The 57,524-nt window shown below is 43.5% G+C and overlaps 1 protein-coding gene across 2 annotated transcripts; it reads left to right on the forward strand.

Moving 5' to 3' along the window:
- The first annotated feature begins 15,158 nt into the window (after nt 1-15,158).
- On the forward strand, nt 15,159-39,124 carry slc2a15a (solute carrier family 2 member 15a). 2 transcript variants are annotated; one of them, XM_036983557.2, is made up of 13 exons: nt 15,230-15,619; nt 21,372-21,434; nt 21,639-21,737; nt 26,942-27,102; nt 28,140-28,264; nt 28,538-28,683; nt 29,023-29,155; nt 29,388-29,575; nt 33,961-34,071; nt 34,693-34,794; nt 35,237-35,312; nt 36,730-36,857; nt 37,350-39,124. In XM_036983557.2, exons 1-13 carry the CDS (start codon nt 15,575-15,577, stop codon nt 37,602-37,604), a joined length of 1,632 nt encoding a protein of 543 aa, XP_036839452.2. In that variant the 5' UTR covers nt 15,230-15,574; the 3' UTR covers nt 37,605-39,124. The 2 variants fall into 2 exon arrangements, with proteins under 2 accessions (XP_036839455.2, XP_036839452.2); XM_036983560.2 differs by lacking the exon at nt 21,372-21,434 and having other exon boundaries at nt 15,159-15,619.
- The last annotated feature ends 18,400 nt before the right edge of the window (nt 39,125-57,524 follow it).

The following is a 57,524-nucleotide window of genomic DNA, read 5'->3' on the forward strand; positions in this document are numbered from 1 at the left end:
GACATGTTCTCAGAAATCAGTCCTGACCGCAGCCAGCAGCTGACTCCATACTGTCTGCAGTTCACTGACTTTTTCATGCACATTTTTTAAACTTGAGAAATACTGTACAAAACACGTTAGCTAGATGTACGATTGCGCAACTAAAACCTTCTTGGCAAAACAATTTTTGTTGGTTAATTCTGACTATTTTGAGGAAGTGGCAGTGGCAATGTTGTTGCTACCGTGACTCAAGAGGGAAAAACAACAGTAACTGCCAGCTTACAATATGCAAACATAACACACCCACATCGAACCACAGCTCAAATCAAATTTTTCTTAATGAGCAGCAAAAAAACACGTGCGGAATCGATGCATTCAGCCCCCCTTTAACTCTCATATATCCATAATCTCGGACAGACAGAACTAAAATCTTGCATAATTGTATCAGATGCTGGATTAAGTTCTGGGGGAGATGTCTTAGAAAATATACTAATGAAGTTTCCACGACTAATCGGAAACTCTCATCCAGTTTCGGGCAAGTCTTCGGGTCAAATGTCCCATAGGCATTTGCGAACACCTGTAAAATTGTGATTTGTCCAAATAATCACTGACAAAAAAAATCTATGTACTGGAAAATAAAGTTCCTCGTTAGTCGTCATATCCCCAACAAGATATCACAGGTTGACAAGGTTTGACTTCAGTATTCAACGTTTTTCTAGGGGGGTGGGGTGGGGGGGTAAATGTCAAATTTGACGGTTAAGTTTAGGCATTCTTTCCGAATGGTTAAGGTAAGGGTTAAGGTTTGGGACAGGGTTACAACAGAAACAACAACCCTAGCAAGCTGCAAGCCTACTTGATGGTAATAGCGCTAACCATTGCCTCTAGTGGACGGTTTTGAAGGCATTTCCCGACGTCCTGGCGATCTGGATGTAAGTCGAATATCGCGAGTGACTCAGTGTGTCAACCAATGGCGTTCATGTTAAATGCATCTGTCCACAATATATTATTTTATTCATAATGTGTGGGAAATAGCAACACGGCTGTGGTTCACTCCAAAAATGTGTTCCTCTACCTTCTATGCTTGCCCATTCATCTTCAGCAAGAATAGGATTGTATAGGTAAAACCAATATGGTGCAAACTAGGTGAAGTTATTGCTTACACCTATTCAGGTATCTCGGATGGAGTGAAGAGTGTGCCCTGTGCATGGAATGAAATGCAGCTCAGATCTTATTGGTTTTAAATTAATAGGAATGTAATAAACCTTTATTCGGTGAGCACATGAGCACAGTCCTCTAATGAGCTTAAGAGTCACACTGCCCACAATCTAATTGTAGCATGCTGCAACTCACAGCCAGAAGAGAACTCATAGGAGGGATGGGAGAGTGTTGATGAGAGGGCCTCCGTTAACTGAGGGACTGAAATGGCAAGCAGGGACATTGACCTCCCTCCATCTCCATGGTAACTTGGCACCATCACACACACATACTGTATAAAGACACACACACACACACACATACATAAAGACACACATGCACAGATTGGGGAACAGGTCGAAACGAGGAGACAGTGAGTGACGGATTGATTCGAGACTAGAGGGGATGACTGAAGGCCCTGATCAATTTGTCTTTTTCCCCCCATTATTTTATCAGATACCAGGGCATCCTCAAATACCTCATATCTGATGCAACCGAATATGTCCTTCTCCTCAGCAGAACTAACTAAACAAAGCTGTAACGGCTGTTGGAAGGAGAGGACCAAGGTGCAGGGTGGTACGTGTTCATGATCTTTATTCAACTGAACACTGAAATAACCAAAATAACAAAGCCGAACAAACGAAACAGTTCTGTCTGGTGCAGACACACACAAAACAGAAAACAACTACCCACAAGACACAGGTGGGAAAAGGTTCCCCATCAGAGACAACGATAGACAGCTGCCTCTGATTGAGAACCACACCCGGCCAAACACACAGAAATAGAAAACATAGAACACAAAAACATAGAATGCTCACCCCAACTCATGCCCTGACCAAACCAAAATAGAGACATAAAAAGGATCTCTAAGGTCAGGGCGTGACAAAATCTCCTCTAACTCAACATCTCATTCTTCCATCACTATTCGGCTTGCGTTCAACATGTCTTAACTTTGAACATAGAGTTCCGGTTCAAGCACATCACAGTCAAGAATAAAAAATGAACTGTCCAGTCGTGATCCAAGGTAGCAAGATAACAGGACACAAACAGATACAACTCCCACAACACAAAAGAGCAGTCAACAGAACGGCAGGGAAAGTCCTGAATGACCCATTCCAACGTGCCCAACTCATTTAAGCTCCTGCACTGAGTTTACAGGTTCAAGTGCTACTTTAAAAGTTTGTTTGTGCCCAGTGCTATTGCACAGCTGAACGGCAAACAGAAGGAGACTACTGAAATGTGGTACTGAAAAGGACAATCATTTTAGCCAAAACCTTTTTTCACAGACACTTACTTGATGATGTTAACGTTGATTATGATAGTATTGATGTTTATTTATTTATTATGCTATAATTTAGGCCTACTGATTTGTATGCAATGAACGTTGTCACTGTCAACTGTCATATTTCATTTTCCCCACACATAGCTGAGACGATAAACCGCAAATTATCGACAACTACCATAACGATCACTTATAGCAGGCATTTTGCTGATATCGTTCATGATAAGTAGCTTATACTAGAGACATACGTTTGAAATGAAATACGTTCGCTAATGTGGGTGATTGATAATGGGACAATTGAGATATCTACTGCAGCCCTCATCCTCCACATACAACACCTGTTCTGCCAGTCACATTCTGTTAAAGGTCCCCAAAGCACACACATCCCTGGGTCGCTTGTCTTTTCAGTTCACTGCAGCAAGCGACTGGAACGAGCTGCAACAAACTCAAACTGGACAGTTGTATCTCAATCTCTTCATTCAAAGACTCAATCATGGACACACTTACTGACAGTTGTGGCAGCTTTGCGTAATGTATTGTTGTCTCTACCTTCTTGCCCTTTGTGCTGTTGTCTGTCCCCAACAATGTTTGTACCCTGTCTGTTTTCTGCTGCTTACAATTATGTTGTGCTGTTGCCATGTTGTGTTGCTACAATGTTGTTGTCATGTTGTGTTGCCACCATGCTGTGTTGTCATGTGTTGCTGCAATGCTATGTTTTCGTCTTAGGTCTCTCTTTATGTAGTGTTGTGTTGTCTCTCTTGTCATGTTGTGTGTTTTGTCCTATATTTTTATTTAATCAAAAAAAAATTATAATAATCTCAGCCCCCATCCCCGCAGGAGGCCTTTTGCCTTTTGGTAGGCCGTCAGTGTCAGTTGTAACAATGAGACAAGATAGTAGCTTCTAACAATTGGATACCATGAAATTGGGGAGAAAAAGGGGTAAAATATTTCAACAAAAATTTAAAAAAATAAAGGATAAATAAAATGAAAATAAAATATAAAAAATGTATGGCTTCAGAAACTATGTGGACAGATCATAACTTCAACATCCATCCTGCTCTCACTCATGGTCCACCATATAATACACTAACATGGACACTGGAATGTGGCCAGTGCGTTCTGGGTAAATGTAATCAGACTGAGAGTTGATAGAACCTGATCTAATATTTAATGTTTATTTTGAGTGATAAGGAGTTGATATTTTTTTTACCACAGACAGACTGGCACTCAGTCAGTATAAAATATGTCTTGTTTTCAGAAGCCTACTCATCGTTGCACATTTAGAAAGATTTGATCTGAAATATATGTCTCTTTTTGCACAGATTTGCCTCCAAACTCACACAATATCTCCTGTCTAATATTGCTCCAGGACATTGGTGAAACAATGGTAAGATGTCATCTCATACTTTTCAAAAAGTCTACTTCTCAAATGATACATTTAAAAAAAAATTGTATCACTTTGGCACAAATTTCAGATATAAGTTGTACATTTTTAAAACTCTTAGTACAAAACTAAAAACTGAGAACACTTGTAATGCTCCATGTCTTATGTTTAGAACCTTTAATTGTGTACTAATTGATGATGTATTAACCTTTGATTGTGTATTAATGCAAATAATGTGCAAAGCTGTCATCAAGGCAAAGGGTGGCTACTTTGAAGAATCTCAAATCTAAAATATATTTTGATTTGTTTAACACTTTTTTTGGTTACTACGTGATTCCATATGTGTTATTTTATAGTTTTGATGTCTTCACTGTTATTCTACAATGTAGAAAATAGTAAAAAAATAAAGAAAAACCCTTGAATGAGTAGGTTTGTCCAAACTTTTGACTGGTACTGTCTGTAAAACACAGGAAAATCACATTTTTGACTGCACTGGACATTAAGAGGTGTGAAAATATAGCCCAAAACATAACCTTACTTGTGAAAATATAGCCCAAAACATAACCTTACTTGTGAAAATATAGCCCAAAACATAACCTTACTTGTGAAAATATAGCCCAAAACATAACCTTACTTGTGAAAATATAGCCCAAAACATAACCTTACTTGTGAAAATTGCACCAAAGGGATTGAAAAAAACTGTCATAGACACCGACCATACCGATCAGCATTTTGCTGATATTGTTCATGATAAGTGACCTATACTAGAGAAATGTCAAGTTTGAAATGACCAACCATCAAACTAGTAGTAGTTGAGGAAAACCGGGATGAAAGTAACACTTTTTGTTTTTCTTCCATAATTACGATAGAGCTCAAGAGACCATATTTTATGACAAATAATTTACACAGAGCCTTCAGAAAGTATTCACGCTCATTAAACTTCCACATTTTGTTGTGTTACAGCCTGAATTTAAAATGGATTAAACTTTGATTTTTTTTTTTTTGTCACTGTCCTACACACAATACCTCATAATGTCAAAGTCAAATTGTTTGTTTTTTTCGAATTGTTTACAATTTAATTACAATTGTTTTGAGTCAATAAGTATTCAACCCCTTTGTTATGGGAAGCTTAAATGAGTAAAAATGTGCTTAACAAGTCACATAATAAGTTGCATTGCAATATTAGTTTTTAACATGATTTTTGTATGACTACCTCATTTCTGTACCCCACAGATACAGTTGAGCAGTGAATTTCGAACACAGACTGAACCACAAATACCAGGGAGGTTGTCCGATGCCTCGCAAAGAAGGGCACCTATTTTTAGATGGATAAAAATACAAAAAACAGACATTGAATATCCCTTTGAGCATGGTGGCATTATTAAGCACACTTTGCATGGTGTATAAATACACTCAGTCACTACAAAGATACAGGCTTCCTTCTAACTCAGTTGTCGGAGAGGAAGGAAACCGCTCAGGGATTTCACCATAAGGCCAATGGTGACTTTAAAACAATTACATAGTTGAATGGCTGTGATAAGAGAAAACTGAGGATGTGTCAACAACATTGTAGTTACTGCACAATACTAATCTAATTGACACAGTGAAGAGAATGAAGCCTGTACAGAATACAAATATTCCAAAACATCCTCTTTGCAACAAGGCACTAAAGTAATATTGCAAAAAAAGTGGCTTTAACTTAAACTTTTTGTCCTGAATACAAAGTGTTATGTTTGGGGCAAATCCAATACCACACACTACTGTGTACCACTGTCCAAATTTTCAAGCATAGTGGTGGCTGTATCATGTTATGGGTATGCTTGTAATCGTTAATGACTGGGGTTTTTCAGTTTTTCAGGATAAAAAAGAAACTGAATGGAGCTAAGCACAGAAAAAATCCTAGAGGAAAACCTGGTTCAGTCTGCTTTCCTCCAGACACTGTGTCACGATTGTCGTCTTCATGGAAATGACCGAACCAAGGTGCAGCGTGGTAAGCGTACACTTTATTTTTATTTGATAAATGTCGCCAACACAACAAGAAACAACAAAAACGAACGTGAAGCTTACTAGGGCTATACAGGCCACTAACAAAGACAACTACCCCCCCCCCCCCCCAAAGGTGTCCGCACCCCCCAAAGGTGCGGGCTCCGGCCGCAAACCTGACACTACAGGGGAGGGTCCGGGTGGGCATCTACCTCGTGGCGGCTCCGGTGCGGGATGCCCACCCCACTCCACCTCTGGCTCCCCACACTTTGGTAGCGCATTTGGTGCGGGGACCCTCGTCCCCGACCCCGGACTGGGGACCCTCGCCGCTGGCCCCGGACTGGGGACCCTCGCCGCAGGCCCCGGACTGGGGACCCTCGTTGCACACCCCGGACTGGGGACCCTCGTTGCAGGCCCCGGACCGTCGCTGGAGGCTCCGGACTGGGGACCGTCGCTGGAGGCTCCGGACTGGAGACCTTCGCTGGAGGCTCCGGACTGCGGATCGACACTGGAGGCTTTGTGCCATGGCTGCCACAGGGCTTACCAGGCTGGGGAGACATACCGGAGGCCTGGTACGTGGAACAGGTCTCACCGGACTGGGGAGACATACTGGAGGCCTGGTGCGTGGAACAGGTCTCACCGGACTGGGGAGATGCACTGGAAGCCTGGTGCGTGGAACAGGTCTCACCGGACTGGGGAGATGCACTGGAAGCCTGGTGCGTGGAACAGGTCTCACCGGACTGGGGAGATGCACTGGAAGCCTGGTGCGTGGAACAGGTCTCACCGGACTGGGGAGATGCACTGGAAGCCTGGTGCGTGGAACAGGTCTCACCGGACTGGGGAGACATACTGGAAGCCTGGTGCGTGGAACAGGTCTCACCGGACTGGGGAGACATACTGGAAGCCTGGTGCGTGGAACAGGTCTCACCGGACTGGGGAGACATACTGGAAGCCTGGTGCGTGGAACAGGTCTCACCGGACTGGGGAGACATACTGGAAGCCTGGTGCGTGGAACAGGTCTCACCGGACTGGGGAGACATACTGGAAGCCTGGTGCGTGGAACAGGTCTCACCGGACTGGGGAGACATACTGGAAGCCTGGTGCGTGGAACAGGTCTCACCGGACTGGGGAGACATACTGGAAGCCTGGTGCGTGGAACAGGTCTCACCGGACTGGGGAGACATACTGGAAGCCTGGTGCGTGGAACAGGTCTCACCGGACTGGGGAGACATACTGGAAGCCTGGTGCGTGGAGCAGACACCGGATACACTGGGCCATGGAGGCGCACTGGAAGTCTCAAGCTTAGAGCCGGCACAACCCGTCCTGGCTGGATGGTTACTTTCGCCCGGCAAATGCGGGGCGCTGGCACAGGACGCACTGGGCTGTGCAGACGCACCGGAGACACAGTGCGCAGAGCCGGCGCAGGATATCCTGGGCCGAAGAGACTCACTGGAGTCCAGGCGCACTTAGCCCGGCACCATCCGTCCTGGTTGGATGCCCACTCTAGCCCGTCCAATGCGGGGAGCTGAAGTCAGAAGTTTACATACACCTTAGCCAAATAGATTTAAACTCAGTTTTTCACAATTCCTGACATTTAATCCTAGTAAAAATCCCCTGTTTTAGGTAAATTATTATGAGCACTTTATTTTAAGAATGTGAAATGTCAGAATAATAGTAGAGAGAATGATTTCTTTCAGCTTTTATTTCCTTCATCACATTCCCAGTGGGTCAGAAGTTTACATACACTCAATTAGTATTTGGTAGCATTGCCTTTAAATTGTTTAACTTGTGTCAAACAATTTGGGTAGCATTCCACAAGCTTCCCACAATAAGTTGGGTGAATTTTGGTCCATTCCTCCTGACAGAGCTGGTGTAACTGAGTCAGGTTTGTAGGCATCCTTGCTCGCACACGCGAGTTCTGCCTAGAAATGTCTATGGGATTGAGGTCAGGGCTTTGTGATGGCCACTCCAATACCTTGACTTTGTTGTCCTTAAGCCATTTTTCCACAACTTTGGAAGTCTGCTTGGGGTCATTGTCCATTTGGAAGACCCATTTGAGACCAAGCTTTAACTTCCTGACTGATGTCTTGAGATGTTGCTTCAATATATCCACATAATTTTCCATCCTCATGATGCCATCTATTTTGTGAAGTGCACCAGTCCCTCCTGCAGCAAAGCACCCCCACAACATGATGCTGCCACCCCGTGCTTCACTGTTGTGATGGTGTTATTCGGCTTGCAAGCCTCCCCCTTTTTCCTCCAAACATAACGATGGTCATAATGGCCAAACAGTTCTATTTTTGTTTCACCAGACCAGAGGACATTTCTCCAGAAGGTATGATCTTTGTCCCCATGTGCAGTTGCAAACCATAGTCTGGCTTTTCTATGGCAGTTTTGGAGCAGTGGCTTCTTCCTTGCTAAGCGGCCTTTCAGGTTGTGTCGATATATGACTTGTTTTACTGTGGATATAGATACTTGTGTACCTGTTTCCTCCAGCATCTTCACAAGGTCCTTTGCTGTTGTTCTGGGAATGATTTGCACTTTTCGCACCAAAGTACGTTCATCTCAAGGAGACAAAACGCACCTCCTTCCTGAGCGGAATGACGGCTGAGTGGTCCCATGGTGTTTATACTTGCATTCGATTGTTTGTACAGATGAACGTGGTACTTTCAGGCGTTTGGAAATTGCTCCCAAGGATGAACCAGACTTGTGGAGGTCTACAATTTTTTTCTGCGGTCTTGGCTGATTTCTTTTGATTTTCCCATGATGTCAAGCAAAGAAACTCTGAGTTTGAAGGTAGGCCTTGAAATACATCCACAGGTACACCTCCAATTGACTAAAATGATGTCAATTAGCCTAACAGAAGCTTCTAAAGTCATGACATCATTTTCTGGAATTTTCCAAGCTGTTTAAATGCACAGTCAACTTAGTATATGCAAACTTCTGACCCACTGGAATTGTGATACAGTGAATTTTAAGTGAAATAATCTGTCTGTAAACAATTGTTGGAAAAATGACTTCTGTCATGAACAAAGTAGATGTCCTAACCGACTTGCCAAAACTATAGTTTGTTAACAAGACATTTGTGGAGTGGTTGAAAAACTAGTTTCAATGACTCCAACCTAAGTGTATGTAAACTTCCGACTTCAACTGTATGTAAATGAGATATTCCTGTATTTTATTTTCAATAAATTGTCAAACATTTCTAAAAACATGTTTTCACTTTGTCATTATGGGCTTGTGTGTAGATGGGTGAGAAAATACATTGATTTAATCCATTTAGAATCAGGCAGTAACACATTTGTTTAATAAGTCACGGCGTAGGAATAGTTTCTGAACTTCCACAACATTTATTTTGTACCTGCCAGTGAGGCGCCAGAAACACAGCCTGGTATTTATCCCTGTGTTTCCTGTCTCTCTGTGCCAGTTCGTCTTGTATGTTTTCAAGTCAACCAGTGTGTTTTCCCTTGCTCCTGCTTTCTATTGCTCTTTGCTAGTCCTCCCGGTTTTGTTTTCTGGACTCCATTCTGCCTGCCCTGACCTCGAGCCTGACTGCCACTCTGTACCTCCTGGACTCTGAACTAGTTTCAACCTTTTGCCTGTCCACGACCATTCTCTTGCCTATCCCTTTTGGATTGTTAAGAAATATCAAAGATTCTAACCATCTGCCTCCTTTGTCTGCATCTGGGTCTTGCCTTGTGCCTTGATACTGTCAGCCATAAATTCATGTTCATGTCGATTTGAATAATTAATGCATTACTGTAGATTCTAAATGTATGTAAATGAACCAACATCGCAATGTTATGCAACCACAGTATTTTGCCTTACAATATTAATCAGACTAAAATGGATCACATAATAGCATATATTAACCATGATTTTCTCATCTCACTTCAATGGGAATGTAGTAGGAGATTTTTCACAATTTTCAATGACTATTCATGCGTAGCCCTACCAATCAGGTACGCTCCAGCTTTCCTTATCATGTGCGCTCCTCGTGTCTTGATAGAATAAAGGTTGTTATTCTCTTCATAAAACTCATCAAACTCATCATGCTTATCACATTTCCATGGCTTGACACAAGGTAATTGACCCTCAGAATCATAAAGTGTGAGAAGCTGATCCATTAAGTCAATTTATTAAGGCATAATTCGAATGGTGTCATGTACAGTACCTGTTACGGTGAGTGAATGAGGACCCAAAAGCGAACTAACTTAAACAGAGCTTCTTTAATAACCAAACATAGGTAGGCTCAGATAGACCGGCAGATTCCGACAGGACAGGACAAGGTTACAGCAAACATGACGATAGTCTGGCTCAGGCATGAAACACAACAAACAAGAATCCGACAAGGACAGGAACAAAAACAGAGAGAGATATAGGGGACTAATCAGAGGGAAAAAGGGAACAGGTGGGAAACGGGGTGACGAGGTAGTCAGGAGGAGATAAGGAACAGCTGGGGGAAAGCGGGGGAGAAAAGGTAACCTAATACGACCAGCAGAGGGAGACAGGGTGAAAGGAAAGGACAGAAAGACACAACATGACAATACATGACAGTACCAGTCAAAAGTTTGGACACACTTACTCATTCAAGGGTTTTTCTTTATTTGTACTATTTTCTACATTGTAGAATAATAGTGAAGACATCAAAACTATGAAATAACACATATGGAATCATGTAGTAACCAACAAAGTGTTAAACAAACCAAAACATATTTTATAGTTGAGATTCTTCAAAGTAGCCACCCATTTGCCTTGATGACAGCTTTGCACACTCTTGGCATTCTCTCAACCAACTTCATGAGGAATGCTTATCCAACAGTCTTGAAGGAGTTCCCACATATGCTGAGCACTTGTTGAATGCTTTTCCTTCAATCTGCAGTCCAACTCACCCCAAACCATCTCAATTGGGTTCAGGTCGGGTGATTGTGGAGGCCAGGTCATATGATGCAGCACAAATAGCCCTTACATAGCCTGGAGGTGTGTTTTAGGTCATTGTCCTGTTGAACAACAAATGATAGTCCCACTCTGGGACCCCACTAAGCGCAAACCAGATGTGATGGCGTATCGCTGTGGTTGCCATGCTGGTTAAGTGTGCCTTGAATTCTAAATAAATCAGACAGTGTTACCAGAAAAGCACCCCCACACCATCACACTTCCTCCTCCATGCTTCGCGGTGGGAACCACACATGCGGAAATCACACATGCGGAAATCCGTTCACCTACTCTGCGTCTCACAAAAACACGGCGGTTGGAACCAAAAATCGGAAATTTGAACTCATCAGACCAAAGGACAGATTTTCACCGGTCTAATGTCCATTGCTCGTGTTTCTTGGCCCAAGTAAGTCTCTTCTTCTTATTGGTCTCGTTTAAAAGTTCAACCATGAACACCTGATTCACGCAGTCTCCTCTGAACAGTTGATGTTGAGATGTGTCTGTTACTTGAACTCTGTGAAGCATTTATTTGGGCTGCAATCTGAGGTGCAGTTAACTCTAATTAACTTATCCTCTGCATCAGAGGTACCTCTGGGTCTTCCTTTCCTGTGGCGGTCCTCATGAGAGCCAGTTTCATCGTAGCGCTTGATGGTTTTTGTGACTGCACTTGAAGAAACGTTCAAAGTTCTTGAAATGTTTGTTTCTCTTTGCTTATTTGAGCTGTTCTTGCCACACTATGGGCTCTTGTCTTTTACCAAATAGGGTTATCTTGTTTATAGCACCCATACCTTGTCACAACACAACTGATTGACTCAAACGCATTAAGAAGGAAAGAAATTCCACAAATGTACTTTTAACAAGGCACGCCTGTTAATTGAAATACATTCCAGGTGACTACCAAATGAAGCTGGTTGAGAAAATGCCAAGAGTGTGCAAAGCTTTTATCAAAGGAAAGGATGGCTACATTGAAGAATCTGAAATATAAAATACATTTTGATTTGATAAAAAAAATTGTGGTCCCTACATGATTCCATATGTGTTATTTCATGGTTGTAATGTCTTCGCTGTTATTCTACAATGTAGAAAATAGTAAAAATAAAGATAAAGAAACTTTTGACTACTACTGTATAATTTTCAAACATTCAACAATATCAGTCACTTGTAGAGACAACTTCTCCCAGGCTAACACCTAAGACTATCTAGCATAATACATAAAACCTATGCTGTCATTTAGTCACTAGATGGGTTAAGAAAATTACATGTGTTTGGAACCTTAAAAAAATAAACACAGCTCTTCAACTTAAACACGTCTGGGCCCATTTTTTATTCATTTACATCGCTCAAAACCACTTTTTGTGGATAACTCTGCGAAACATGGTGGAACTGGACATTTTTTTTTTTGCAGGGAGCTTGTCCTCTCCCCTAGTTTAAAGGATAATAATAAAGAAAACTGTGGTGCACACTAATATCATAAACCTATCGTTCTATTTAGCATTATTGCATCAATTCAGCAAATGTATCACATTATGGATTTTTGTCCTTATTGCCCAGCTCTTGTATAAGGCCACTCCGGTGGGAAGTATTGGGAAATACAGTATGGGGGCTGTCTCTGGCTCTATGAATGGAGTATTATGTGAATTCATAATTGATTTTTTCCAAAACTGCATGACGTGGTCGATTGGAGTCATATGACCACTGTGTTTGAGCATGTGCGTGAGATAGCCTTTCAGATATATTGTACAGAACATATTACGTGGACATGACAGATCACAACTTTTACATCCATCCTCCTTTCACTCATGCTAAACCATATAATTGGAAATCAAAAGCATAGGATGTTGATTAAGTTATTAGCAGCAATACAGTGGCTTTGTTCCAATATCTTCACAATACACCACCTACAATGCATTGGGGTACTGTAAGTGGTACACCACTATGGACAGTGGAATGTGTCCAGTGCCTTCTGGGTAAATGTCATCAAACTGACTGTATTTAATGTTTATTTTGAGTGACAAGGATTTGACATTTTTACCACAAACAGACCGCCACTTAATAAAATATAAAAGATGGTTGAGTCTAGTGTTTTTCAGAAGCCTACTCATCATTACACATTTAGATAGATTTGATCTGAAATATATATATATATATATATATATATATATATATATATATATATTTTTGCACAGATTTGCCTCCAAACTCACACAATCTTTCCTGTCTCATATTGCTCAAGGACATTGGTCGGACAATGGTAAAATGTCATCTCATACTTCTCAAAAAACCTACTTCTCAAATGATACATTTAAAAAAAAATGCATCACTCTGGCACAAATTTCAGATATAAGTTGTACATTTTTAAAACTCAGTACAAAACTAAAAACTGAGAACACTTGTAATGCTCCATGTCGTATGTTTAGAACCTTTAATTGTGTACTAATTGACTGTACTAGTGTACTAGTAATTAACCTTACTGTACTAGTAATTAACCTTACTAGTGAAAATTGCACCAAAGGGATTGAAAAAAACTGTAATCCATGTTCAATTGACTTCAAGTCTCATAAATACCATCTTTGTTCCATTTTTTGTTTTATTGCTGTTGCTCTTTATTGTCATTGCTAAAGGTTTTTTTTATATTAGGAGAAATAACTAAGTATTTACATATGATTCAAAATAATATATTGAGGTTTTCTTTCCTGGAAATTTGAGAAATATCTCATCGAGCAAGACACGTTTCATATGGGATGTGATCTATTAGTGCGACTGTTATTTGGCCTACGTAGTAATAGGCATGTGGCTTTTACTATAACATAGTTAGGCCTAATAACACATCACACTAATAGATCACATCCCATAGGAAACGTGTTTTGCTTGATGAGATATTTCTGTCATTTCCCAATGGGTATGAGGTAGAGCTGTGACGATAAACCAAAACATTATCGACACCGACCATACCGATCACTTATCGCAGGCATTTTGCTGACATTGTTCATGATAATAAGTAGCCTATACTAGAGAAATGTGAAGTTTGCTAATATGAGTGAATGTTAATGGGACAATTGATGGCTACAACCATCAAACTAGTAGTAGTAGCGGAGAAACGAATTGTGATTAAGTGAAATAATCAGTCTGTAAACAATTGTTGGAAAAATTGCTTGTCATGCACAAAATAGATGTCCTAACCGACTTGCCAAAACTATAGTTTGTTAACAAGAAATTTGTGGAGTGGTTGAAAAATGTGTTTTAATGACTAACATAAGTGTATGTAAACTTCCGACTTCAACTGTACATGACATCAGTTTAAACAATTTAAAACAAGACCTTGTATCAAGAACAAGATACAACTAGCTGAAACGAGCCACCTACGATTCCCCACATGGCAGATTCTTGTCATTGTCTGCTAGCTATCTGGACATTCAGAATCACAAGACCTGGCCTTCTGCTCCATTGTAGCAAGCGCATCATTTTCGCGACCTTGTCTGCTAACCCGTTGTGAAAAGCAGTTCATTTTGCATATGTATTCAAAGTAAAAGACTGATTTGGTGCAGTGAACGAGTGACTGTGAATTTGTTTGTTATACTCTGTCAATTGAAAACGTGCTAAGACTTTTGAAACATTAGTCAGTTTGATTATCTGTTTTAATTTTTGTGTTAAAGGTCCAATACAGCTGTTTTTATCTCAATATGAAATCATTTCTGGGTAACTATTAAGTACAAACTATTAAGATTGTTTTCATTTAAAATTGTAAAAAAGAAACAAATAGCTTCTTAGCTACTTATTTAGCAAGAACTTTGCTTTAACTGTCTGAGAGGGGAGGGGATAACTGAAAACCAGCTGTTATTGGCTGAGAGGTTTGGAACTCTCTTTGTTATTGGTCTATTAAATAATTTCCCGCCTGGTGAGGCAGGCCAAAACTTTTCAAACAGCTCATACACTTAAAGAGCATTATCATTTTCACAATTTCACTGTATTATTCCAACCTCATAGTGTAGAGATATATATAAAACACAGGAAAATCACGTTTTGCATCAAAGTGATAAAAAAAAACTATATTTTAAGTTAATAATTTGACTTCCAAGTCTCATAAATACAATTTCCGCTCCATCTCTATTGCTATTTCTCTACTATATTGCGAAGTTGCGAAGTTTTTGCGAAGTTTTTTTTTATATTAGGAGAAATAGGTCAGTATTTACATATTATTCAAAATGAGATATTCAGGTTTTTCCTGGAAATTACATAAATATCTCATCAAGCAAGACATGTTTCCTATAGAATATGATCTATTAGTGTGACTGTTATTTGGCCTACGTAGTAATGGGCATGTGGCTTTTATTATAACATAGTTAGGCCTAGTGCTAACAGGAGACAAGAGGCTTATCAGTTTTGAATGCTGTCCTCATACTTGTCAGCTAGGCTACTGTAACTCACGGTTGGGCCTATAAGTAGCCTCCTCTCTCCTCTCCCAGTCTGCTGTAGTACTCGGGCTTTGTAAATTCACTTAGCTAATTGATTTCAGCATGTCTTCCTCTAGACATCACGTTGTTCGCCATCATGTGATGACACTGGTCTCAAGCCTACTTGTTAACCAGAACCGAGGGCATCACTACCCGAAGGAGAGGGCCGAGACGCTATAGATGAACAAAAAGGCGACCCTATAACCTGCAACTGCGTGTTTTTTTTAGTCTCAACTATGACCACGCCTGTCTTCTCAAAATGAGTTTTGCTGTGATGCCGGTAGCTTTAAGAAAAACGTAGGTCGAGCATCTTTATTTTCCCGCCGCCGAAAGTTAAAGAGGAAATATTTAACGAAAGATTCATAAATGGCTGAAGAAGTTTTAATAACGCCACCAGGGAAAATAAAGTCGGTAAGATTTTCAAGTTTGTTTTTGTAAATTACCTGCTATTCTGTTTGATTTTGATATTCCATTCAGTTCACATTCTTTACCTGCATCCTATCTTGGATGCAATATTTTATTTATAAACTTGTTATAAACAATTTCCCATATTTATTGTAGCGACCCTGTGTTTATAAGCGCGGCATCGACTGCCACAAAAGCACGTTCAAGTGGCAGAGTCGAAACCCGCGCATATAAACACAGGGTCGCGCTACACTATATTTAATTAAAATATGCCTGACATATTGACATCTGTAAATTGACATTGCTCTGTACGAACATAGGCGCCTAAATGGTACATGAGCAGGCACTGTCAGCGATAGGCTAGATGCACCTAAATGTGTCTTTCTTTTACATAGTAACATTAGAACCCATATTAATGACTGACAAGTCAATACTTTATCTTTACTTAAACATCATGCCTCTGTCCTCAGAAGAGGAGGTGAGCACTCATTACATGTCACAAGACAATGTCTAATCTACACAACCTTTCTCACGTGCAGTAGGCAAGTGACTGCATCTGACCACTTAGTGCCCAAATTAAGTTCCCTGACCTGACCTGGGTGAAGTCCACCTCCATCGTGCAATGCGTTCCACTGGTTCTGGACCAGAGTACAGTCACACTTCCTGACTGCTGATTAAACATTACTATTCTATTCTGAGCCCCTATGCGTTCTCCTATCCATTCCACTTCATCACTTGTTAGAAAGCATTTCAACTAATCTTAGTCCCCTTGAGGCTATTATAGTAAGAAAGGTGATGTATGCATGCAGTTGAAGTCGGAAGTTTACATACACTTAGGTTGGAGTCATTAAAACAAGTTTTTCAACCACTCCACATATTTCTTGTTAACAAACTATAGTTTTGGCAAGTCTGTTGGGACATCTACTTTGTGCATGACACAAGTAAATTTCCAACAATTGTTTTCAGACAGGTTAATTCACTGTATCACAGTTCCAGTGGGTCAGAAGTTTACATACACTAAGTTGACTGTGCCTTTAAACAACTTGGAAAATTCCAGAAAATAATGTCATGGCTTTAGAAGCCTCTGATAGACTAATTGACATCATTTTAGTCAATTGGAGGTGTACCTGTAGATGTATTTCAAGGCCTACCTTCAAACTCAGTGCCTCTTTGCTTGACATCATGGGAAAATCAAAAGAAATCAGGCAAGACCTCAGAAAAAAATTGTAGACATCCACAAGACTGGTTCATACTTGGGAGCAATTTCCAAACGCCTGAAGGTACCACGTTCATCTGTACAAGCAATAGTATGCAAGTATAAACACCATGGGACCACTCAGCCGTCATACCGCTCAGGAAGGAGGTGCATTTTGTCTCCTTGAGATGAACGTACTTTAGTTCGAAAAGTGCAAATCATTCCCAGAACAACAGCAAAGGACCTTGTGAAGATGCTGGAGGAAACAGGTACACAAGTATCTATATCCACAGTAAAACAAGTCATATATCGACATAACCTGAAAGGCTGCTTAGCAAGGAAGAAGCCACTCCTCCAAAACCTCCATAAAAAAGCCAGACTATGGTTTGCAACTGCACATGGGGACAAAGGAAATGTCCTCTGGTATGATGAAACAAAAAAATAACTGTTTGGCCATAATGACCATTGTTATGTTTGGAGGAAAAGGGGGAGGCTGGCAAGCCGAAGAAAACCATCACAACCGTGAAGCACGGGTGTGGCAGCATCATGTTGTGGGGGTGCTTTGTTGCAGGAGGGACTGGTGCACTTCACAAAATAGATGGCATCATGAAGATGGAAAATTATGTGGACATATTGAAGAAACATCTCAAGACATCAGTCCTCAGGAAGTTAAAGTTTGGTCGCAAATGGGTCTTCCAAATGGACAATGACCCCAAGCATACTTCCAAAGTTGTGACAAAATGGCTTAAGTACAACAAAGTCAAGGTATTGGAGTGGCCATCACAAAGCCCTGACCTTAATTCAATAGAAAATGTGTGGGCAGAACTGAAAAAGCGTGTACCAGCAAGGAGGCTGTCACGTTCTGACCTTTATTTCCTTTGTTTTGTCTTTATTTAGTATGGTCAGGGCGTGAGTTGGGGTGGGCAGTCTATGTGTGTTTTTCTATGTTGGGGTTTTGAGTTCAGCCTAGTATGGTTCTCAATCAGAGGCAGGTGTAATTAGTTGTCTCTGATTGAGAATCATACTTAGGTAGCCTGGGTTTCACTTTTGAGTGGTGGGTGTTTGTTTCCGTGTGAGTGTTTGTTGCCACACGGTACTGTTTTGGTCTTCTTTCACGTTTATTGTTTTGTATTTCATAGTGTTCAGTTTATGCCTTAAAATAAACGTCATGGACACTTACCACGCTGCGCATTGGTCCTCCGATCCTTCTCGCTACTCCTCCTCAGAAGAGTAGGAAGAATGCCGTTACAGAGGCCTACAAACCTGACTCAGTTACACCAGCTCTGTCAGGAGGAAATTCACCCAACTTATTGTGGGAAGCTTGTGGAAGGCTATCCAAAACGTTTGACCCAAGTTAAACAATTTATAGGCAATGCTACCAAGTGTATGTAAACTTCTGACCCACTGGGAATGTGATGAAAGAAATAAAAGCTGAAAGAAATCATTCTCTCTACTATTATTCTGACATTTCACATTCTTAAAATAAAGTACTCATAATAATTTACCTAAAACAGGGGATTTTTACTAGGATTAAATGTCAGGAATTGTGAAAAACTGAGTTTAAATCTATTTGGCTAAGGTGTATGTAAACTTCTGACTTCAACTGTAGGATGGGCATCTGGCCCTAATTTCTGACTAATGCAAACTGGTTTAAGAGCATTTCATATTATACTCTACGTAAATCTGATTCTCTCCATTAGTATAATATAATATATTTCGTATGGTATGTATTCATTTGTGGATATTCATCATCCATTTCGGATTATATATTACGAATTACAATTTATATAATGTGTTACAAATTTACAAAATTTACAATATGTTAAGAATTTGCAAAACGTATGATCTGTTACGAATTCCAGTTTGTTGTGGCTAATGCTAATGTTAGCTAGCTGACTATCTTTAGCTAGGCTAGGGGTTAGGGTTAAGGTTAGGAGTTAGGTTTAAAGAGTTATGGTTAGGGAAAGGGTTAGCTAAAAGCGTTAAGGTTAGGGGAAAGGTTAGCTAACATGCTAAGTAATTGCAAAGTAGCTAAACAGTTTTAAGTAGTTTAAAAGTTGCTAATTAGCTAAATGCTAAAGTTGTCCGTGAAGAGATTTGAACACTCAACCTTTAGGTTGGTAGACGTAACTTTCTGTCTTACATTCTTAGAGAAAAAAAATGCTATCTAGAACCTAAAAGGGTTCTTCGGCAGTCCCCATTGGAGAACCCTTTGAATAACCCTTTTTGGTTCCGGGTAGAACCCTTTTGGTTTTCTTACATGGAACCCAAAGAGGTTCTACCTGGAACCAAAAATGGTTCTACCTAGAACCAAAAAGAGTTTTCGTATGGGGACAATGGAAGAACCGTTTTGGAACCCTTTTTTCGAAGAGTGTATGTAACCGTACCAAACATAACATATCATACTAATTTATTTTTACTATGATATGTCTAGTCTATGAAACCAGGCTGAGGAATAACATGTACAGTGCCTTGCGAAAGTATTCGGCCCCCTTGAACTTTGCGACCTTTTGCCACATTTCAGGCTTCAAACATAAAGATATAAAACTGTATTTTTTTTGTGAAGAATCAACAACAAGTGGGACACAATCATGAAGTGGAACGACATTTATTGGATATTTCAAACTTTTTTAACAAATCAAAAACTGAAAAATTGGGCGTGCAAAATTATTCAGCCCCCTTAAGTTAATACTTTGTAGCGCCACCTTTTGCTGCGATTACAGCTGTAAGTCGCTTGGGGTATGTCTCTATCAGTTTTGCACATCGAGAGACTGAAATTTTTTCCCATTCCTCCTTGCAAAACAGCTCGAGCTCAGTGAGGTTGGATGGAGAGCATTTGTGAACAGCAGTTTTCAGTTCTTTCCACAGATTCTCGATTGGATTCAGGTCTGGACTTTGACTTGGCCATTCTAACACCTGGATATGTTTATTTTTGAACCATTCCATTGTAGATTTTGCTTTATGTTTTGGATCATTGTCTTGTTGGAAGACAAATCTCCGTCCCAGTCTCAGGTCTTTTGCAGACTCCATCAGGTTTTCTTCCAGAATGGTCCTGTATTTGGCTCCATCCATCTTCCCATCAATTTTAACCATCTTCCCTGTCCCTGCTGAAGAAAAGCAGGCCCAAACCATGATGCTGCCACCACCATGTTTGAAAGTGGGGATGGTTTGTTCAGCTGTGTTGCTTTTACGCCAAACATAACGTTTTGCATTGTTGCCAAAAAGTTCAATTTTGGTTTCATCTGACCAGAGCACCTTCTTCCACATGTTTGGTGTGTCTCCCAGGTGGCTTGTGGCAAACTTTAAATGACACTTTTTATGGATATCTTTAATAAATGGCTTTCTTCTTGCCACTCTTCCATAAAGGCCAGATTTGTGCAATATACGACTGATTGTTGTCCTATGGACAGAGTCTCCCACCTCAGCTGTAGATCTCTGCAGTTCATCCAGAGTGATCATGGGCCTCTTGGCTGCATCTCTGATCAGTCTTCTCCTTGTATGAGCTGAAAGTTTAGAGGGACGGCCAGGTCTTGGTAGATTTGCAGTGGTCTGATACTCCTTCCATTTCAATATTATTGCTTGCACAGTGCTCCTTGGGATGTTTAAAGCTTGGGAAATATTTTTGTATCCAAATCCGGCTTTAAACTTCTTCACAACAGTATCTCGGACCTGCCTGGTTTGTTCCTTGTTCTTCATGATGCTCTCTGCGCTTTTAACGGACCTCTGAGACTATCACAGTGCAGGTGCATTTATACGGAGACTTGATTACACACAGGTGGATTGTATTTATCATCATTAGTCATTTAGGTCAACATTGGATCATTCAGAGATCCTCACTGAACTTCTGGAGAGAGTTTGCTGCACTGAAAGTAAAGGGGCTGAATAATTTTGCACGCCCAATTTTTCAGTTTTTGATTTGTTAAAAAAGTTTGAAATATCCAATAAATGTCGTTCCACTTCATGATTGTGTCCCACTTGTTGTTGATTCTTCACAAAAAAATACAGTTTTATATCTTTATGTTTGAAGCCTGAAATGTGGCAAAAGGTCGCAAAGTTCAAGGGGGCCGAATACTTTCGCAAGGCACTGTATATGGGAATTTCCACATGAGATTGGCCCAAATATATTCATGGTGTTTTGTAGCTTCCTGAAGTAAAATCATTATCCCAGTAATGATCATCACTGTATACAAGTGGGGACATTTGGCCTGTCCTCAAATGGAAAAAGGCTATTTTAGGCGTAAGGTTTAGGGTTAGAATATAAGGTTAGGGGTTAAGGTTAGGCTTTGAGTTAGGGGTTAAAGGAACCAATTGTTTGTTTGTCCCCAAAAAGTCCTCACACGTATAGTAATACCCTGTTGTGTGTGTGAATGATTGTGTGTGTGTGTGTGTGTGTGTGTGTGTGTGTGTGTGTGTGTGTGTGTGTGTGTGTGTGTGTGTGTGTGTGTGTGTGTGTGTGTGTGTGTGTGTGTGTGTGTGTGTGTGTGAGTGTAGATTCTCCAGATTCTCCACCAGATACAGTCACATAATTAACATGTTAAGGGTTAATGTGGCTTATACCAACAGTTCCTCAGACCCATGGATTCCTCCAAACTAAAGGCCATAGAAGAGATGAATGAGAGCCCAACAGTAAAGACAACTTTGACTGTCATTCATATTCACACAAATCTTAAACCTTTGACTGTAAATGACAGAACAAATGAACTCCTCAAGAGCAAAGGCTGGAGTACAAACCAAATAATAAAACATTAGATGTTGGTTTATGACAAGTTTACTGTACACATTTTCTCTGAGATAATCTCCCTTTATCTCTTTCTATCTCTCTCTCTGCAGCACCTGACCTCATCTCTGTTGGCAGTAGCGTTCCTCACCTCCTTTGGGAGCTCCATGCTCTATGGCTACAACCTGGCAGTGGTCAACTCCCCTGCAGTGGTAAGTCCATTGAACTACACTCATATTATCTGCATTGTACATCCCATACTTTCCTGTATTGAATACTCTGCCACGGCCAACTCCTAACTTGTGGAACCCGGAATCTCCCCCAAATCATGTATTGTTGATGTAAACAGAGATTTGCGCGATTGTTGAAGTTACATTTAAATTTAGAATTCAATTTACTTTCACCAGTCTACACAATTGACTATGTGCCTATGGACTGTGTCCCACGGACATCAATTTGATTTATGAAGTTTGAATTATGAGTATACATCTCACATACAGTATACAGTGCATTTGGGAAGTATTCGGACCCTTTTCCACATTTTGTTACGTTACAGCCTTATCCTAAAATGGGTCATGTCAATTTTTTTCCTCATCAATCTACACACAATAAAAAAAAAAACATAATAACAAAGTGAAAACAGGATTGTAGAAATGTTTGCAAATGTATTAAAAATAAAAAACATAAATACCTTATTTTCATAAGTATTCAGACCCTTTGCTATGAGACTCGACATTGAGCTCAGGTGCATCCTGTTTCCATTGATCATCCTTGAGATGTTTCTACAACTTGATTGGAGTTCACATGTGGTAAATTCAATTGATAGGACATGATTTGGAAAGGCACACACCTGTCTATATAAGGTCCTACATTTAACAGTGCATGTCAGAGCAAAAACCAAGCCATGAGGTCGAAGGAATTGCCCGTAGAGCTCCGAGACAGGATTGTGTCGAGGCACAGATCTGGTGAAGGTTACCAAAACATGTCTCCAGCATTGAAGGTCCCCAAGAACACAGTGGCCTCCATCATTCTAAAATGGAAGAAGTTTAGAACACCAATACTCTTCCTAGAGCTGGCCGCCCGGCCAAACTGAGCAAGAGAAGGGCTCCAGAGTTCTTCGGTGGAAATGGGAGAACCTTCCAGAAGGACAATCATCTCTGCAGCACTCCACCAATCAGGCCATTATGGTAGAGTGGCCAGACGGAAGCCACTCCTTAATAAAAGGTAAATGACAGCCCGCTTGGAGTGTGCCAAAAGCCACCTAAAAACTCTCAGACCATGATTAACAAGATTCTCTGGTCTGATGAAACCAAGATTGAACTATTTTCAGTGGCAGGGACTGGGAGACTAGTCAGGGTCGAGGGAAAGATGAACGGCGCAAAGTACAGAGAGATCCTTGATGAAAACCTGCTCCAGAGTGCTCAGGACCTCAGACTGGGGCGAAGGTTCACCTTCCAACCGGACAACGACCCTATGCACACAGCCAACAAAACGTAGGAGTGGCTTAGGGACAAGTCTCTGAATGTCCTTGAGTTAGCTAGAGCCCGCACTTGAACCCGATCGAACATCTCTGGAGAGACCTGAAAATAGCTTTGCAGTGACGCTCCCCCATCCAACTTAACAGACTTTGAGAGAATCTGCAGAGAAGAATAGGAGAAACTCCCCAAATAAAGATGTGCCAAGCTTGTAGCGTCATACCCAAGAAGACTCAAGGCTTTAATTGCTGCCAAAGTGGCTTCAACAAAGTACTGATTAAAGGGTCTGAATTCTTATGTAAATGTTATATTTCAGTTTTTTATTTTTAATAAACTTGCAAAAACTTTTTAAAACCTGTTTTTGCTTTGTCATTATGGGCTATTGTGTGTAGATTATTGAGGGGAAAGATACAATTTAATCCATTTAGAATACAGCTGTAACGTAACAAAATGCGGAAAAAGTCAAGGGGTCTGAATACTTACCGAATGCACTGTATCTTTTACACTCTTACCCTCATGTACATCAGAGTGAGACCCCCAATGCTGTATCTAATACTGCTCACCATGATGAGTCCATGCTTTCACACAAACAATGTGAAAGTCTGATGCTTAGCCTACATTTTAACACTAATAGTTAAAATGAAAATGATTTGTCAGTGTGAGGTAGTTTAAACTGTGTGTGCATCTGTGAAAGGTTTGTTGTCACCAGGAATGTGGATTGAATGAGGAACCAGGCTGCTCTTTATCAGAAGGAATGCAGTTGAGGCCATGCAGTTGGAAGGACTGTAGAACCAATCTCTCCGAATCTAATGCCAAATATATCCTACAGCATAAAGATAATGCTAACTGCATTCTTCAGCCCAAAGCTAATGCCAACTGTCTCTCACAGCCCAAAGCTAATGCTAATTGTATCCCACAGCTATAGGGTCACTGTTGGGGTCATTGGGTATTGTGTCTTTGTCCCTTTAGCCCAATTACAGGCCACTGGTTACCAGTGTTGACTGTTGGGGTTTGGGCTTGCTTTATATTCTTGATTCAATTGGTGGTGGCTGGTGCAGTATTTGCTAAGACATAATACTAGGTAAATAGCAGGACTGTCAAATATGATTTACATTAATTTAAATGTACAAATATTTGTGATCTTACTTTGAAAGTAGTCTATGGACAAGGAGTGACTGCAACCCATACTGTTCTTTTTTAAACTAGCCACTAGAAACAATTCTAATTTGTGGATCAATTCCCATGTACAGTACCAGTCAAAAGTTTGGACACACCTGTCACGACTTCCGCCGAAGTCGACTCCTCTCCTTGTTCGGGCGGCATTCGGCGATCGACGTCACCGGCTTTCTAGCCATCGCCGCTCCATTTTTCATATGTCCATTTGTTTTGTCTTGTTCCATACACACCTGCTTTTCATTCCCCAATCAATCTACATGTATTTAGTCCTCTGTTCCCCATCATGTCTTTGTGTGTAAGTGTTTATTGTTACGTGATTATTTTGTCAGGCGCTGCACTTTTGTTTTAGACCGTGTTTGTGGCACTAGTATGTTTTTTATGCTGTCATTGTTGACCGGTATGAAAATGCGCCTGTTTAATATACTCCGCTCTCCTGCACTTGACTTCACCTCCCATATACACACCTAACAACACCTACTCAATCAAGGGTTTTTCTTTATTTTTACTATTTTCTACATTGTAGAATAATAGTGAAGACATCAAAATTATGAAATAACACATATGGAATCATGTAGTAACCAAAAAAGTGTTACACAAATCAAAATATAATTTACATTTGAGATTCTTCAAAGTAGCCACCCTTTGCCTTGATGACAGCTTTGTACACTCTTGGCATTCTCTCAACCAGCTTCATGAGGTAGTCACCTGGTGTCATTGTGTCCAAACGTTTGACTGGTACTGTAAGTCAATCTTATGTTGAAATTGCATGCTGTTCTACATCGGGTTCCTATGTTTTAACACCCATCAGAACACTCTGTTACACTTTTAAGGAAGTAGGCAGTGTAATTACAATTTTACCATGTGTTTTTTTAATTGCAATTCAATTACCAAATCGCTCTCTAGTGGGCTCATGGGTGGAATGTTATTCAAATGTTTCATAATTCCCTAAATAATAATCAGGTTTCTATGTCAACCAGGTTTTGTTATATTTCAGACTTCTGTGATGCACATTGAGTGTATAAAAAAATGTAAGACACCTGCTCTTTCCATGACATAGACTGACCAGGTGAATGCAGGTAAAAGCTATGATCCTTTATTGATGTCACTTGTTAAAGAAGGATTTTTAAGCCTTGAGACAATTGAGACATGTATCGTGTATGTGTGCCATTCGGAGGGTGAATGGGCAAGACAAATGATTGAAGCACACCAGTTTGGGGGGTGGGGGGGTTGCAACCCAATATTAGGAAGGTGTTCTTTATGTATGTTTTGTACACTCAGTGTATATAAAGTGTATTATTGGGATGCAAACTCAAAATTGAATACATTTCAACTCTATATCTGACGTGGTACAGGTGTCTTCTTATTTTAAGACTATTACCATGTGTGTGAGGGGTAAACTTTTCTTCCCAAAGTAAATTTGTTTAAGACTACTGTTATGTTCGTCGTATGAATTGGACCAAGGCGCAGCGTTGTATGCGTACATTCTTATTTTATTTAGCGAATGAACACTGAACAAACTAACCAAAATAACAAACCGTGACGCTATACAAACGAGTGCTGACAGGCAACTACACACAGACAAGAACCCACGAACACAAAAGGGAAAATGGATACCTAAATATGATCCCCAATCGGAGACAACGATAAACAGCTGCCTCTGATTGGGAACCATATAAGGCCACCATAGACATACAAATACCTAGACCTACAAAACCCTAGACATACAAAAAACCTAGACAATAGAAAAACTAGCATACCCACCCTCGTCACACCCTGACCTAACCAAAATATAAAGAAAACAGAGATATCTAAGGTCAGAGCGTGACAACTACCAAGAAAGACTCTCTGTGACCCTGATTTAGACCACTGCAGTAAAATGTTAGGTTAACAGCTGGACTGTAAAGTGAAGCTTGGCCAACAGTTGTCCATTCCAATTCTATAGTTGGAACTGTAGAGACATGGTTGGAACACTGCTTTAATACCTGCTCAAGTGAACTGTGAAATAGAGCATGACCAGAATGTTTCTGTTTGTATGTTTGAAATACACTAAGGTCCGATTACCATCATCAGAACACACATACGCACGCACACACGTATGCACACACACACACACACACACAGTGCAAGGTCTCTTCATTTCTCACCATTCCTCGCCTGAGTCTGTGAGTGGTTGAATTGATCCTGAATTGGCCACACTGTAGATTAAGAGGTTAATTACGTTTTTTTTTTAAAGGACATAGCAGTGGAATTGAATTAGTCCTGGTCTGTGACCTGAAAATGCCAGGGAGAGAGGAGAAGCATGGGCCACATGGCAAGGACTCCCAGTTTGGTTGTGATTCTGCGTTCCCCTCTATAGGCTCTCATTGGCCAGATAGCGATGGATTAAATGTAATTGGGGCGGTCTCATTGACATTGGCATTTTGGGAATGTAAGAATGATAGTTATATAGTGTTTTGTACAGTTTGATGCTGGTAACAAATTGAGGTCTTAGTGACATTATGTAACACATTGTGTGCTGTATGGCATACTGTGTGTCATACAGTCATTTGAATTGTGTCGCACCAAGTTTATGTGATAACACCTCTTTGCCCCTCTCAATTTAATTCTACTCAATGAGCTCTATTGGCATGATAGGTATCTTACACTGGCAAAGCAAGAGCACAGGAACACATTAAATAAATCATAGTGATTAACAGTAGTAGTACTGTTTTCTCCCCGCTTTGTTTCTCTCGCTCTCTCTCTCCCTGTTTCACTCTCCCCCACAGTACATTAAGGACTTCTACAACAGGACGTCAGTGAGCCGTAATGGTACGGGGCTGGATGGGGAGGCTCTGACCCTCATGTACTCTCTCACCGTGTCTGTCTTTGCCATTGGGGGTCTACTGGGATCCCTCATGGTGGGCATGCTCGTCACCAGGTTCGGCAGGTGAGACCCTTACACGCTCCCCATACGCACACTCCCAGTGACACACACTCCTATACAGGTTTTACACAATATTCTCTGCTCCCCATTCGAGTCAGTGTTCATCTGTAAAGATTTGGAAAGTTCTGTCCTTTGAAGACCTTTGTTTTGGTTTAGGCCAATGCCTGAGACCTCCAGACACTGTGGCTGCAGGGTGGCTGTTGGCCAGTTGACATGAACAGCCTCAGAGACACAGTTCAGCATCTGGACTGGAGCTCTGGGCACTGCCACCCTGCTACCCTGCCTGGCTTTCTGAGCTAGTCACACACACACACAGACACACAGACACACACACACACACACAACTGAGGGCATTAGAGCAGCGCCCTCATCTATCACCCCTGGGTGACCTTCTGCCCTCTGATCCCAAGGATGACCATGCCCTCCTTCCTTTGCTCTCCTCTGCCCTTCAGAGTGCACACTGTTCATCCTGACTGGCTTTCAGAGTGCATAGTGTTTAGTTACACTGCCATTTAGAGTTTAAACTCTTTGTACAAGCTACCCAATGTGCTACACTTGTTCTGTACCCTCTGCCCTTTAAAGTGCACACTCTCTGTCCCCTATACCCTTTGGAGTGTAGTCAGTGCGATCTCTGTCCCCTCTTGCCAGCCCTCTAAAGAGTGTTTTGTATTCAGTGCAGGCTTAGATCTCATTTATCTAAAGGACTCACGTGATCTGACTGGATATTTACATGCAAATGAAAGAGAACAATTTACGAGCCCAGTTATGAGCTGATCATTTTCATCACCCAACGGTGTTTTATGGGCGATCAGAACTCAAAACGCCCTCCCTGACTGTATATCAGGGGGAGACTTTACTCTTCTATGTCATAGAAGTAATGAAGGTGTACCTGCTATTGCCTATGGTCCACATGCTTTTATGCACAGCTTCATACATTGGTACATTAATTAGCTAGTTCTGATAATCCACACATTTTAATGGTGGACAGAGCCAACCATAATGTGTGTGTGTGTGTGTGTGTGTTGTGCGTTTGCGTGTAGGAAAGGCACAGTGGTGAACTCGACGGTATTGGTGTTCATCGCTGGATCTCTCATGGGCTTCAGCAGGATCTGTGGCTCTCCAGAGATGGTCATCTTTGGCCGCTTCGTCACAGGGATCCACTCAGGTACAAACACATCAGCGTGCCCACTCAGTGAGAAGGGTAAGGTTCAGGGTTGAGAGTTAGAGTTAAGGTTATAGGATAAGGGTCAAGGTTCAGGAATGGGTCACTGTTTAATCAGCCAGGTATGTATACATACGGTATACACGTGGCACGGTAGCTTGGCAAAGTTGTGAATGTAGCAATAACAAGAAAGTGAATGTTTGCTCACTGTTGTGTCTTATCTTGATTTTTGGTCGGTGAAACAAATGTCCACGTCGTCATCGTTGTGTTGTGTAGGTATCTCTCTGAGCGTGGTGCCCATGTACCTGGGGGAGATAGCTCCTAAGAACCTGCGTGGTTTCCTGGGGCTCGTGCCCAGCCTCTTCATTTGTGCTGGGGTCTTCTCGGCCCAGATCCTGGGTCTACACGAAATTCTGGGGAAGGTACGCCAAATACAATTTCCAGGAAAAGCTTTACACTTGCCGTTCATAAGTTTAGAGATGGATTCATTTTCAATGGTTTGCGTGTTGCATTTTTGGGGTTATGTGTGTACAGCACAGGAGGTTGGTGGCACCTTAATTGGGAAGGACGGGCTCGTGGTAATGGATGGAGCGGAGTGGAATGGTATCAAATACAAACACATGGTTTCCACGTGTTTGAGGCCATTCCATTTGCTCCGTTCCAGCCATTATTATGAGCCGTCCTCCCCTCAGCAGCCTCCACTGGTGTACAGCTGTACATCATGTAGGTGATGATTGTGAGTCGTTTTCTCATGGTTACAGGAGGATCACTGGCCCCTGTTTCTCTCTCTGGTGGTGATACCCACCTTCATTCAGCTGATGCTGTTGCCATGGTTTCCGGAGAGCCCACGATACCTGCTGATTGAGAAGCACAATGTCCACGCCACCATTATAGGTCAGCATGCTAGCCGACACCATTGAGACGGGGACACATACTTAGTGTGTGAATAGTGTAACCTCAGGGCTATGCTTATTTCCTGTGGCAACGTTGTCAATTCGAGTCATGTGCCAAACTGTTTAGTTAACCATCAATGACAAAGTTCAAGTCATATTTCATTTTCATTTGATACAAACGCATTGTCATTGCCTGGTTCAAGTGTAACTTCCTGTTTTATTTCCTACGTCAGCATTGAAGTGGTACCGGGCCAAGTGTAACATCCAGTCAGAGATCGAGGAGATGCAGGAGGAGCAGCGCTCTCTGTCGTCGGTGGAGACGGTGTCGGTATGGCGACTGATACTGGACCCTTTGGTGCGCTGGCAGCTGCTCAGTGTGGTGGTCATCAATATCGGCATGCAGCTCTCCGGTATAGACGCTGTAAGATTACTCATCTGTTCGCTATGGTGCTCCTCTCTTTCTCATATCTCTCTATCCCTCTGTTACTCCTTTTTTAGCACTCCTCGCCCTCTCTCTACCTCACTCTTTTCACCCGTTTTCACCCCTATCACACCCTGCTCATTCTCTGCCATTCGCATGTCCTTTCCTTACTCTCTCACCCTCTCTCTCTCTCCTACACTCCACCTCTTATCGCTCCTCACCTTCTTCCCCCTCTCACCCATTACAGTCGGGCCCACTACACCGAGAAGCTCAGTTGAAAGACTTCCGGCGCCGACAGAGATGGCCGCCTCGCTTCGCGTTCCTAGGAAACTATGCAGTTTTTTGTTTTTTTACGTGTTATTTCTTACATTAGTACCCCAGGTCATCTTAGGTTTCATTACATACAGTCGAGAAGAACTACTGAATATAAGATCAGCATCAACTCACCATCAGTACGACCAAGAATATGTTTTTCGCGACGCGGATCCTGTGTTCTGCCTTACAAACAGGACAACGGAGTGGATCCTATGCAGCGACCCAAAAAAACGACTCCGAAAGAGAGGGAAACGAGGCGGTCTTCTGGTCAGACTCCGGAGACGGGCACAGCGCGCACCACTCCCTAGCATTCTTCTTGCCAATGTCCAGTCTCTTGACAACAAGGTTGATGAAATCCGAGCAAGGGTAGCATTCCAGAGGGACATCAGAGACTGTAACGTTCTTTGCTTCACGGAAACGTGGCTTACTGGAGAGACGCTATCCGAAGCGGTGCAGCCAACAGGTTTCTCCACGCATCGCGCAGACAGGAAAAAACATCTTTCTGGTAAAAAGAGGGGCGGGGGCGTATGCCTTATGACTAACGTGACATGGTGCGATGAAAGAAACATACAGGAACTCAAATCCTTCTGTTCACCTGATTTAGAATTCCTCACAATCAAATGTAGACCGCATTATCTACCAAGAGAATTCTCTACGATTATAATCACAGCCGTATATATCCCCCCCCAAGCAGACACATCGATGGCTCTGAACGAACTTTATTTAACTCTCTGCAAACTGGAAACGATTTATCCGGAGGCTGCATTCATTGTAGCTGGGGATTTTAACAAGGCTAATCTGAAAACAAGACTCCCCAAATTTTATCAGCATATCGATTGCGCAACCAGGGGAGGAAAGACCTTGGATCATTGTTACTCTAACTTCCGCGACGCATATAAGGCCCTGCCCCGCCCCCCTTTCGGAAAAGCTGACCACGACTCCATTTTGTTGATCCCTGCCTACAGACAGAAACTAAAACAAGAGGCTCCCACGCTGAGGTCTGTCCAACGCTGGTCCGACCAAGCTGACTCCACACTCCAAGACTGCTTCCATCACGTGGACTGGGAGATGTTTCGTATTGCGTCAGATAACAACATTGACGAATACGCTGATTCGGTGTGCGAGTTCATTAGAACGTGCGTTGAAGATGTCGTTCCCATAGCAACGATTAAAACATTCCCTAACCAGAAACCGTGGATTGATGGCAGCATTCGTGTGAAACTGAAAGCGCGAACCACTGCTTTTAATCAGGGCAAGGTGTCTGGTAACATGACCGAATACAAACAGTGCAGCTATTCCCTCCGCAAGGCTATCAAACAAGCTAAGCGCCAGTACAGAGACAAAGTAGAATCTCAATTCAACGGCTCAGACACAAGAGGCATGTGGCAGGGTCTACAGTCAATCACGGACTACAGGAAGAAACCCAGCCCAGTCACGGACCAGGATGTCTTGCTCCCAGGCAGACTAAATAACTTTTTTGCCCGCTTTGAGGACAATACAGTGCCACTGACACGGCCTGCAACGAAAACATGCGGTCTCTCCTTCACTGCAGCCGAGGTGAGTAAGACATTTAAACGTGTTAACCCTCGCAAGGCTGCAGGCCCAGACGGCATCCCCAGCCGCGCCCTCAGAGCATGCGCAGACCAGCTGGCCGGTGTGTTTACGGACATATTCAATCAATCCCTATACCAGTCTGCTGTTCCCACATGCTTCAAGAGGGCCACCATTGTTCCTGTTCCCAAGAAAGCTAAGGTAACTGAGCTAAATGACTACCGCCCCGTAGCACTCACATCCGTCATCATGAAGTGCTTTGAGAGACTAGTCAAGGACCATATCACCTCCACCCTACCTGACACCCTAGACCCACTCCAATTTGCTTACCGCCCAAATAGGTCCACAGACGATGCAATCTCAACCACACTGCACACTGCCCTAACCCATCTGGACAAGAGGAATACCTATGTGAGAATGCTGTTCATCGACTACAGCTCGGCATTCAACACCATTGTACCCTCCAAGCTCGTCATCAAGCTCGAGACCCTGGGTCTCGACCCCGCCCTGTGCAACTGGGTACTGGACTTCCTGACGGGCCGCCCCCAGGTGGTGAGGGTAGGCAACAACATCTCCTCCCCGCTGATCCTCAACACTGGGGCCCCACAAGGTTGCGTTCTGAGCCCTCTCCTGTACTCCCTGTTCACCCACGACTGCGTGGCCACGCACGCCTCCAACTCAATCATCAAGTTTGCGGACGACACAACAGTGGTAGGCTTGATTACCAACAACGATGAGACGGCCTACAGGGAGGAGGTGAGGGCCCTCGGAGTGTGGTGTCAGGAAAACAACCTCACACTCAACGTCAACAAAACTAAGGAGATGATTGTGGACTTCAGGAAACAGCAGAGGGAACACCCCCCTATCCACATCGATGGAACAGTAGTGGAGAGGGTAGCAAGTTTTAAGTTCCTCGGCATACACATCACAGACAAACTGAATTGGTCCACTCACACAGACAGCATCGTGAAGAAGGCGCAGCAGCGCCTCTTCAACCTCAGGAGGCTGAAGAAATTCGGCTTGTCACCAAAAGCACTCACAAACTTCTACAGATGCACAATCGAGAGCATCCTGGCGGGCTGTATCACGGCCTGGTATGGCAACTGCACCGCCCTCAACCGTAAGGCTCTCCAGAGGGTAGTGAGGTCTGCACAACGCATCACCGGGGGCAAACTACCTGCCCTCCAGGACACCTACACCACCCGATGTCACAGGAAGGCCATAAAGATCATCAAGGACATCAACCACCCGAGCCACTGCCTGTTCACCCCGCTATCATCCAGAAGGCGAGGTCAGTACAGGTGCATCAAAGCTGGGACCGAGAGACTGAAAAACAGCTTCTATCTCAAGGCCATCAGACTGTTAAACAGCCACCACTAACACTGAGTGGCTGCTGCCAACACACTGACACTGACTCAACTCCAGCCACTTTAATAATGGGAATTGATGGGAAATGATGTAATTATATCACTAGCCACTTTAAACAATGCTACCTTATATAAATGTTACTTACCCTACATTATTCATCTCATATGCATACGTATATACTGTACTCTATATCATCGACGGTATCCTTATGTAATACATGTATCACTAGCCACTTTATACTATACTATGCCACTTTGTTTACATACTCATCTCATTTGTACATACTGTACCCGATACCATCTACTGTATCTTGCCTATGCTGCTCTGTACCATCACTCATTCATATATCCTTATGTACATATTCTTTATCCCCTTACACTGTGTACAAGACAGTAGTTTTGGAATTGTTAGTTAGATTACTTGTTATTACTGCATTGTCGGAACTAGAAGCACAAGCATTTCGCTACACTCGCATTAACATCTGCTAACCATGTGTATGTGACAAATAAAATTTGATTTGATTTGATTTGAATAAATGATTCCTCATATTTTACAAGCCTCATGTGGTGAAGAACCCAAAACTACGAGTCATCATTTAACAGCAATACGATTAGCTAAGTCCCTTCCTGAATTATGCTACTGAGATGCATTAATTATTCAAATGATTACCAGGACACTGGGGCCAACAAGTGCACATTTTACCCATCAGAGCTGAACTCATTAGCAGCCTCATCTCTGCAATGTATTTTTAGCAGCTAATTAGCTTTGGCAATCTATTTGAGGCAGCTTTGAAACACAGGTAGTGAGGATGAAGACGGTGATGAGGATGATGGTATCAGGCAGATACCAGAGGAGAGCTGTAGGCTATGTGGAGGTGACCGGTGGCAAGCCTTGACACTGTTTTGTGACTGCAGCAGGAGAGAGGAGTGTGTTTAATGGGTGTGTAGACTTGTGTGTGTTGGTTTCTTACTACCTCCAACTCCTGATTTACCCCCCTGTCTAAAGTTAACCTCCCCAAAGCCCCAAATTGAAATCAATTGAATGTGAGTGGTTGTCCACTGTTACTCTGTGCCCATACTGTGCCACCTGTTCCAGGCTGTCCCACTTGTGCCCATGCCCCTCAAGCTCAAAAGTGTCTTTCTCTATTGTAGCTCTGGTTCTATACCAATGACATCTTTAGGAACGCGGGCATCCCAGAGCCAGAGATCCAGTACACTACGGTGGGTACAGGAGCCATCGAGATCATTGCCGGCCTCATCGGGGTGAGTCTATGGAGGAGACATGGGATTGGTTGTAAGTTTGCCCTGTCATAGTTTTCTCTTTTAACGGTTGTGTTATTCATGTTTTGTTGCTTTCTGTCTTTTTGTATCTTGTGTTTCTCTCTGCCCCTTCTCTCTCTCTGCCACTTCTCTCTCTCTCTGCCCCTTCTCTCTCTCTCTCTCTCTCTCTCTCTGCCCCTTCTCTCTCTCTCTCTGCCCCTTCTCTCTCTCTCTCTCTCTCTGCCCCTTCTCTCTCTCTGCCACTTCTCTCTCTCTCTGCCCCTTCTCTCTCTCTCTCTCTCTCTCTCGCTCTGCCCTTTCTCTCTCTCTCTCTGCCCCTTCTCTCTCCCTGCCCCTTCTCTCTCTCTCTGCCCCTTCTCTCTCCCTGCCCCTTCTCTCTCTCTCTCTCTCTGCCCCTTCTCTCTCTCTCTGCCCCTTCTCTCTCTCTGCCCCTTCTCTCTCTCTCTGCCCCTTCTCTCTCTCTCTCTGCCCCTTCTCTCCCTCTCTCTGCCCCTTCTCTCTCTCTCTCTGCCCCTTCTCTCTCTCTGCCCTTTATCTCTCCCTCTCTCTCTCTCTGCTCCTTCTCTCTCTCTCTGCCCCTTCTCTCTCTCTCTCTCTCTGTAGTGTTTTACCATAGAGAAGCTGGGCAGGAGGCCTCTCATCATCGGGGGGTTTCTAGTCATGGGATTCTGCTGCGCTGGGATCACTCTCTCCCTCGTTCTACAGGTCTGTATTTGTGGTATGTGTGTGTGTGCGGGTGGGTGGGAGGTAGGGTGCACTGCATTTGTGTTTTTACTATATTAATTATATCCTTCTGATACAGCAGAGAGTATTTTAGTATAGTTTATCAATCAATCAAATGCATTTTATAAAGCCATTTTCAGCAGTTGTCAGAAAGAGCTTTAAAGATCCCTAGCCTGAAACCCCAAAGAGCAAGCAATGCAGAGTCAGGATCACAGTGGCCAGGAAAAACTCCCGAGAAGGCAGGAACATGTAGGGAGAAACCTAGAGAGGAACCAGGCTCCGAGGGGTGGTCAGTCCTCTTCTGGCTGTGCCGGGTGGAGATTTAAGAGTGCATGCGGCCAACTATAATAGAAATCTCCTTATGGAATATACTGACTCAGTTGGGTCATGGCGTCTTGTGTCTTCCACTACACTATGCTTACAGGTTCACTTACCATTCATGCGTTATGTCAGTGTTGGATGCGTGGTCGGTATCATCGCTGGTTTCTGCATTGGGCCAGGTGAGCTGCATTCTTCTACTTACTCTATCTTACTCTTCTCCTCTAAGTTATGAATTTACTTTCCATTCATTTGAGCAGAGAGCACACATGCAGGCACGCGCACACAAACACACACACAAACATCCAGGCTTCATACAGGGATACACCGGGGTGTGTTGCCAGATTTGCTGGTTTCCGACCTCCTGGTGTGTATTGAAAGGGCGCCCTCTGGAGGTCAAAGTTGAGCGCTTGTTAATGCAGCTAATGGCCTTGATCTCACCTCCTGATTATCTGCCTGAGTGTGATGATGATAAAGTCTATATCCCCTCTAAGATAGACAAATGAGAGTGTGTTCTGTAGAGGGACGTATGTATGTACATACCCGACTACATCCCCCTCTGGTCCTTAGTGGATTGGCTCATTCTGTCTAGGATCCTGTCTTTAATTAGGCCTCATCACGCCTCATTGGTCAGAAAGGTGATGAATGCTGCCGCTCAACAGCAAATCAAGATGAATAATGAATCGGGGGCCTAACTCCTCATCAGTCGAAAAGTGTTATTCCTCCGCCACCCACAATGATGAGGCACGAATAATTATGCACAAATAAGGCAGCCTGGGCTCATGTTCATTCAAAGGGTCATTAGCAGTGTAGTAACACAAGGCGTTGCATATTCATCACTTGTGACCAAACGGGATTAGATCGCTTACTACCACATTACCATGGTAAACAATTGCTCAGGTGCCATCCAGAGCTGGGTTTAAATAGTTTGCCTGAACGTTTTCTTAAGCCTGCCTGGAGTACCAGATTGGCAGGTCGGGTTTACACTTTTGGGACTGTTCCATTGATGCCATTGCGCCAGGCAAGCTCAATCAAACGCAGCTAGCTTATGTATTTGAAAGATACTGTACCTAGGGCTGGTGCCATCCCCTACTGCGATTGTTGCCTTAAGCAGTTAATTTAACCCCTAAACTGCTACAGCGGTAATACTGTAATGCTGACCATGTGCCCAGCCTGGTGTGTGAATAGTGTGTCAGGGGCTTGGGTACTGTGACAGTAAAAATATAAATTGGAAGATTAACATTTTATTCAAGGGGACTTTTATTTTTGAAAAATCTGTATGAATGCTGTTGAAGGTTGTTAGGAATTATACTGCAACACTCATGAAGGTGTTATGACTGATTTCGTGAAGTTGTTATGTATACCCCCTTCCTTACTTCCTGGATATGTAGCTACAGTAGATAAAGAACTCTTCTTAAAGCCCCTTTATCCCTCTACCTGTCAGTGTGTTTACATAGTCTGTGTTTGTATATGGGCTGAAATTATTGGTTTAATGTGTGTGTGTGTGTGTGTGTGTGTGTGTGTGTGTGTGTGTGTGTGTGTGTGTGTGTGTGTGTGTGTGTGTGTGCAGTGTACTAACGGTCAGTGTATATATTGTAGCGGGTGTTCCTTTCCTGATAACGGCAGAGCTGTTTAAACAGTCTCACCGCCCAGCAGCCTACACTGTGGGAGGATCCCTCAACTGGATTTCCAACTTCACAGTCGGCTTCGTCTTCCCCTTCCTACAGGTAACCAACTGCCTCTGCTCTCACTTAATCTGTCCTCACTTCATATGGCCTCTGTCCTCACTTAATAATATGCCCTCTGCCCTCAATTAACTTGACCTGGCTGTGCCCCTACTTAACATGGCAGCATCAGGGTTGCTGGCATCAGAACTTCAGGTGCCACCTACTGCCGTTGTGCCCTTGAGCATGGCACTTAACCCCTAGCCTGCTCCAGGGGCTCTGCAGTGCAGCTGACACTGTGTTGCTTCCAGCCTTTCGTGTATATGTGTGTTGCCCGGGGGTGGTATTCTACTTTGCCTGGCCTCAGCATGGCTCTGCTTCTTCCTGACATGGCTTTAGTTGACATGGTGTCCACCCTCACTCAGCATGGCCAACGTCTTTGCTCCTCAGGACCAATGCCTGTGCAAAAAAACACAAATCAGGGCCAAGCACTATGGATATTGGAATCGAAACCCTTTGTCTGTCTGTCCATCTTCCCTCCCTCCCTGGTGTCAGATGTCCGCTGGGTCCTACTGCTACCTGGTGTTCTGCTGCGTGTGTCTGGCGGTGGCGGCCTTTGTGTTCTTCGTCATCCCCGAGACCAAGAACAAGACGTTCGTGGAGATCAGCCAGATGTTCGCCTCCAAGGAGGCGGTGCCAGAGACCCAGGGCCTGGGCCATCCCGACCAGCTCAAACTGAGGAAGATGAACGGATACGGAACCCTGGAGAATGGATCGCTGGAGTTTGACAGCTCCTCCTCCGTCCCCTGATAGTGGCTCTGAGAGAGAGGCTGGCTGCATTCCAAAACTCAGAAGTAGCTTTTTTTCCCTTCAGTATGACCATTGATAGGTAAAAGGCTGGATTGGCTGCCACAAAAAAATCATGGAAGGTGCAGGATACAATATCACGTCGTACTGATTTACTTTCAGATGAACCTGTGATTTTGAGATCATGCAGTAACAGAGACATGCACACATACTGTAGGCACACGTAAATATACTGCACATATGCTTTCTTTTTGCCTTTTACCGTCCTATTCCAAATCAGGCCTTTGTTGTTTTGCAGTCATTTAAAGGGTGTCTGGGTTATGTCAAGACTGACAGATCTGTACATTTTTTCAGAAGGGTGTATGTAGCTTGATGTGTTTTATACATACTGTATGGTTTTATCAAAAGCCAGAGTTTATTTTCTAATATATAACTGTATTTGAACTGTGTACATTCAAATATTTTATCAAAGTAATAACATGCAAAGCTTTATGATGTTTATGATCAATTATATACTTGTTTTCAGAGCAATCCTTTTTGTTGTCTAATACATCTCAGGAGAGACATTCACTTTGTTTTAGTCATTAGAATCTAACACAAAACATGATGTATGGGTTTTGAAAATTCACTTTTGGGGTTTGGGGTTGTTTGGGATATGTTACAACCAGTATTGTTTCAAGTGTTCTTGTGCAGCATATATAACTTCCCTGGCAAGCTCTGCAGATGTATTGCACATACCAGCTAACAACAAACGTTCCCACAACTTCAGAGAACGTTCCATTAAGAGTCTCATTAGGTCACAAACTAATGTTTTCATAGGAATGTGCCCATGATGTGCAAGGAATGTTTCCAAGAGACCATCCCCTTAATGTAAAATTGAACCTACCCAGGAAGTGGTTACCATGTTCTCAGAATTTACAATATTAATGTTTTCGACATGTTTCATGGAAACGTTGAAAGAACATTCACGTGTCGACCATTTCTGAGGGTTAGGAGAATATTCCATCAACGTCCCACCAAACAAAGACAGAATATGGTTGCCATGTTCTCAGAACAGAAGATATGAATGTTCTAGACACGTTTCATTTGAACGTTGCAGGAACGTTTCTGCATATCAGTTGTCAGGACGTCGCCTGATGGTCCCAAAGAAACGTTCTCCCCCTAAAAAAAACATGTTTCATTTCACATCACGCCTTGTTACGCCCTCATTGTTGTATCAGTGATCCATTTATAGCTCGTTGTCTGTTGGCAAGGTCAGGGATACTCTCACACAGTGCTTTTCACCTGGGATTTAAACTGACAAACTCTTAATTCACCACATTCAGATCTTCCTGCTAGCCACCATGTCTGTGTCAGGTATTGGTTAATCTGATTATTCTCATCATTGATTTGATTGGTTTATTTCAGCTATTTAAGGGTTTTCTGTATAATTGTCTAATCTTGGTGGGGCATGTTAACCTGTTTTAATGATACTCCTGAATCACTATGATCAATAAAATAGTTTGTTTCGTGGACTTTGAAAAGAGCTGAGATTTGCTTCAAAATACATTCAGCCTATTGCTTACCTATCAAGTTGTTTCATCTACATAAGTGCCTAGGGAGGAGGGGTTAGGGTTTCTTATGGGCAGGGACTAACTATACTGGCCCAGTAAGCACATGCCCTAGAGATATCTTTTATTGGGACAGTGGTTAGGGTGTTTGTCATTATTTGGCAACAGTTGCTACACACCTATCTGATTTAATTGAAATGAGTTATCAATGACACGTGTGTTCTACATTGTATATTTGTTGTGGATTTCAAAAAGACGACAGAGTTCTCATTGAGATGCTCAGATATATAGAATTAATAAATGCTGATCATTTATGAGGTCGTGGAAATGTGGTCATGATTCGTGCTCAAGGGGAAATCCTACAGATGTATAGTTTGTATAGAAAATAGATGCGACAATTGCCTTTCATTAAACTGTCTTGTGTCGATAAAAACAGCTGGACGTTATGACGTCACACCTGTAATAAAAATAAAAAGTGATTGAAGTGTTGCCATTGTACATTTAGGCAAATTGTGCATTAATAAATTGGCGACAGGTTGTATGTCCTTCTACCTATCGGGTTCACGTCTCAGCTAGCCCGCAAAAGTTCAGTATGGACGGAATGCAAGAATTGACACATTTTTGCCATATTCTTATAATTATCATGTGCCAACGTTTCGCCACGGTCCGTAGTCTACTACAGTGAAACTTGCACTCCTGTAAATCTGAAATAATTGGATGGTAAAACTTGCATCCAGCCAACTATAAAAGCAAGGCGAAGCAATTCGGCCATTCTTGAAGGTCAGGACAATCCTTATCCTGCAAATAAACATTATTTTCAAAGTTTAAACTAATTTATAATTAAATGTGGAGTGGAGCTTAATAGTTGAGAGTTGACATCACCTGCCCCGCGATTCGGCAATCAACATCGTAATTTCCATCATAATTCATCACAATAACGAAAGTTTGACGAAAAACAATTCCACAACTGTCGAACATGTAAAAATGTTGTTTAGCTGCCGTTTTCATTACACATGTTGCATTGCTTTTGTCGAATAAATCTGCCTACTAAGAAACTAACTAAAAAACTAACAGCACCAACGACGAACACCCTTCATCGCTTTGCTAACAAGAAATGTCTCTAGGACATGTGCTTATTGGCTAGATCTGAAAGAACTTGGTAGGTGTAAGGTAATAGGATGAATGCACTTTAAAGTAAATATCAGCTCTGTTAAAAACAAGCTCAAGAAAAACTATTGCCAACATGTGATTTGGGAGTATCATTGAAAAAGGTTAACATGCACCACCAACATTAAACAACTATACTGAAAGCGTTTAAATTGCTGAAATTAGTGGGCCTAAATCCAATCAATGCATGAGCACAGTCAGATTAACCCTGTAGATGACATGGTAGCGTAGCAGAAAACTCAGACTACTGTAAATCAAGAGGTTGTGAGTTCAAATCCCACGGGAGGACATGTCAATAATAATTACTGTATAAATTAACATGCATAATGTATTTCAAACTGTAAAGAAGTTGAAAATGCTAGAAGCACTGTGGGTATGTGTGAGTATCCCTTACCTATGAAAGGATCAGTGATTCATCCATTGGTGTATTGATTAGATCAATAACAAGGTGTAATGAAACATACATTTTGTTGGGAGAATATTTCTTTGGAAGCGTCAGGCGATGTTCCCATGAAACGTGTCAAGAACATTAATATCTTATGTTCTGAGAACATGGCAACCATGTTCTGTGGGACGTTGATGGAATATTCTCCTTACCCTCAGAAAACTGGACACATTAATGTTCTTGCAACGTCCCATGAAACATTTTGATTTTACCTTTATTTAACTAGGCAAGTCAGTTAAGAACTAACTATTATTTACAATGACAGCCTAGGAACAGTGGGTTAACTGCCTTGTTCAGGGGCAGAATGACAGATTTTTACCTTGTCAGCTCGGGGATTCAATCTAGCAGACTTTCAGTTACTGGCCCAACGGTCTAACCGCTAGGCTACCTGCCACCCCATCGTATATTCTGAGAGCATGGCAACCATTTTCTATGTATGTTTGGTGGAATGTTGATGGAATATTCTCCTAACCCTCAGAAAACTGGACACATTAATGTTCTTGCAACGTCCCATAAAACGTGTCTATAACATTAATGTTGTGTATTCTGAGAACATTGTAACGTTCTCCTAACTTCAATACTAAAACATGCTAAAAAAGGTTCTCAGAAGGTTTTTGCTAACATAGATAGAATGTTCCCCTAACTAACAGAAAACACTCAAACATTAGGGTAACATTACAAAAACGTTCTCTCCCCTAGAATTGTTAGCTGGGATCTCTGCCTCTCAGGCAGCTCCCTAGCCAGGCAAAAAGTGACAGAGGGTATCCCCAACTGACTGACTCATGCTTGGCTCTGTAACATGTGGACTTGTGCCCAGACAGGGGGAGATATTTCACTGTGACACCACACTCATGATAGAGTTCCTTTCTCCCAACAGGATGTTCAGAGGCAACAACCTCTGTCCAATTAGTAGAGGAACCTACTGACTCTCAACTGACAGGGCAGACTCAACTCTGACGCCCAGTGGCCAGAAAGATAATTGCTGTTAGAATTATGTTGGACTGTGGTCTACAGTATAATGTGGCTGTGGTAGGTCTGTAATCTACTTTAGAAATGAATACAAAACAGTACTATATTCTTACAGACATCACTACATGTTCATATGTACTTTCTCACTCTCGCTGCAGTAGCTCACTCAAACACAAGCATGTATGTATTGCATACAAACACACTACATTACACAGCTCTCTCTCCCTCTCTCTCTCTCTCTCCCTCTCTCACTCTCTGTCTCTGTCTCTCTCTCTCCACCTCTCCTCCTTCTACCTCTCTCTCTCTCACTCTCTGTCTCTGTCTCTCTCTCCACCTCTCCTCCTTCCACCTCTCTCTCACTCTCTCTCTCTGTCTCGCTCTCTCCACCTCTCCTCCTTCCACCTCTCTCCCTCTCTCTCTGTCTCTCTCTCTCTCCACCTCTCCTCCTTCCACCTCTCTCTCTCTCTCTCTCTCTCTCACACACTCTCTCTCTCTCTCTCTCTCTCTCTCTCTCTCTCTCTCTCTCTCTCTGCAGCAGTGTAATTAATGGCAGCAACCCTGACTTCATAAGCTCTGTGAGGAGCCTTATTGCGGTGTGTCCCTGTGGCTGTGGAAGTCTGCCGCTGACGGATGAGTGTGTCGCCGTGACTCCCTTGCTGCGGCGCTGTCACCAACGCTGATGGCATTAACGTGCAGGCGACGCCGTGACAAATGCCCGTTATCAGCGAACGAGGCTGGTGACAAATGGAAGGGGCGCTCCACGGCCAGCCCTGTCATGCCGTAATAAAAAAAGATGGATGAGCCCCCCACACAGTTCTGTTAATGCGATTTAGGCAGCTCTCGCTGGCTCCAATTAAGACTATAGGAGAGAGGAAGTAGGACGGAGAGAAGGGAAGGAAGCTAGGTGGAGGGAGAGCGAGAGAGATGGGTGGAAGAGGAGCGTTAGCTAGGTGGAGGGGGAGAGAGAGAGCAAGGTGGAAGGAAGAGAGGTAGCTAGGTGGATGGAGAGAAAGAGCGAGAGAGACAGGTAAAAGGAAGAGAGGTAGCGAGCGAGAGAGAGAGAGGTGGAAGGATGAGAAGTGGAGATAGAGCAGGGACGCAAGGCCCTTCTCATGACATAGTTTTACCATCTAAGGTCATTTTGGACAATTTTCATCAAACTTTGCTAAACAAGCTCCATGCTTTACCTGTAGGCCTAGCGACAACATACTGTAATTATAAGTAATACTATTCACACTCTCATCACTATCTAGCTAGCCCATTTACACCCCATCTCCAATGTAACAGTATGTCCCATTAAAGGAGTAGTTCACGATTTTACAACATCATGTTAGATGGTTCCTCAACCTGAAAGTAGTCTATGGGCCATGAGAAATTGCAATTCATGATTCGGTTTTCTTTAAACAGCCACTATAAACTTCAGCTAACGTTAGCCACAGCTAGCTTAATCCCAATGGTAATGATGGGAGCATGTGAACATGTTTTTGTTGTTTATGTCCAAATCACCTTGAAGTAACATTAAACCAAATATGGAGTTGATTTGAGTTGATTTCAGGTGATTTTGTTAACGGGATCACATGCCCCCATCATTTCCATTGATTTTTAGCTGGCGGTGGCTAAAGTTAGCTGAAGACTGTAGTTACTGTTAAAAGATAACTGAACTGTGGATTACAATTTCTCCTGGCCCATAGCCTACTTTCAGGATGAGCAACCATCTAACAGCATGTTGTAAAATAGTGAACTACTCCTTAACTAGAACATCTTACCCCTAATGTTATCTGTCCACAATACCCACTTTGTACAGCCTCATTCTTTGTAGGGAAGACATAAGAACCCAGGGATCCATAAAATATTAACTTTACATTTCTATCTCTCCCTCCCTCTCTCTCTCCTTTCTCTCTTTCTCTTCTTTCTCTCTCTCGCTCTCTCTCTCCCCCTCTTTCTCACTCTCTCTCTCCCCTTTCTCTATCTCTCTCCGCTTTCTCTCTCTCGCTCTCTCTTGCTCCCTCTCCCCTTTCTCTCTCTAAGTCTCTCCCCCTCTCTCTTTCTCTCCTTTCTCTCTTTCTCTTCTTTCTCTCTCTCGCTCTCTCTCTCCCCCTCTTTCTCACTCTCTCTCTCCCCTTTCTCTATCTCTCTCTCGCTCTCTCTTGCTCCCTCTCCCCTTTCTCTCTCTAAGTCTCTCTCCCCCTCTCTCTCTCTCTCCCCTTTCTCTTTCTTTCTCTCTCTTCCTCTCTCTCTCTTGCTCTATGTCTGTCCCTCTTTCTCTCTTCTCATTGTGTCAGAGCTGTTACGGTTCTATATGTCAGCTATAAAGCAAAGAGAGGTCATACTTTACACTCCAGATGTATAACCTCCCAGTAATGTATTGGGTAAAATTCACCAACGTTTCGGCATCACAGGTTAAACATATGGAGTGTGTGACTCTCTTTGTTTATAGCTTACAGTTTATTCCCCACACCTCTACACTAAATCATTTGCTCTGGGTGTGCGCCAGCTCATGCTTTTTATTAGACTGTTCCATTTGTCAACATGGTAGCGGATAGCCGCTAAATGTGGCACTTCTGTGCTACTGGGTCTCCAAGTGTGTTACTGCCTGGGTCTATTCTCTCTCGTTTACCACGGCCTTGTGACCCACACATACATGCATACACTCTCTCATACCTCACACACACACACACACACACACTAGGGCAGGGTCCAGAGGTGTATTCCCCGGGGCCACAGTGAGGTTGTTTTAAGTGCTAACTATCCAGCCCTGTCCGAGGGCCACAAACAGCACTGCTGATGCCAATGTGGAAACCAATAAGCATCCTGGGCGGGTTTCAGGCTTTTAGGGGGCAGAGCTGGTTTCTCTGGTGTTCTGGCATGTTCACATGTTTATTCCTAGAGATGATTAAAGCCCTAAGATGTTGATTGGCCCCTTTCATTGTCTGATGTGTGTTTGTCAGGGCGTTTCTACCTGTTGGCTTTGATGTCAGAGAACGAGCTGTGTTGTTTAGTTTATGTGGTGTCTGTCTCATCTCATGCCTGCTGGTTGTAAAGTGAGTCTGCTCAGTGTAGGTTAGAGGTCATGCTTTATGTCATACAGTAGCCTACAGCCGGAAATAATGCTATTATATGGGTTAATGTAGTGAATGAAATATTAGTACTTACTAGTAAATATCGCTTATGCTATGAGCTTGGACTTTACATAACGTAAACATATGTCTAAGCTACAAGAGGGTTGAAATAGAGGTGTTTGTTGCTGACTCTGCCTCTCGTTCTGTTGTTACATCAGTTGCATTTATTTTCCGGGAGTTATGCTGTAGCTTTCAAGTCCTTACAAGATTAGTGGGTAAATGGAATAATCTTAATACCTGCTTCATTTTGTTCCATTTCGATTCATCAACCAATGCCTGTGTGGGTTTGTTTGATGGTATATTGACCTCGCTGTTCAAATTCAGTGCTGTCAGCTGTCATTCAAATGGACCTTTGCTCCTATAGTAAGTCAAGTCTGCCTCCCTGCCACAGAGGCACCAAGCACAGCCGAGCACTAGAGGGCGCCACATACACTCTCATGCTGGTTTAGTGGAGGAACCTCGGAGTGACAGGGCGACAAGTATGACAGCTCCTGGACCATTTACAGAGAAACAACCAAGATCAAACTTCATACTTCGGTCAGTCCACACTCCCATTCACTCTAGCCCCTTGAATGAACCAATTACTACAGTTTCTTGCCTTTGAAAGAACACCCTTGATGTACATTATACAACACTTGTTTTCAGTATGCACAGAATGTAGGCCTACCGTTACACTGGCCCTGTGTTCCTGCTTCACGTCGTTATTACTCGGTGGGGTCATGACAAAACCAGCCCAGCTCTCCGCCATTCACTCACAAATTCAGGGAGACACCTGGGCAATCCCATGGTGACAGAATGATGCTGAGACTCCGATTCTTCACTTTAAAATGTACGCCAAACGAATAACATTGATTGCAAAGTTAAACAACTTTATGCACAAGGACAACTTTTGATAATTCTCCCCAGACAATTTGATTAAAACACACATTGAAGACCAGTGCAGATGTGAAATTTGGGAACTGAATGATGGTTTGTGCTGCTCGTGCCATCAATCTGTTACCAAAGTTGTATGGTTTGTTTAACTTTGCAATCATTGACTTTTGTTTGGCAGACCTTTCAAAGTGAAAAATCTCAGCATCAGTCTCAGCATCATTCTGTTATCGGGGTATCGGCCATCTTTCTTTCTTCATTTACCAGGGTAAAAAAACAATGCACCAATATACAGCAATACACGAGGTGCCCATGTCTGTGACTTATCTCGCCTTTTCTTCCACTCTAAAGGGAGTTTACCTTGAAACCTATTTGAAGTCATTGTGTCTCTATTTCTTGTTGTGTACTGGGCCTAATCTCAACGAGTGGTGACAGTTCACAACTACCTGTAATGACGGAGTCCCCCAGTCAAAGGGGCCGGAGTGTCTCCCCCTACGAATAACAATACACACCGTTTCCCAGTTTGCATTGTGACTGTGTGATTCCGCAGTGAGCGCTGTCCTCTGGAAGGCTATTTTGCAGCCCTAAAGAGAGAGGCTGTAGTCGAGCTGAGTTAACCTGTGACTGGAGTGGGGCGTTAAACGGGGTCAGGGGTTTGACCATTCCTGGGTTAACAGTGTAGGGCGAACCTAGAACCTAGGATACAAATGTGGTCCGATGTTTGACTGTGCAGGGTTAACCATGTGCGGTAGGGTTTACCTATCATGATAAAACATGGTCAGAGTTTTGACCGTTCATGGTTAACCATGTGCGGTAGGGTTTACCTATCATGATAAAACATGGTCAGAGTTTTGACCGTTCATGGTTAACCATGTGCGGTAGGGTTTACCTATCATGATAAAACATGGTCAGAGTTTTGACCGTTCATAGTTAACCAGTGTAAGGTAGTGAGCGTTAAGTGTGGTTAACCTGGTCAACCTATGAGGGTATCCTGTGTTATTAGGGGTTTTGACAGTGGTAGGTTGAGGTGTGGGCGTATGATGTGGGGGTCAGAGTTTAGACCCTGTGGTTGAGGAGGTGTGTTCAAGGCTTTTGCTTGTGTAGTCAAGTCATGAGCCACAGCTAACCGGTAGAGTCAGCATGCACTTGCAAGTCTGCATGGTGTTCTCTGTTTCTGTGGCTGATAGGCCCGAATAAATCACCTTTCTTTCCCCATCATGGAATACCATACAGAATACACTGTAGGCAGGTTCAAACTTCACACTGGTGAAAATGGTTAGTACAGCCTTGTTTGAAATGTTTTCAAACGTGTTTTTCTTCTTTTACTGTCTGTCTGTAGCTTTCAGAAGAAGGGGTTATTTTCTGTCAATATACAAACTGGTTGCGTTCGACGATGTTAGATATCCGTCCGTTGCTCACCACTTCTAGTTTCTTGAATTGTGCGACAGAAGATAGATGAGATAGAAGAGCAGCGAGACACACCATAGAGGAAATAAATCTGAGTTTCTCTTCCCTCCACCTCAATTAGTATTGTCATCCAACGCTCTTGTGTCCTAACCAATGTTTTTTCACTCCCGGAGAGGCGAAGACGTCTCATCACAATTTGTCCAAATCACCGTGTAGGACAACCTGTTGTTTTCTGTCTGTTGAAAACAACCAAAACTATGATGATTACAGCAGTGACAGTGGCTATCACATAGCCATAATGGTTACTGAGCCTTACCAGAAGGGAAAGAGGGCTGGATGGAGGGAAGGAGAGAGAGAGCAGAGCTAACCCCAGGATAAAGACACCCATATGGGCTGGCATTGCTTCTCGACCCTGAGACAAACAGAGTTTTACCTCAACACACACACATGCACATACGCGCATGAAAGCAACACACACAAACATCGCAGTCATTCTTCTACACACACACACACACACACACACACACACACACACACACACCCACAAACACACACACACACACACACACATATGCAATACCCAACACCTGATGACCATATGCCAACCAATAGGCCTACCACCAATAGGCCTACCACCAACCCCTAGCACCCTACTATAAAAAGAGCTCAATCACTCAGTTATATTGGGGAAATCATGACACTCTCTCACACTGTGCTGTGTTTCTTTCATATGATTTCCCTTAGGGCCCCTCAATCTCTCCCTGATTGAGTGATGCCTGTGTTTGTGTGAGAGGATAGTGACAGAGTCACAGGCTGTCTTTGTGTGTGCGGACAGGACAGTGTGTGAGTGTGGTCCCTGCCGTGGCCTGGTTAGATGCAGCCTCAGAGCATAGCTTTGCTCTCGACAGGGGGGCTTTTCAGCCCTCTATTTATGAGCTCTGCTTTACATATTCATTCTGCTACTGTTAAACAAAGGCAACAGGTCGCCTTCTCCCTCTGAAGCACTCAAAGAGCCACAGAGAGTGTACTGGGGAGTATGTGGATGTGTATGCCCTAAACCTAACCATAACATGTAGCTCATGTATTGCTCATCTATTCTCCCCATAACTCCTATCTTGTCCCTTCTAAAAATGGCTGTCTAGGGCAAACCATTATAGTTGTGGCTCTATGACTCGTTCCCCTCCTAACAAGCCCATCTCAGGCTGGCAGAGAGAGGGAAAGACAGCTGGGCAGATAGCAGGGCTGTGGTTGTCACGGTGAAGCTGTTTGATTGGCGGATGGGGGGGTTGATTGATAAGGACCCCCCTGCTATTCCAGCGACAGCTCCTGTCAGAGAGCCAGCACGTCTTACATCAAATGTATCAACTGGTCCCCTCAACACCCCCCCCCCCCCCAACCTACTCCCAAACCACTAAACCTACTTCATCACAGAGGTTCCTAGAGTCACAACTCACAGACATGACTTAGAGAATGATAAAGAATTGTTTACTTTCCTGATTACATTGACTGTTTTCGAGTAGACATTTAAGTAACTTTTGTACAAATTATACTAACGGATTTACATAGAAAGTAAGTCATTGTACTTCATGGATTCATAGGAACATTTCTAGCCCCTGGTGAGAGTCAAATTTGTGACAGTACACAAAATGTCCATAAAAAGACATCAGTGTAACAGTTTAGAATATGTCTTATTGTCCATTATGGCCTTAATGACATGAAGTGGTGGACTTTGTGTGAGGTTGCAGCAGGGCAAGTGTCAGACAAAGCTTCTCATTGACTCTGGTGGCTATTTCAGTTCTCTGATAACAGGAAGGACGTACAGGTTTTTGGGGGGAATGAGGTCGGTGGGAGAGGGCGGGGGACTGGTGGCAGAGTGAGTAGGGTGGGCCATTGGTTCCCAAACCTTTTTGATTTGACCCACCGAAAGCCTATTTTACTTCACAACCTATAGGGAACTAACTGTTCAGGAAACACTGATACTGTTGGGTTACTATAGATATAGTAATAACAATATGTGGATGAATTAGGACAGTGTGTACTTAGTTAGAGGCTGTATTGAAGTGGGGGGGGGGGGGTATAGGCAGGGCAGAGATGGCTTGTGTGTTGGGGGAGATGAGGGGAGATCGGTCAGTGCATCTCACTGGACATTGAGGATATTTCTCTGTGGGTCCGGGTGTTATCAGGGCCTCAGATATGAGGGTCCCTCTGTCAGCGCAGAGGGGTGACGGCCACACCGACAGGGCCGCGGGGAACACAAAGATAACACACCTGATTGATGCCTGAGGGGAGAAAACAGAGAACGTTGCTGGTGGAATGTGCGCTCTGTCGGCTGTCTTCCACCCTTTACCCCCACCCCAGCCGTAGAACATTCCTCAAGGTTCCACCACAGCTCTAAATACAGACTGTTTACCTAATTAGGTATAAACAACAGCGAAGGGAGGAAATTCAATACAAATCATTCAGCTCATAAATATTACACACTTGAAAAGCTGCAGGAATAAGTTTTGGGGGGGGGTGAGAATTCTTTGTCACGCTACAGACAGCTATATCGGTCCGTTAATAGAGGACTATTAAAGGCCCCGTGCGCTTCTTGTGTGAAAAAAATATACAAAAATATCAATATGTATTTTTTAAAAATAACTATTTATTTATTTATTTGTTGATCTTTCAGGCACCCCTACTTCCCACAGCTATGACAGAATCGGGGTCATTTGAAAGGTCAAAATAGCATGGTTAAGGATGACACTGATGACATGACAGTTAGCCCATAAATAAATGATCTGGCAAGAGTGCCGTAGCTTTGTGTGTTAGCAACAGCAAGGATGTTAGCAGGGTTGGGCTCAGTTCTGGATTGCAACTGACCTGAAATTCTATTCATGATATACAGATGAGAAAGGTAATTCTATGAGAGTTTTTCAGTTTCTGAATGTTTACTTTCAATTCAACCCCAGATCCATTAGAATATCACAGTGACGTGTGTATTGTCTCTAGTAGCCTACTGGCTAATGCAGTGGTTACAGTTCTATACCCGAACCACAACCCAATCACTTTTAGGACCCTGAACCCCACCCCTCGCTCCCTGCCCACAGGGTCACACCAGCCCTCATAAGTCAAAGGTTAGACCCTGGGGCGCACAGGCGTGCGGCCTGCCGAGTGGCAGCCGTGATTAGTTCCCCAGGTTGTCTGTGGAGGTAACATTAAGTTGCCATGACGACACACTAAACAACTGTGTTTTACAGTTGGAGGGACAGTGGAGGGGATAGTTGGAAGGGGTGGACCTATAGGAGGACGGGCTCATTGTAATGGCTGGAATGGAATGTATGGAACGGAGTCAAACATGTGGTTTCCATATGCTTGATGCGTTTGATACCGGTCCATTGATTCCATGCCAGCCATTACAATGAGCTCATCCTATTTACTCCCACCTGCCTCCTCTGGACCTCACAAAGGCCTAGCCTAGCACAGCTCAGTTCAGCATAGCACCGCAGCAATCTGCACAAAAACCCCTCACACAGCCATTATGTCATCCTTATTGAGCCCCAATGCATGTATGCCTTATGCCTGCTCTGTGCAGGTTCATGTAGAGTGTGTAGGCTACAGACTGTGTGGTGTTTCAGACTGCCTGAGCCCCAGCCCCACTGGCCCTACCCTGCAGTCCTGAAGCGCATGGTAAAGACATCAGGCCTTTCCCTTTGAAGGGGACCACTGAAACACAGCAGCTCTCAACATGCTGCGTCTCTCTTTTCAACTCCCCTCTCCCTCTAAATTCCTGCAAGACCCTGCTCCCCTCTGCTTTTTCAATTTACTCCCTCACTCGCAGATCCCTCTTTCGCTCCCTTTCTCCCTCCTTCCCTGCTGTCAGTCAGTCACTCACTCTACTTAACCCCCCTCCCTTTCTCACTTTACTTATTGCTCTCCCTCCCCCACCCCTCCCTCACACTCCTTCTTTCACTCCTTCTCTGAATGTTTCTGTGAGTGAGGTCATAAGATACAGTCTTCTCTGAGTTCTCCGAGCAAATTGATATGGTGCTATGTTGTGGCCATTGAAAATCCCAATCCCTTTGTAGGGATATGTGTCCTGCGCTAGTCTGGAGATAGTGTTACTGTTAAACATAGGGCGAGAACATTGGTAAAGCAAAGGAAGCATTAGTCGTTGACCAATTAAAGCCTAATTCGTGACTAGACACAAGCAATTACAGTCTTTGCTTCCATGATTGCCGCCCACATGAACTTTTGCATTGTGATATTGTGTTCTGTCCCTGGGTGACATAAATGGGGGTCTCTCTCTGTTGCAGAGGGAGCTAAAATGACAAGATTTACATTCTATTAGTTGTACATCCATGACTGTCCACATGGTCTTTAGTAGGTGACATTTGGGGTAGCTCTGTGACATTTGGGGACCGTGTCCCCTGCCGTAGAGGAATGCAACGTGTCCAGCGTCTGTTAGAGACATCACACATGCTCCTCCACTCAGCTCTCCTCTGCCCATATGGTGCCGCCCTGGCCTCCCAGGAATGTGAACACTGTCACTGCACTGACCTCCGACCAGTTAGGGAAGCCCTCTAATGTCATTGTCATGGTGGGACTTTCCCTCCGCACTGTTAATTCATCTGTGACGTATTGTCTCTCATTTTCTGGAGGAAAAAAAATGTGGGGTGTTGACTGTGGCGCTGTTCCAGAGTTGGGGATTGGGGTCAATTCAGATTGAGAGATTCAGATTCAGTGTTTAACCGTCACATATACAGCACACCCACACAATTCAGGAGACACATTTGAGAAATGCCATTTCTTTTCAAAGCGGATTTTCTTGAATTTGAATTTCTGTTCAGTTCCAGAATTGCTCAGGAACTGCTCGGTCTTCAAAACATGTTGCTTTTCAAATCAAACAGTGAGCGGGCAAGTGGCATCTTCAACAACGTTGAACTGCCACTGAATCCGGCATTACCAAACAACAGATAAGAGAGGACGAAAGAAGCAATGAGAGGACGAAGAGGGATGTGGAGGAGAGGATATGATAATGGGTGGAGTAGGGGGATTGGCTAGGAGTTGGCTGAGGCAACAGACAAGCGTCAGAGTCCCTAAAGGACGTGGCATCCCCTCTCCTCCCTTCCTCCTCTCTTTCATCCCCTCTAACTTTCAGGCTTCTCCCTTTCCTGCACCGTTGGTTTGGCCTCGCTCTGTTTGTGTAAACCACATTGCACCATGGACAGGAGAGAGAGAGAGAGAGAGAGAGAGAGAGAGAGAGAGAGAGAGAGAGAGAGAGAGAGAGAGAGCTTTGTTCACCTTTATTGGCTTTGTTAAACAGTTAACAATGTTACTTTGGGGATTTTTATGAGACAGCAGGATATCCCACCCATTTCAGGAGACAGGTACATACGTAGAGAGAGGACTACAGAACACAAATGAAATGACCTCATCTGATGACCTCATCTGACACTTTCAGCTAGGTATCTGAGAGGTTTTCTGGGAGATAACACATTAAGTAATGAATGATTCTCTTTATCCAAATAATCTCTATCAGAGGATAACTGACGATACCCATTAACACAGGACATCACTCTGTCTCTCTTTTTCTCCCTCACGCACGCACACACACACAAACACACACAGACGATGGCTCCAGTATAAAAGGATTGAATAAGGACAAGTGATCTGAATTGGTGTGCTCTCTCTACTGGACGTTTTGTTAATCTGGCTTAATTAAATTTGACACACATCGTCCACCATTAGGACAGACAGGGTTACCATCAAGTCTTATGTTACATTAGAAAATATTAATTTTTAATTGAATTAATATCAGAGCATACCGGCCTACTGCATTCTTTGTAGCTTGATGAATTGATTCGATTCACAGTGGTTTGAGTTGGTAGCATTGTGTCAGATTCTCGCGTGCAGGTTGCGGACTTGAAGCATCATCACTTTGACACACTATACGTTGTGTGTGTGTGTGTATTTGCTTGTGCATGATTGAAACACACACAGACTAGCAGGGCATAGAGAGACTATATAAACTCTATGTTAACCCCACCCTCTCGCACACACACACACACCTCACAGAGAAACCTCTGGTTAGGCATCCATAGAGACCTATCCATAGAGAATTATTCCCACTATCTCACATACACATCCAGGCCACTAGCATGGAGGGTCAGTCTCTCACATACACATCCAGGCCACTAGCATGGAGGGTCAGTCTCTCAAATGCACATCCAGGCCACTAGCATGGAGGGTCAGTCTCTCAAATGCACATCCAGGCCACTAGCATGGAGGGTCAGTCTCTCACATACACATCCAGGCCACTAGCATGGAGGGTCAGTCTCTCACATACACATCCAGGCCACTAGCATGGAGGGTCAGTCTCTCACATACACATCCAGGCCACTAGCATGGAGGGTCAGTCTCTCACATACACATCCAGGCCACTAGCATGGACGGTCAGTCTCTCACATACACATCCAGGCCACTAGCATGGAGGGTCAGTCTCTCAAATGCACATCCAGGCCACTAGCATGGATGGTCAGTCTCTCAAATGCACTTCCAGGCCACTAGCATGGAGGGTCAGTCTCTCACATACACATCCAGGCCACTAGCATGGAGGGTCAGTCTCTCACATACACATCCAGGCCACTAGCATGGAGGGTCAGTCTCTCAAATGCACAGCCAGGCCACTAGCATGGAGGGTCAGTCTCTCACATACACATCCAGTCCACTAGCATGGAGGGTCAGTCTCTCAAATGCACATCCAGGCCACTAGCATGGAGGGTCAGTCTCTCACATACACATCCAGGCCACTAGCATGGAGGGTCAGTCTCTCACATACACATCCAGGCCACTAGCATGGAGGGTCAGTCTCTCAAATGCACATCCAGGCCACTAGCATGGAGGGTCAGTCTGAATGAGGAACTTCAGGCACAGTTGGGATTTTAATCACAGGAATACTTCTCCCCTCACCTCACACTATGAGCACCACTTGAGACCATCAGGCTTCCGCCGCTCCTGGCCTTAAACCCACGCAAGTCTGCGCAATGCAATTTGCCAACTGGTGGGAACATTTTCCCACGCTTTTTTCCATTCCACATAAAGGCCGGACTCTCCATCCTTGCCCCGGCTACCTCACTCCTTCCAATTCTCTCCTTCCTGTGGCATTAGATGTGTTTTTATGTCCCGTCTCGGCCCAGGGGATAAGGACTGTGTGTGTCTGTGCCTGTGTCAGTGCCCGTGTCTGTGCCCGTGCCGGTGTCTGTGCATGTGCCTGTGTCTGTGCATAAGCCGAGTCTGGTCTTGCAGCGGGTCTCAGACATTCACTCACTCAGCCCCTCTAATTCTCAGCAGCGGCAGATTGCCAGGTATTTTACTACCTCCCAGCCATGTGTCTGTGTCGCGCTCGTAGCAGCGTGGATGGTGTTAGCAGACGAGAGATGTGAAAAGCAGCCCAGAGACACATAGAGACCTGTGTGGACGCACTGAGAACATGGCGCTGAGAACATGGCAATGCTTGGAGGGCATCCAAACCCATCACTCCCACCACCAAATGCAGACCTGACCGTGTGAAACATGCTAGAACCCCAACGCTAAGCTTGTGTGTCCGAGACACGGAGTGGACCTAAATGCTCATGTTGGGAAACATGTTAGGCTTCATAGCCACACGTGTGAAAACTGAACTGAAGGTGTGTACAATATGCTAGACTCCAATGCTAAGCGTGTGGGGAAGCACATGGTGGACTGAATATTTATAGTATGAAACATGCTAGAACTCAAGACCACCCGTGTGATAGGTGTGATACATTCATGAATTGAATAGTACATCTATGACAGAGGGGCAGAACTGTTGCCTCTGAGTGTGACCTAGCATGTCTGGGTCAGTAGAAGTGGGGTTAGATTGAGGGTTGGAGCCAATAGGCAGGGGCGCCTGGAAAGTGTGTGTCAGAGGGCAGTGTGTAATTGAGAGTGTGTGTGGGTCTGTGTGTGTAATTAGAAGTATGTGTGAGAGAGTGGTGTGTAATCAGGAGTCAGAGGTCACCTTCTGTCTCTCCTAGTGTACAGTTATAGCACACCTTGAAGCGATACTTAGGGATTTTGGCAATGGCGTCCATTATCTACTTCCCCATAGTCAGGTGAACTTGTGGATACCATTTTTATGTCTCTGTGTTCAGTACGAAGGAAGTTAGAGGTAGTTTTGTGAGCCAATGCTAACAAGCATGCTAGCAGATGCCCATAGACTTCCAGTCCTTGCGCTAACGCTAGTTAGCAATTGCGATGGCGCAAGTCAACAACTTCCTTCAAATTGCACACAGAGACATAAATATGGTATCCATGAGTTCATCTGACTCTGGGGGAGTAGCTAAAGGGCCTCATTGCCAAAATCCTGAACTATCCCTTTAACACTATAATACTTTATCCTCTCATGAGACCACAGATCCCACAAAGACTGAGTAAACAATGAAACAGCATAGAAATGTTGTGGAATAGAGCACACAACATAAAAATAGACTAGGAATAGACTAGTCTAGGGCACAGTTTAGTGAGCTGGGACTGAGCACCTCTAGTATTATTATAGCCTGTTTAACTGGTTCATACCACATTTCTATTGGCATGAGGAGGGAGACTGCTAAAACAAAGGGCAGGACCCACTCCCATGCTATAGATGCTAAAACAATGGTGTTGCTGGTCGCTCATATGGAATAGGTATTACTAGCATGTGTTCAGTGAAAACACATATATCTGGGTGAACCCAACGGGGCTATGAAAGCACCCCTGGCTTTGAGACTGGGAATGGAGCTGCTGTCTGGGGCTCTCAATAAGTAGATGCCAGGGAGAGACCTCTCTCTCTCTCTTTCTCTCTCTCCAGATGGATAAACAGTTGAAAAGCACACCTAATGAGCAGGATGGCTGAGAAAGTCACTGGGGTTGGGTGACTGCAGGTCTATAGGCGATTCCAGAGTGAACTTAGCTTTATTACTCTAGCTTATAAGGTATTGTATTAGGTTTTAACTATGGTATTGCATACCTAAGGTTTGAGAACAGCATGATGGCAGCTATGACTGACAAGAGGCTGCCATGCATATTCAAATCGAATTTTATTTGTCACGTACGCCGAATACAACAACCTTACCGTGAAGTGCTTACTTACAAGCACTTAACCAACAATGCAGTTCAATATATTTACTAAATAAACTTGAATTAAATAAAAAGTAACATAATAAAATAACAATAACGAGGCTATATACAGGAGATACTGGTACCGAGTCAATGTGTGGGGGTACAGGTTAGTCGAGTTAATTTGTACATGTAGGTAGGGGTAAAGTGACTGTACATAGATAATAAACAGCGAGTAGCAACAGTGTAAAAACAAGGGGGGGGGGTCAATGTAAATAGTCCGGGTGGACATTTGAATAATTGTTCAGCAATCTTATGGCTTGGGGGTAGAAGCTGTTAAGGAGCCTTTTGGTCCTAGACTTGGCACTCTGGTACCGCTTGCCGTGCGATAGCAGAGAGAACAGTCTATGACTTGGGTGACTGGAGCCTTTGGCAATTGTTTGGGCCTTCCTCTGACACCGCCTAGTATATAGGTCCTGGATGGCTGGAAGCTTGGCCCCAGTGATGTACTGGGCAGTACCCAGTACAGTACTCTGTAGCACCTGGTCAGATGCTGAGCGGTTGCCATACTAGGCAGTGATTACACCGGTCAGGATGCTCTCGATGTTGCAGCTGTATAATGTTTTGAGGATCTGGGGACCCATGCCAAATCTTTTCAGTCTCCTGAGGGGGAACAGGTGTTGTCATGCCCTCTTCACGACTGTCTTGGTGTCTTCGGACCATAAAAGTTTGTTGGTGATGTGAATACCAAGGAACTTGAAACTCTCAACACGCTCCACTACAGCCCAATTGATGTTTATGTTGGCCTGTTCGGCCCTCCTTTTCCTGTAGTCCACAATCAGCTCCTATGTCTTGCTCACATTGAGGGAGAGGTTGTTGTCCTGGCACCACATTGCCAGGTTTCTGACCTCATCCTTATAGGCTGTCTCATCGTTGTCGGTGATCAGGCCTACCACTGTTGTGTCGTCAGCAAACTTATTGATGGTGTTGGAGTCGTGCCTGGCCATGCAGTCATGAGTGAACAGGGAGTACAGCAGGGGACTGAGAACACACCCCTGAGGGGCCCCCGTGTTGAGGCTCAGCGTTGTGTATGTGTTGTTACCTACCCTTACCACCTGGGGGGCGGCCCGTCAGGAAGTCCAGGATCCAGTTGCAGAGGGAGGTGTTTAGTCCCAGGGTCCTTAGCTTAGTGATGAGCTTTGTGGACACTATGGTGTTGAACGCTGAGCTGTATATTATGACTTCTGATGACTTCTGTGGATGAGGAACATTTAGCACTTCTGATTGGCCATGATGATAA

The sequence above is a fragment of the Oncorhynchus mykiss genome, chromosome 1, assembly GCF_057628025.1.
Source record: "Oncorhynchus mykiss isolate SJ-2025 chromosome 1, ASM5762802v1, whole genome shotgun sequence".
In the NCBI taxonomy this organism is placed as follows: domain Eukaryota; kingdom Metazoa; phylum Chordata; class Actinopteri; order Salmoniformes; family Salmonidae; genus Oncorhynchus; species Oncorhynchus mykiss.

Excerpts from the sequence above, each read along its gene's own strand:
- slc2a15a (XM_036983557.2), top strand. The coding sequence starts at position 15,575 with ATGGCTGAAGAAGTTTTAATAACGCCACCAGGGAAAATAAAGTCG. Across the intron at positions 27,103-28,139 it reads CTCGTCACCAGGTTCGGCAG|GAAAGGCACAGTGGTGAACT; the intron begins GTGAGACCCTTA and ends GTTTGCGTGTAG. Across the intron at positions 28,265-28,537 it reads CGTCACAGGGATCCACTCAG|GTATCTCTCTGAGCGTGGTG; the intron begins GTACAAACACAT and ends TGTGTTGTGTAG.